General features: G+C 30.8%; 1 protein-coding gene and 1 long non-coding RNA gene across 2 annotated transcripts; both read right to left on the reverse strand.

Moving 5' to 3' along the window:
- Positions 1–11,509: 11,509 nt before the first annotated feature.
- Positions 11,510–12,190, reverse strand: LOC124913804. The gene is made up of 3 exons (XR_007096778.1): positions 12,106–12,190; positions 12,002–12,037; positions 11,510–11,903 (listed from the first exon to the last, which is right to left on the reverse strand). It is a non-coding gene; the product is annotated as an uncharacterized LOC124913804 (long non-coding RNA).
- A 1,836-nt stretch (positions 12,191–14,026) lies between these two features.
- Positions 14,027–15,292, reverse strand: LOC124913809. The gene is made up of 7 exons (XM_047454222.1): positions 15,272–15,292; positions 15,134–15,208; positions 14,974–15,062; positions 14,842–14,891; positions 14,504–14,639; positions 14,183–14,246; positions 14,027–14,094 (listed from the first exon to the last, which is right to left on the reverse strand). The coding sequence occupies exons 3-6, from the start codon at positions 15,054–15,056 to the stop codon at positions 14,186–14,188; spliced, it is 330 nt and encodes a 109-aa protein (XP_047310178.1). The 5' UTR covers positions 15,057–15,062; positions 15,134–15,208; positions 15,272–15,292; the 3' UTR covers positions 14,027–14,094; positions 14,183–14,185.
- Positions 15,293–72,089: the final 56,797 nt, after the last annotated feature.

Consider the following 72,089-nt stretch of genomic DNA (forward strand, 5'->3'; position numbering starts at 1 on the left):
AAACTTAGGAGCAGATAAAGCACATAAGTAAAAACGGAAATAAATAACACAATGCATACATGATATTTTTACGTGGAAAACCTCCTCAAATCAAGGAGTAAAACCACTGGATTTTACGTCCAGTTCAAACTTCACTATAATTAGAGTCGGGATTACAAACAAGGTATAACAACCTTTTAATACCGCAGAAAATTAAAGGGCATAACAAAAAAGATATAATTTTTGGTCCCAAACAAATCAAATAAAAAACTCAAATTAGGAAAAACATTTAAACCCCAGAAAAACTCCGTTTGAATCTCCGATCGTGAGTTTGATGAACCTGCGCGACTGTAGGCGAAAATCTGCTACATGATTTTCTCTTTCTTTCTCTCTTTTAATTTTTGACTTCTGCTTCTTAATTACGGTTGTCGTTTTTTAAATACTAGAGCAATTAGGTTATCACATAACCCTTTAAATACTATAATACCCTTACTAAATTCAAAATGAACTTGAACCATTATTGGGCCTTTTTCATAGTTGAGAGCCCAAATAAAAACTCAACAAACTCCCCTCACAACTATGAGAAAGATGTTGTCAACCCAGCGGTTGAACAACAAAACTTGAACTTGTTTTGAGTTAGTGCCTTAGTCATCATATCGGCGCCATTATCGTCTACATGCACCTTTTCTAAAATCAACAACTTTTCATCTAACGCATCCCGTATCCAATGATACCTTACATCAATGTGTTTAGATCTAGAATGAAATGTTGAATTTTTGGCTAGATAAATAGTGCTTTGACTATCACATAGAAGCACATACCTTTCTTGTACAATATCAAGTTCAAATAATAATTTCTTAACCCAAATGAGCTCCTTACAAGCTTCTATTGCTGCAATAAGTTCAGCCTCCGCGGTTGACAACGCAACACACTTCTGTAGTCTCGATTGCCAAGAAATAGCTTCCCCTCCAAAATTAATCAAATAGCCTGAAATGATTTTTCTTGAATCAGCATCACCTGCCATATCTGAGTCGGTATAACCAACTAAATTTGGATTCTCATTTCTAAGGCAAAGTCTCATACTTGATGTGCCTCTAAGATATCTTAATATCCACTTTACTGCTTCCCAATGTTCTTTCTCGGATTTGAAAAAAACTTACTGACAATACCAATAACATAAGCTAAATCTGGTCTCGCGCTAACCATAGCCTACCAACAGTTGAACTATAGGGAACATTCTTCATATATTCCTTCTCATCATCATTAGAAGGACTATATTCAGAGCTCAATTTAAAATGAGCCGCTAAAGGTGTGCCGACACTTTTAGCATTCTCCATATTGAATCTTTGTAACACTTTCTCAATATATTTTTCTTGAGACAACCATAACTTTTTCATCTTTCTGTCACGATTGATTCTAATTCCAAGAATCTGCTTTGCTTGTCCAAGATCTTTCATTGCAAAGGACTTCCCTAGATTTAGTTTCAACCTATCAATTCTCGCAGCACTTTGACCAACAATAAGCATATCATCAACATAAAGTAACATAATAACAAAATCATTAGGAGAGAATTTTTGCACAAACACACAATGGTCGGAAGTAGTCTTTTCATATCCGTGCTACTTCATAAATAACTCAAACTTCTTGTACCATTGTCGTGGAGTCTACTTCAAACCATACAAACTCTTATTCAACTTGCAAACATAATTCTCTTTACCCTTGACCTCAAAACCATCAGGTTGATCCATATAAATCTCTTCCTCTAAATCACCGTGAAGAAAAGCCGTCTTCACGTCCATCTGTTCAACTTCCAAATCAAGACTAGTTGCCAAACTCAATATAGTTCTGATTAAAGTCATCTTAACTATAAGAGAATTTTTTTTGTCAAAGTCAATTCCCTTTCTTTGACTAAACCCTTTGACAACCAAACGAGCTTTGTATCGTGGAGCTGAAGTATGATCATCTTGCTTCAGTCTATATACCCACCTGTTCTTCAAAACTTTATTTCCTTTTGGTAATTCTACCAACTCAAAAGTATGATTATCATGTAGAGATTGCATCTCATCTTTCATAGTATCAACCCATTTATGCTTGGATTCACTATCCATAACTTCTTCATATGATTCTGGCTCTCCCCCATCAGTCACTAAAACATATTCATTAATAGAATATTTTATAGAAGGTTGTCTATCTCTTGTCGATCTTCTAGATGGAATTGTAGATAATTCCTCTTCCTCGTTACTAATACTCTCCACTTGAACGTCATGTTCATCTTGAGAATCATCTTGTTGCAGCTGATTTTCTGTTGAACTAGGTGATTCGAATAATTGAACTGGATCTGAATCTATCCACTCACTTTTCCTTCAACTCACTATTTTTAGCTTTATCAATGTTTTCAATAGTCTCATCTTCATAAAAGATGACATCACGACTTCTGACAAGCTTCTTTGCAACTGGATCTTATAATCTGTAACCAAATTCATCTTGGCCATAACCCAAGAAAATGCATTCTCGACTCTTCACATCCAACTTTGATCTTTCATCCTTTGGAATATGAATAGAGCACCTGCATCTAAATACTCGTAAATGATCATACAAAATATTTTTACGAGTCCATACCTTATTTGGAACTTCACTGTCCAAAGCTACTGTAGGACTCAAATTTATAACATGTACTACTGTGAGTAATGTTTCACCCCAAAACGTTTGAGATAACTTTGCTTCTGAAAGCAAACATCTAATCCTCTCAATAATTGTTCTGTTCATCATTTCTTCAAAGTCATTCAACTGAGGAGTCATTAGAGGTGTTTTCTGATGTATGATCCCTTGTTGTCTGCAATATGCATCAAATGGACCACAATATTCACCACCATTATCACTACAAATGCACTTGATCTTCTTCCCGGTCTCTCTTTCAACAAGAGCATAGAACTCTTTGAACTTGTCTAAGACCTCATCTTTAGACTTCAAAACATAAACCCAAAGCTTCCTGAAATGATCATCAATAAACGTTACAAAATAAAGAGCACCACTAATAGTTCGTACCTTTAAAGGACCACAAACGTTTGAATGCACCAGCTCTAAGACTTTTAACTTTCTTGAAGGAAGATTATGCTTGAACGATACTCTAGTTTGTTTTATAGCAACACAATGAGAACATTTCTCCAAATCGTTCTCACTCAAACCAGAAATAGCATTTTTCTTAACCAACAGATTCAATCTCTTTTCACTGATGTGGCCAAGTCTTCTGTGCCATAATTTGGAAGCATCTTTACTCCGTACAACATTCACACTATCCTTGCATATCGTAGGTTGCATCAAATATAAATTAGAATATTTTTCTCCCCGAGCTATAATCAAGTTACCTTTAGAAAGTTTCTATTTTCCAGAACCAAAACTACTCGTGAGACCATCATCATCAAGTTTTCCAGTTGATATCAAATTCAGCCTAATATCTGGAGCATGTCGAACATCCTTAAGTAATATTTTCGACCCATTACCAAAATCCAAGCAAACGTCACCAATACCAATAACCTTACTTAAGTCGTCGTTACCTATCTACAATACTTCAAAATCACATGAAGTATAAGACGTAAAATAGTCTTTCCTTGGCGTAACATGCAAGGAAGCTCTAGTGTCAAACACCCAACTCGACTCATTACATACAAGGTTGATTGTATTCTCATCGTGAACAGTGACAAGATCATTTGAAGTTGCTATTGCTATTCGTGGACAGAGATGTAGATCAACGGCGAGTTAGAGGCGCATTTGCAAGATCGTGGGCGGGGTCGGTCGGTCGGTCTAGGCGGTGTCGGTCGTGGGTGACATCAGTTTAAACGTCTTCGTTCGTGGGAGGCGTCATTGGTTGTGGGCGGCATCGTCGCTCGACTCGGGAGAAGAAAAGAGGGAGGTGGAGAGTTCGAGAGAGAAGAGTAATCGGAAAGAAAGAGGTTTCAGGCTAATTAAAATATGTTATTACCGAGATGTTTACATATATCTCTCGGTATTTTCCCTAATTTGTTACCGAGAGATATATGTATATCTCTCGGTATTTATATTAATGAAAATCGAGAGGTTTATGTATATATCTCAGTTTTGACCTTAATTTTCCCGAGAGATATACATAAATCTCTCAATTTTAACCCCGATTACCGAGAGATTATTTCATATCTCTCGATAGGCATGCCTAGATTTTTTTCCATAAAAACATTTAACACATTCATCTAGATTAAAATTATACACAATCCCAACATATCCTTATAATCAAACTCTACACACATTCTAATTATCATCAAACACAAATAAACATATATACATATACACTACTTTATATAATCAAACACAATCATATTATACACTTATAAAATTAAACACAATCCCTATATTTCAAAAATAACACACACTTTATTATCTTAGTTAGAAGTTTAGACAAACTAATTATAAAGTGAAACACCAATTAATTTAACAAATTAAGAAGTCAAATACCGAAAGATTTCTAAATATCTTTCGACATTGAATGGTAATGCCGGAAGATATTTAGAAATCTCTCGGTTTTTTACCTCAGGCTAAGTAGTCTAGAAGAGGTCAAATATCGAAGGATTTCTAAATATCTTTTGGCATTACCATTCAACACCGAAAGATATTTAGAAATCTTTTGAATTTGTCTTCTTAATTTGTTAAACTAATTGGTGTTTCACTTTATAATTAGTTTGAAAAATATTTATTTAACACATTTTATAACCTTAAAACATTACACAATCCCAACACATCCTTATAATCAAACTATACACACATCCTTATTATCATCAAACACAAATATACATATACATTTCTTTATATAATCAAACACAATTATATACACTTATAAATTAATCATAATCCCTATACTTAAAAAATAACACACACTTGATTAGTTTAGGAGTTTAGACAAACAAATTAGAAAGTGAAACACCATTTAAACTAACAAACAAAGAAGTTCAATACCAAAATATATGTGAATTATCTTTCGGTATTTAAGGGTAATACCGAAAGATATAACCATATCTTTTGGTATATGCCCTTAAATACCGAAATATATTTAACATATCTCTCGGTATTGGACTTCTTTGTTAGTTCTTTCACTTTTGAACAACATTAATGTAACACATTTTATATCTTTAAAACATGAAAACACATTCATCTTGTTTTAATATTATACACAATCCTCACATCTTATAATCAAACACTACACACATCCTTATTATCATCAAACACAAACATACATATTACACTTTTTTATATAATCAAACACAATCATATACACTTATAAAATTAAATACAATCCATATACGTAGAAAATAACACACACTTGATAAAAATACCAATTAGAAAAGAAGACCAATATTGAAAGATTTGTCAAATATATCAGTATGTATCTGGAATACTGAGAGATATGTTAAATATCTTTCGGTAATGACCTTAACTACATATTTTTGGGGAAGAGTAAATATAAAAGATATTTGAAAATCTTTCGCTACTACCTCATTCCAACACTTAGAATTATTTTCTGTTTTTTTGGGAAAAACAAATATCGAAAGATATTCGAAAAAATTTCGCTACTACCCCATTCCAACACTTAGAATTATTTTTTTTGGGGGAAGAGCGAATACCGTAAGATATTTGAATTTTTTTCTCTACTAGCCCATCCCAGCACTTAGAATTATTTTCTGTTTTTTAAGGGAAGAGAAAATACCGAAAGATATTTGAAAAACTTTCGCTACTACCCATCCCAACACTTAAAATTATTTCTGTTTATTTGGGGAAGAGCAAATACCGAAAAATATTTGAAAAACTTTTGCTATTACCCATCCCAACCATACGAATTATTTTAGGTTTTTTGGGGGAAGAGAAAATTCTGAAAGATATTTGAAAACTTTTGCTACTACCCCATCGCAACACTTAGAATTATTTTTTGTTTTTTGGGTGAAGAGAAAATACCGAAAGATATTCGAAAAACTTTCGCTACTGTGAATTTTTACCGAAAGATGTATATAAATCTTTCGATACTTCCCCATTCCAACACTTAAAATTAGTTTTGTGTTTGGGGGTTTGGGGTATTCCCAAGAGATTTGTATAAAACCTTTGTTAAAAATTCACATTACCGAAAGTTTTTATACAACTCTCGGAAAATATTTATAATAACAAAAGATTTCTTTATGTCGGAACCTTTACCGAAAGATTTGTATATCTTTCGGTAAAATCTGTTGGTAAAGATCTCTTTTTCACTAGTGTTCTGCGCCTGATTAAATGGTTAAGTGTGTTTGCAGGCTATGTGTTTAACCCTTGTGGCAACATTTTTTTTATTATGGTCTAAATTTAATTTAATTTAGCTTTTCTTATTTACCCTCTTGTCCAGTAGGTTTTTTAAATTATTAAGATACAAAAATTACAATCTAAAAAAATAACCATTATCAATTATAACTTTTGTAATATTTATATGAGAAATCCAAAATTAATTTTTAATAATATTTGCCAATTTGCGAAAAAATACTGATTTGAATGGTTTCAAGTTCAAATCTAATTTATTGATAACATGAAAATGTTTTCGGAGTTGAACTCACTTGATTCTAGTGCTCAATTCCCTTTAATTTGTTAGTCTTTAATCTCCAATGTGCATTAAGTTTTTTATCCATAAACAATTTTGTATCACTAATTCATTATTCAAAGTATTTGCAAAAGGTAAACGTTTTTCATATCTAAATTAAAACATTTTTCATATAAACATAAGTGGTCTATTAAACCTATTGTAAATACTTTCCCGAATGGGCTCTAACATGGAACTTAATGTTTTAAGAGATAGTGATAAAGTATTGTATTAATTAAAACTAATTTACTATAAGTTATTTATTTATTTATTGAAGTTAGATTTCTATAAAATAATGAAATAAGAAAGATTGTCAAAAACAATTTATATGGATAAAATGATAGCTTTATAACAAATAAATAAATAATAGTTTTTTTTTAAGTTGCACAAAAAATTATATTTACTTTTCTTATAATAGTGACATAGATGATGGAAATGTGAGTGGACAAAGTAAAGTAAGAGAGTTGACCTTTGTTAAGCAAAAAAAAAGTATAAGAAAAAGTTGACATTCAAGTTTCCAATATAAATATCAACATTAGATTTTCAACTTACAAATTTCAATTAGATAAGTCAATTAGATGTATTATTAATGTCCAAAGTTATAATTCTTAAAACCCTACAAGTAAGGTGTCATTCTAATACAAAATTGCTAGTATGTTTAATATAGTATAGAAACCAAACCATGCATGTACCAAGAAAGCAATGGCCAATTCCTAGATTTATTGTCAAAGAACCAAAATGCTTTACCCTCATGAAGAGTCTGAGTCCTGATCATCTGTTTTGTTTCTTCACCACACCACCTCCTATCTTATTTGTCTTTCAAAGAAAAATACATAAATCTTGACTTCATACTCAATTAAAAAAATATATCAATTATTCTAAAATGCATGACAAAACATTTACAAGCAAATATGAGACATGGATAAAAAAACCTTGAATCTACTTGCATATTCTTTTTTTTGGTGTTGTATTCTTCTTTCCATTGGTCATATCTTCTGCAATTACTGCTATAACATTAATTGAGACTAGACTTTCTAAGAAATATTGTACATAAAAAAAAGTACCAAATGAACTCAAATATGTTCAATTGACTATGTTCTAAGTTAGGTTTCACAAATAGAAAATCTACATCTGTCCTAGGTTTTGTTGACGGCAATGAAATCAATATATTTCAACCAATGTTCATTCTTTCTACCGGATTCCTTTAACAACCAAACATCCACAACATATGAATCATAATGACAAGATAATGATAAAAGTCATTTGAAATAATCCAAATCTATAATGTGTCGATGACCACTATAGTTCGAATATGGAATTACTCGGTATTTCTCTAAGTCTAATCTGTGCAATGAATTTGTGCCTTGTTCGCATTGTGGTTACTGAGAAAATAAGATTATTTAAAAAATAATAATTATTAATAATTTTGAGAAGATAATAACTTTTTTTTGGTAAAAAACTTTACAAAATATTAATATATAATGATAAAACAAAAAATAATAATTTAAAATAAAAATTATTTAATATTTTGTTTAATGAATTAAATAATAGAATAGATAAGAGGAGAGCAATACGATACTTTTTTGTTTGGGTATTTAAACAACCAGAACTGAACAAAGCCTTGATCTCAAATATAAACCTTAATCTCATAATTGATGACGTCTCTTTTAGCATCTCTACTCACCACCATTCTCATCATATTGTAATAGTAATTGGTGTTATCGTAACCAAATTCATAACCTTCGTCAAACTTAGACAGAGTTGTGACCTCAATCAGTGTGTAAGGTAGTTTTATAGACATTTTTTGCTGATGGTTCTATAAAACCATAGTGTCGATGGTGTTTGACATGCATATCAATTCATTACAGTAGTCGCAAAATTCACCTCTCAAGGGATGATTCTCGACCTTTACCTGTTCAAGAGGAATAAAAGTCCACTCGAAAGTAATAGTCATGCTTCGCAACACGGAGAGGCTAAGGTTTGTCTTGGTTTGTCAAGACATTAGGATTTAGATACACTTTAAACATAGAGGACACTTAATAGACAACCGAGAAAAAAATGTTTACTAGAATTTCATCCGGCAACGACGATATCTTCAGCAAACAGACAATCCAAGAAGGAAATGAAATTAGAAAAGAACAAGTTTTATTACAAATTCTTGATTTTTCAAATAACCAAGAACCCTAAACCAAAGAGTGGTCAACATAGGGTTAGTATGTATTCAACAATGAAATAAGTATCTGTTTGAAATACAGTTTATCTAGAAGATAAAAAATCTCCACATTCCTAAAACTCATTAGTAATAATTATATAAATTTAATAAAAGTCCTTAAAGAAAATATCTTTACAAATTTACCAAAAACTTATGAGTGATAAACATATTGTTCAATAACTGTAAGCTAAAAATAATTTGAAAAGTATGTGCATGTCTATGGATAAATAAATTGATCCTTAGCCGAATGTGTAAGTCCCATAAATAAAAAAAATAATATTTAAATACAATTATATTTTCATAAAATTGATCAAATATTTATAATAAAGACCCTCATGGACTCTTTTCAGAGTATAACCCAACATCGTATCAAACCATAATATTTGAAACGCGTTTTTACAACTCAAATATCTATTTTCCGGAAGAAAATTGGGTCACGACTATTTTAAAAGTTAAGTCTAATTTTCAATCCCATTTTAGTTTCTCCTTTCATTTTTATTAGATTTGAGAGTAAGGGAGTTACGAGATTTGACAAAATCAACATTTTTTAAATCTATTGTTGTCATATTCCAGTTTGCAGTTTGGAAGATGTATGATTTTGTTAAGGTTGATTTGTGTGAAACACATAATGGATCAAGATTGAAGTCTGATTCCTACTCAAAGTTTTGGTTCTTTAATTAGAGTTTTGATGATACTTTGATTACCACTTCTTTTTTTTTTTTATTGCAGTTTGAAATAATTTAATGTTTCTTTTATTCTTGTTTTATAATATAACGTTTATTTTTTGTAAAGAAAAACAAAAATAGAGAAATGATAATAACATGCATGACTAAGGCTTTGTTATGGATTTGTATAGTTGTGTTGAACCTTGGAACTGGCAATCTATAATGACAAAAAATACTTTTTGAAACAAAAATAAATTAAAAGCAAAATTAGAGAACATGCTAGGTGAATAAATACTTAATCTTTAATGAAATTCTTTCAACATGGTAATCAAATCCTTAGGGAGGCATTTTTCAATTTTCTGGTTTGTCTAACTAATTAGATTTAGACATTTTTAATTTATTTTAATGTCACTTAGGGTGACGAAACAAAACACAAAAATCAACCATTTTTAAGAAAGTATTTTTTTATCAATAAAATTTTATATTAGAAAAAATAAAAAGTATGTAGAAAGTATTGTAACAAATATTAAAAATAAAATTTGAACTGATTCAAACCTAAAATTCATTTTTGTCAGCACAATACTATTTGATTAATTATCTTCGGATAATCTAAACGGGACTCAAGTTGTTTAAAGAATATTTAAAAGTTCTTTGATCACTTAATTGTTTGTCTTCTTAAAATTCATTTAATTATATATTTTTGCAACTTCAATGATCTATTGTATCAAAATAATTCTCATTTGAATTATGAAATTAAGTATTGAAACTTAAAAATTAATATAAATTCAATTTCATTAAAATTATAATTCAAATTCCTCTGACTAAAACATAGTCCTAATATATTTTGCTAAATATATAAGGTATAGTAACACATGCTGATGCAACTCCAAGGCTTTCAGGTCCGTAGATGGTTTTCATTAAATTTTTACATGACATGAAACTGTTTTCAAAATGGTTTTAAAAAAGGTTTTTGCATTAAACTGTTTTCAAAATCACAATTTTAGCACGGCCCATAGTTTCGAATTTCGGGTCGAAATTCCTTATAAGTTGGGTAGTTTGTCACGTCCTAAAATTCTATTTTTCCCGACCGAGAGCGTTCGGTCCTGGCTAAGACTTAAGACTGAGTGGTCTGATCGAAGTTCCTACAGATGAAGGATTTTAAGGCAAGTACTTTTCTATACGTTTTATAAACCATACAATGTTATTTATTTATTTATTTTATATAAACGATACATATGGTTTTCAAAGCATGTTTTCATTGCAAATCCATGGTTTTCTAAAGAAGTATGTTTTAAGTTAAGGGCTATGAAATCTAAGAGATAATCATGAAGGAATTGACGGATACGGGAGGATGGCTACTAGGATGAGCTCTGGTGGTCTGATGCTCCCAAAATATGGTAGGAGGAATTGACGAATGGATGCCTACCCTAGAGGATCCACTCTCCAGGTTAAGGGTCCCAAATATGTGCTCAAGTATGAAACTGTACATGATTGATTGATGAGATACCCTTAAAAACCCTCATGGATGCAATGTCTTAAAATGTCTTCTTATATAATTTGCTGGATCTCTAGACTCACTATGCTTGTGTGGTGTAGGAATTCAGCCAACGAATTTTATGACAGATGAAGGAAGATTTGGAGTGGAGTATGGTGCCAGAAATATGTGTGGGAGGAGGGACCAAGACCGTAGGACCGACTTTTATATCAACATTTTCAATGATCATGTCAAATAGTCACTCTAGCGTTTCCGCATTTATGATCGAAATCACGTTGAAATAGGTGCATGAAAGTAGAAAATTAGGGCGTAACAATTTGTTATCATGAATGATGTCGTGAATTATGTGTCAACATGTGATTGAACTTAGAAAATGAAAATTATCTAGCATATTATATTTAAGTTCAATCACACGTTATTACATCATTTCCGACACTATTCATGACACTAATTCTCGCACTTTATTATTACTCTATAATATAATCGCTCTTTATCATTAGTCTATAATCTAACCATTAAACCTTCTTCTAGAGTGTTTAAGCAAAATATATAATTAATAAGTGATAATACAGTTGGTTAAGCTAATTGTCTCACCTTTTAACCGTTCTATAACGGCCTCAAATTTTGGAATCTCCAGCTGTAATCCAATAGCATGAGTGCACCATTTATTTTTGAAATAGTTCTAAGAGGAGGTGCAAGTTAGCAAAACCTCGCTATAATCGTCATCTCCATATTAACATTCTTCCATGTTTTTTTTGAAAATGGCAATACTAACAAATAGAAAAGCAACTGCTTCTTCCTACCTGTGAACAACTCGTCCGATCTTCCGGTGTCGACTGTATCTTCCTATCTCATGAAGGCTTCGAATCGGCAATTCATCGACCTCATCGATCTCCACGACTTGATGGAAACCATCAATCTCAGTCGAATCTAGACCAGATAAAGCAAAAAGAGCAATGAATTTCATCTTAACTGTTAAGTATTATTATGCTTGAAGTTGCATTGTTTAGGATCTTAGATAGCTATACCTATTGGCTTCAACAGGCGATTAAATCCAGCCAAATCTGAAAAAGTAATTAACCAGAATCTATTTAAGAATCGGATGAATTGGTGATTATAGTAAGTTACTTACCGTTTTGAGATGGATCATAAGAGGAGAGATAGAGAATGACGAAACAAATGATGGTGAGAACAGGAATAAAGTGTATGAACTTCTCACTACAACAAAACAGACCTATGGCAACGCTTAAAAAGACTTCTGCCAACCCTTAAAAGCGTCGCCAAAAATATTACCGACACTTATTCATGCGTCGCCATAAGCAGGGTGGGCGTTTGTTATAACGACGCTTATTTAAGCGTCGGTAGCATCAATTTAAGCGTCGCCAAAAGTCTATAATTTTAAAAAAAAATTATTATTTTATTTTAAAAAATTTATTCGAATTTTCTTTTTTAAAAAATATTCATTAAAAAAAGAACATTTAAAAATAATTACATACTCATTAATGACATTTTTAATAATAACAAAATTAACTAAATTCTCCCAACATCAAATATATTTCAAACAAAATAAAATAATTTTTGAACAAAACAGTAAAGAACTGGAAATGAATGGGTTCATCACTTAAACTTCTTCTTGGACATCCACTTTTTCTTGAACCAAATCTGCAAATATGTGAAAAAGGTTATTTTGTAAGATAAAGAAAGAAAAATGGTATATTTATATAAAATTAAATCGACACAAAATTTGAAAAACAAAACCTGGTTGCTTCTTCATGCATTTGACAGCTCAAAGATGAAGACAACATATAACACCTGAATCATTCATTCTTCACAATTAAACTTCTAAAAGGGAATTAAATTGATCTTCAATTATTGGAATCTAGATATTAAGATTGTTCATTACAAAATTTCAAGAATAAACTTTGAGAATTCTTGAAGATCAATATACCGATTTAAAAACACCATTTCAACCAAATATGAATCTACATTGGATTATGTTTCATATGCCCTAATGAGTGATATGCATGACCTAGAATTCTATATAACCCAATTTAAAAATACATTTTATATCTAGTTTTGTATCTAGATTAACTGATTAAGCCAGAAACATAAATAAGTTTTTCAGTTTAACAATGACTAATCAATTTGGGTTATTTGAATAATCTTCAAATAATCCAAAAACTTTAACCTACTCTCTTATCAATTAATTTATCAGCCAAAATACTAATAAATGTTAAGTCTGTTCACCAAATAACAACTTTTTATAATTTCAATCCGAAAAAGTGCCATCAATAGTTTAACTATATAAATCCAGACAAAAAAAAAGAGTATTTCCAATTGTCAAAATAATAGCCTTGGAAATACAAATATCTAGTTTAAAGATGTTTTCAAATTCTATGAGACAATTCATATGCAAAATAAAGACTTGAAATAACCAATAAAGATCATGAGACATAAAGTATAAACTATTTAAAGTAGAATACCTTAGTGAATATACTTAAGTCAATAATATATAATACTATTAATTATATAAAGATCGACAATAATAATTGTCAAATTTCTTTGATAATCATGATTAATAAGGATGTTTGGTGCACATATCTATCACTAACAAATATTTCTATAAACAATTATCTCTAGCAGATATCATATATGTTATATAGAAACATTCAATCAATCAACAATCAAACAAAGATAGACAAACAAAGATAGACAAGACAAACCTGGAATGGATTAAATCCAAATATAGAACTTAGAATAAGTTCTAACAACAATACTACAGCCAATCATCAATACTGTCAAAAGAAAAAACCAAATACAGAGGATTAATTTTCCTTTTATAGTATTATAGCTCAAACATAAAAGTATAAAACTGTCATACCTTGGTCTTAGTATAAAAAACAAAAAAAATAATAAACATATAAGATATTATTGTAGATATTATTGAAAATAATAAACATATAAGATATTCCTTGTCATATTGATACTACAGAAAACTTTCTATGAAAAATTTGGTATGCCTTCTCCAAACAAAATAATAAATCCGTACCTTTGCAGCAAAAAAAATGTACCTAGCCTTCTCCAAATAGAATGCTTGATGACCCAACTGAACATATTTATTCTGTTCAAACACATAAGAACATATTTCTGATCTTTAGAACAATTAAAAATAACAAGGAATAAAAAAATTAGATCAACTCTAAGCTTACAGCCTAGTTCATATTGTGCATCTGGATCACCCATACTGCAGCTTCAACCAATAAAGCAGCCCCTCTGTTTAAAGTAGACAAACTACCCAGTTATTTGATATAACCATGTAAAAAGAAACAATTTACTAGAAAAGGAGTTAATAGTCAACTAAAAAGGGGAATACAATTGTTAAACCTTAAAATATAAAAAAAATCAAGGAAGAAGTAAGCCGACAAAACAAAGGAAAAAAGGTACAAGGTTTAGAGCTTGTTATCACTTACACAGCTACAAATGCCCCAGGTGTATGAGATTTAAAATGTAACTTTGATAAATAAAAGTACCTAGCTTGTTTATTTGAATTGTCAACCTCCAGGGCTAACTCAAAATTCTCCTTTTCCGTCTGCAATGTCTTTGGGTGATTTCCATAGCCATTTTTTTCATAATAACTTGAAGCTCTGTTCCAACCACCAAGATTATCTGAAAATTATAGTATAGTCCACAAATTACATCTAAATTCATAAACAAGACAAGTTCATAAAAAGAGATTCCTTAATCCTTAACACTACAGGAATCAATGATCCCCAAAACAATATATGTCATCCTGAAAGAAGATTTTTATGAGTTCATAATTCATCTTGGAAAGAAAAGCCATGGCTATTCCCAGAGAACAATGTCTCACCATTAATATTCAGGAGCAAGAAGATCACAAATGACGCCCACAAGACATGACTGTTAATATTAAAAACAATAAAATTTTAAGCAAATTACGTATTTTTTAATCTAAAAAATTCATATTTATTTAGATAATAACCTTACTCCTACAACTGTTTTGAAATCATCCTCCAATGACGTTTGGATATACTTTTGGAAGTAAAATTTACTTCCTGGACCCATATAAACCTGCACCAGTAGAACAAATGAAGATCATCATCCTCTCTCAATGAATTTTATTCTAAAGAAGAAACTCTTACACTTATGAAACCATTTCGCAACGTTAAATAGTCAGACTTAGTCACTAATCTGAAAATTTGTTGAAAAGAGCATCCCTGCAACATATTGTTATCAATGGACCAGCCAAACCAATAAGAGATCTAATAAATATGTCTTACAATATAGAAGAAGAATGGACTCCGACTGTAGAAATTAGTGTGAACTCGAACAAATAATGTCTGGTGGGTAAGCCTGAATCTTGAAGGATCTGCACATACCCACAAAGAGAAAATAATGAAATTTCAAAAGTTTAATCAAAATTCCTATAATAATAATAATAATCCTACCGGTGGAAAATTCAAAGTTAGGAGATGTAGTCTCCGAATCCCAATTTTTTTCAATTTTTCCAACTACGGATCTTGAAGATACAAAACAAAACAATTTATATAAGTTCATTCCTCTTGCAATATAATACAAATTTGGTTAGTTTGTGTTTATAGTTAAAATACCCTGAGTTTTGCAACTCCAACTGTGTAACTGGACTGTATAATATCATGAAACAGTGCCAAGAAGAATACGAGTATGTGGAACTGATGAAGATAATTGATTTCTTTAACTACCTACTACCAAAGGCTGAAACCACAGTCCAGTTTATTTTATATATATAGCTAGGATCTATTTTCCATTCATGCTCTCCTCCTAGCTAATATAAACCCTAATTAATCGAAAGACATAGTAGAATTCATTCATTCATTGATTCAATCAATTAACAAAAGAGGGAAATCGATACATACTGATGAGACTCAAATTTCGTTTTAAGTAGTAATTGCTGACAAAAAAAAGAGGGAAATCGATACATACTGATGAGACTTCTTCGAATCGATTTTCTCCGATCGTGTATTCTCAAAGCATTAGAAGAAGATAAACAAAAGTGATTGCCTGTGTGTTGATTGCGACGTCCAGGAGAAGGAGGAGTCGTATGTGATTACATAGTTAGATAGATGGAGGAATTCGATGTAGCTCCATGATGATGATGAAGATCTGCTCTCTAAAGATAGGAGGAAGGAAATGGCTAGAGAGTCGGTGATTAGGTTAGAATATGAACGTATCTGTTCAAAGAAATTGAATTAGGCTTGGACTTGGGATGGGCTTAGGCTTGGGCTTTTCTAATTATAGACAAAAGAAAGATTTCTAATTTAAATAAACATATAAGTTCAATCTTTGTTTTTAAATATAATATTTAATTTATTTATTTTTAATTTATATTATTTTTTTATTTTTAATTAAATTAAATTTAAATAATAATTAATTAAAAGACAGATTAGAAAAATTTAATAATGATATAAAAAGTTTAAGAATTATGTTATATAAAAAATAATAATAAAATTTTAATGTTAATAAAATTTTAAGTTAAATTCAAATTATAAAATTAAAATAGTGAAATAAAATATTTATAAAGTTTTAAAAAAATATATTAAAATTTAGAATAGTTAAATTATAAGGTTTTAAAAAAATTTATATATAAAAAAATTAAAGGTGGTTGTAAATGTACAAAGGTTGGCAAAGTATTTTTTCTTTTAACTTTTACCCACCCTTAATATGCGTTGGCAGATAAGGGTGGTTGAAAGTAGGTTTTGTTGTAGTGTCTCCGGCCTAGTTATAAGCTGTTTGTGCGATTTATTCTCGTCTTCGTCGACAGCAAGTTTTGGATTCTGATCTTCTCTTTCAGAGCTTCCTTCTGTAGCTCCTCCTTCTCCATGGCCGTGGACCTTTTCCACCGGCGAAGAACCGAGAGATTGCCTCTGCATTTTTACACTTGAAGAAGAAGAGAGAGAGGAATGAAAAGAAGAAAGAGAGAGATAGAAAGTGCAACTTGGCGTTATTATTAAGGCTTTATTATTGTCCAAATTTATTTTGTTTGGCTTTTCCTTATTTACACAAATACATTCAAAAAAAAGAATTTACTTGTGACTCTATTTCTTATGATATATATTGTGTTTATGTAAATAATTAGTTCCTTTTTTTTAATGATTTGGGTGTTAAAGTTGCATATAAAACTCGTTACTTTTCTTATAATAGTGACATAAATGATAAAAAAAAAATGTTAGTATAATGGAAATATGAGTGAAAATTGTAAAGAGAGTTGACCTATGTTAAATAAAGAGTGAAAAAGAAAACGTGTTAATTTTCTAGATTCCAATTTAAAGATCAACATTAGATTGCCCATTATTACAATATGAGAAATCAATTACATGTATTATTAATCTAATAGATGAATTGTTGATCCTAGTAATCCTACAATGTTCTTAAAATCCTACCAATAAACTTGTCATTCTAATACAAAATTATAGATAGGTTTAGTATGTAACTAAGAAAGTAATCTCAATAGGTTATTAGTATAATAAATAATTGTGCAAATGTCATATTTAATATAAGCCGAAATAATGTGATCTATTTGAAAGTACATTTATGGCTTATGGATATATTTAAATATAAAGTATCTAAGTGGTATTTCTAATTTTATGAAGGAATAAATTATAAATGACCAAACTATAATAACTAACATATATTGGTTATTTTATAATGGTAGTGATCCTCATTTGAAGTACAATCATTTCTTATTTGCGTCTCATAAACAAAGAGAGAAAATAATTGACGCACTTATCAAATTAAAAGAACCATTTCATCTAAAAAAAAAGATAAAAAATATTTTCATTTTTAAAGTTCTTTCTAATTTTCTATCTCTAAAAAAAATCTTTGTATCAAGAATAACTGAAGACTTCTCTTTTCTTTGTTCTTTCTTGTATTCTTTTGTTCTTTTAGAAGAAAATATCATAATAAAGTTAGGGTTTGTTAGAATTTTTTTAATTTTCTCTCTATAGAAAAAATTATTTTCTATGAAGAACCATAATTATTAGAAGCCTATCTCCGATGCACCTAATATCCCTCAGGAAGATTGGTTCTTGGTTAGTAGGCGTGGTCGTGCGGTCCGCTTGGTGGACGGACAACCTCTAGTGAATGTTCAGGGTAAATCAAAACAGAATATCGTGAGAGGACCAAGAGAGCTCAAACGGTCAAATCGGATATCGGTCTTCAATCGACTTTCTCAACAAACCCTAAAGGGGAATCTCGTATTTGGGTCTGGGAAAGCCATAGGGTATAACATGAATGTTTCAGGTGGTAGAGGGAGGATTTTAGAAAAGGGTCGGCCATTGATTAGACTTTATGTTAACAACCAAAAGAATGAGACGTCTCTAGTTAACACACAACCTATGCAATAATCTAGGCTCAAAACAGTTCAACCAAATCCTCGTAAGGATGAAGTTCTAACATATGCAGCAGTGGTAGGTGCTAGGAAACATGCATTTTGAGTCAACTAGATAGAGGTGGTTCATGTCAGATCTAAATCTTTTAAATTTCAAATGGTGGAGGCGCACCTTGGAATTGTTGCTATATCGATAATTAAGAGCGATAAAAGAACGATTGAGGTTGATTTGATTCAATTAAAGTTGTAATATCGGGCCCTTCAGACGTCGACGTGGAATCGAGGGTGACTTGGGATCGAACCTAATGAAGCGTATTTTGGTATGGATTCAATTATCATAAAAGATATGTTGCTCTATGGAATGGATTTAAAACAATGTTTATTATGCCAATTGATAAACGTATTAGACCTTTAGTCGAGGAAGGAATTTGACGACTCATTGATGATCGACCAGTTATTATTGAAAATACACATGTAGTGACCAAACACAACATAAGAACACATGTAGATAAGAAGGTACATGGATTCGATTGTTTAGGATGTCAATAGATATGTGGAATCATGATCTTCTTAGTCGGGCCGGTAATGATCTTGGAAAAGTTATTGAACTCGATGAGTAAAATCAATTAGTACAGGAGAACGATTGTTTTTTAATTAAGGTGCGTCATTCTAATTTATATAGTCGTTACCCTGAATCTATTTGGGTTGATATCGGGACACATGTATATAAAGTGATGGTGTGGCATGAACGTCGTATTGTCATGTTTCCTTCTCCGGGAACTTCTTCATCATCAAATTCGCCCGTGGCGGAGGCATCAACTTCGTGTGGACTAACAAGAGATTCAATTATTACACCATTTACGTCGATCGGATCCGTATGGCTAGCCTTGCTGATGTTGAAAGATTAGTTGTTGAGATAATAAATTCGGGAAGATATAATATGGCCAGGAGGGTGGTTGAGCAGGATGAGGATATATTAAATGATTCAATAGTTTCTCGTGAGGATGAGATGGAGCATTTGTCTTCACACACCTCGGGTTGCGATGATTACCCGAATGTCAAAAGAATGGAGAATAAGCAGGTGGTGGTATATCAAGAGGTGAGTTCATGAACTTCTCGTCATATTTCGTATTTTTTTGCCAGAAAAAACGAATGAAGATTTAGAAAATAAATTTTGCTCTCCTGTAGAGGATATAATCCAAGACAATCCTATTAGAACACTTCATCCTGATATTAATGTTCTTGAATCACTAGTTTCATTCATGATGTGTCTAATGATGATTCAGTGGATTTTGAGTTAGATTATGATGTTAATGAGAATATACAAGTAGAATTCTCGACACATAATATGACGATAGATGAAAACAAATCTCATGTGAAGGAGATCCTTGAATTAGCGACTGGAGTTTGGCCCAATTTACACGAGATTCCACCCCTCCCATATAATTTTCACCCAAGTCCTTTATCGAAAAATTATCAACATTGTCAGCTGAAGAAATTAAATGATCTACCGCAGGGTTATATGTAAGTAGGAAAGCGTATCTTGAAGCCGAGAAAGGGTTATTCCAATAAGATTTTATCAATGATTGAAAAAATTATTGCTTGGAATGTTTATGGATTAAATGATGGTGTAAAGAGAGGTATCTTTAAGTCACTAATGGGAACCCTTGGTTGTAGCATATGCTGTTTTAGTGAGACAAAAATTTGGAAGATGGATCAGGGGATCGTTAGAGATTTATCTAATTGGATGTTGGGAGGCTCTTGATTTTATAGGGGCTTTAGGTGATATTCTTGTTATATGGAATGAAGATATGTATAAGAAAATGGATGTTAATATTGTTAGATATTCGGTTAATGTTCAATTAAAAATCAGGAGGATAATTTCTGATGGTAATTTCTTTCGTATATGAACCGGTTCTTACACAATTTAAAACTGAGTTCTTTAATGAGATGAAAAAAATTGCTAGTCTTTAAGACTTACCAATTGTTTTGCGGGCGACATGAACTAAGTGAGATTTTCGTTTGAAAGAAAATGGGCCAATAGGCATAGTAGCATAATGCGCGAGTTCTCAATGACAATTGAAGAACTTGAACCAATGTCTTTAGAAGGTGGTCAATTCACTTTTAGGAGAAGTAATGACAATGAGGGTCACGTTCATTCTCATATCGATACATTTCTAATTAGTGAATCAAACTTTTGAGGATTTTCTAATATATTTCAAAATGTCATTCTATGGAGTTATTCAGATCACCGACCGATCTTGATAGAATGCCAAAAGATGGAGAGAACATGTCGACCATTTATATTTGAAAATAAATGGTTGATCAAAGATGAATTTATACCATGTTTGCAATCATATTGGGTAAATTAGTCATCGGTTGGTTCACCGTCGAGTAATCTCTTTGTGAATTTAAGGAATCTGTGTAAACTTCCTAAAACTTTGTTCGTGGGAGATAGTTCTTTATTTTGTGCTAAAATCAATAACTTGTGTAATGAAATTAATGTCATTGACATAAATGAGGAGATTCGTGAACTCTCCGCTGAGGAGGTTAGTTCTCGAATTCACATTGTTAGCAAGTTACTCGATATGTGTAAGAAAGAAGAAATTGGGGCATGCCAGCGAAGTAGAGCTACATGGTTAAGAGTTGGAGATAGAAACACCAAGTTTTTTTTTATGAAATATCTAATGCGCAAGCAAGAAATAATGTGATACTATCTCGATCGAGGAGGAAATTTATGATAGTGAACTTGAAATCTCTACAAGTATTGTCAAATTCCATATGAGTTTGTTTAAAGCACCATATAAGGTCATGCATAAATTTAATGGTATAACTTTAGTACAACGCAAAAAGATATGTTGGAGGCTCAATTTACGTTGGAGGAGGTTGAGGAGTCCATTAAGGGGTGTGGAAATGATAAAGCGCAAGGATGCAATGGGTTTAATTTTTTTTAAGAAGGCGTGGCCTTTCCTTAGAACTGAAATTATGGAAGCAATTGATAATTATTGTCGATTTTTATTATTTGATAAGATTTGGAACTCTACTTTGATATGTCTCATTCATAAAGTTCCAGGAACTATTGATGTGAAGAATTTTAGGCTTATCAGTATTGTATCTTCATTCTATAAGATTGTCATAAAATGTTTGGCCAACAAGTTGCAGAGGGTGTTAGAGACGGACATATATAGTAATTAGATGGCGTTCATCAAAGGTCGTCAAATCTGTGATGTCGTATTAATAACCAATGAGTGCATTCACTCAGCTAATTCAAGAGGTGAAAATGTGCTTTTGGCACATTAGACATCGAAAAAGATTATGATCATGTCAATTGGATGTTTTTATTTGATGTAATAAACAAAATGGGAATGAGTGCAAAATGGATTGGTTGGATTAGATTTTTCCTATCGACAGTTAAGTTTTCTGTCTTTGTTAATAGAAGTTCTCATAGATTTTTCGAGAGCTTTAGAGGGACTAGACAGGGTGATCCACTCTCTTATTTTTTGTTTGTTAGTGTTATGTAAACTCTCTAAAAAATGATGACTTTCACAGAAAACTCGAGACTTATCTATGGAATGTGTTGTGGGTTAATAAGATATCATTTTGTCATATCACATTTGATTTTCATTGATGACACGCTATGCATGGTTCATGCTACTTATAGATATTTTAAACACCTTCGAGATATTTTATGATTATTCGGTGCATGTTCCGGTTTTCAATTTAATTTTAATAAATCAGGCATATTTTGTTTCAAATTATGTTTCGAATAGAAGAAGGATAAGGTTGGAAAATGTGTTGGGATCAGAATTGGTGATCTTACGTCAACATATTTTGGTATGTCATTAGGTTCTAAATTGCGATCAATGTCTCTTAGGACCCGATTATTACTAAAATAGAATGTAAAATTGTCTAGATAGAAAAGTAAAATAATCTCAAAAGGGGGGTCGGCTAATCCTCATTAAGTGTGTGTTGTTATCTATGCCCACATATATGATGTCTTTATTCATTATCCCCAAGAATAGCGATGAAAATGTAGAGAATAATGTGTAATTTTTTTATTGGGATCTTCTAACTCATCATTTTGTCATCTAGTTAGTTGTAATAAAAGTTAAATGTTTTAAAGATCAAGGAGGTCTAAATATTTGGGATCTTATTTCTTTTAATAAAGATCTCTTATATCAAAATGGTATAGTAGATTTGCAATGGAGCTGAATAGTCTTTGGGCATCGATAGTCAGATGTAAGTATGGTAATGATTGGTCTGGTTGGTTTACCAAAATGTCTAATTATCCAACAGGCTATAGCATTTGGAGGGAAATTTATCCTATGTAGAAAAATTTTTGTGAGCAGTCTAGATTCTTTGTGGGAGATGGTTCTTCAATTAAATTTTAAGAAGACATTTGGTGTAGTGTCAAAAGTCTAGCTACGATGTATCCTGAGCTTGATTCCATTGATAAATGTAGAAATGCCACAGTTAAGGGCATGTTTGATCCTCAGTCTAGTGGTTTCTCTAGTCGAATTAGATATAGAAGGAGATTAAATATTATGGAGACTTTGTTCCATAATTGAGTTTTACTTTTGGTGGGACGTAAACAAGTTTCACCGTCTGAACAAGACATTACGCGTTGGCAGGAAATGGATAGTTTCCATGTAGGACATTGCTACAAGTTGTTCGCTAAAATTATTCCACATAATTTTTATTGAAAAAACTTTGGGATTTAAAGATTCAATCCAAGATCTCGTTCTTTGGATGAAGCGTTATTCATGGTGGAATTCTAACAGATGACATGTGCATGAAAAAAATTGTATTATGGCTAGTCATTATCGTATGTGTCAAGAAAAGGTTGAATCGACAAATCACTTACTTTTGCATTGTGGAGGGGTGACTAGTATTTGGAGCCTTTTATGGAGTATTACTAGAATTCATTGGGTAATACCCGAGTCTTTAGATAGTTTCTAGGAAGTTATAATATGGAAGACCTACATATTTGGGTTTCCATCCCAATTGTTTTTAATGGACTATCTTGTTTAAGAGAAATTGTCGAACTTTCAATGATCGTAGTCATCTAATGCATATCATTCATAATACTATTATTTTGAAGTTTTCTGAGATTCGTTCAGTAAATCAGTAGAGTCTATCGGGGATTTAATCATTCTTCTAGAGGATTTATGAGCTCGATAACTTTTAAAGTATTTTTTTTTTATTTTTTATTTGTTATATGTCTTGTTTTGTTTATGTACTTAAATTTTTTTTTCATTTTTAATATACATGAACCTTTAAAAAAAAAATATTCTAAAGAAAGAGAAGATTTATGATTACAATTAGGTATGTTTCAGGTATGTTTAGCATTCTGATTTTAATCTAATTTGGATAATTCTACCTAATTTAATTTTGTGAGAATATATATTATTCGATTCAATGGTATATATATTTATGATAAATCAAATCATATATATTATTGGATATATATATTGGTTTTTATAATTTTAAACCTTAATATTAGGAATATATTGATATTGATAATGAATATATATATTTTAGATTTAAAGATATAGTAAGGGATATTTGAATTCTTATATTTAAGCAATCCTTAAAATAAGATCATAAATTAATGAATATTTAAATTTTCTCTATATGGATGAATTTAGATAATTTTAAAAACATTTTTTTTGTAAGTAATATATAAATATATTAATTTTTTTATAATATCAAATAATTAGTAGGGAATATAAAGATTAACTATGTTAGAAGATTTATGTATATTCAAATTATATTGTCATGTTTTTCCAAAACAAAATTATATAGTTAAGTCTCGTTAAGTTGACGGTTAAACAATTATTATTAAAGATTCCTAGATTTAAGAACAGTTCTCCTCAGATATAATATATAATGTTAATATATTTTATAAAAATTAAAGAGAGATTTAAGGAACAAGGGTTATTTTTAGGTATATATATTTATATAAATTTAAATCATGGCTAATGATTATGGTACGATCCACGAATAAGAAAGTGCACCCTCCACGGTCCTATTGAACACTTGGGCTAGAGATTCGGTCGGGAACATTGTTTTCATAGCATAATAATATTTTAATTATGTTTTTCTATTCCCACAAAACTGATTGTTGACTAAGTCCCTAAAAGTTGTTGTAACAGAATTGTAACCGACTACTATTGGGTAATTCAGCCGCTATAAATGCTGATGCCCACCCCACTTTTTGGGTTATGAATGGAAGCTTGTGAAAGTTATTACTCTATGTTATTCTCTCGGTCTTGAACCTCTATCTTGGACTACTAGGAGTATTCTAGTAGTATTCTCTTTTCACCTCGGTTTCTTCTCTCTTTAACCTCGAATTCTCTTCTCACAATATATCCGCTGCGCTTGAGTATTGAATTCTATGCTCGGTCCCAACTATCAAGAACCCGATTCTTGGTATCAAGAACTCAGAAAGCTAAGTTATTGTTTCAAGCTTAACAAATTAGTATCAGAGCTGGGCGATTCTCCAAATGGTAGAAATCCGCCAGCAGAAAGAAATGGAAGCGCTAAAGTTCCTAATTGAAGGATTGTCCCAACAATCAGCCTCTACGCAGGCCATTTTACACCAACATATGACTGAATCGGCTGCTATGAATGCTGCCCTTAAATACCAGATGGCCGAACTAAGCAATAATATAGACGAAAGATTCAATATCGCTGAATAAAGACTTGCAGCAATCGAAAGTGGCGTGTCGGGTAAGGGCCAAGATCCCCGCGCCGGCCTCGATGATGATGACGAGCCTTCTTGCGACGGTCCTCCATATCGTCCCCATCACCCTGGCCAGAACCGCGATCAACATTATGTTCCTCCCACTCGGCTAACCAAGGTCGACTTTCCTCGGTTTGATGGACCCGATGTCGAGAGCTGGCTGATATCCGCCGAGCAATTCTTCAGGGTGGACAAGACAAAGGATGCCATTAAATTAGAAATCGCCCCCATTCACTTTTCTGGCGAAGCAAGAATGTGATACGGGTCATACCTTCAGAACCGCAACCATAGGGAAACATTGTCATGGGATGTGTTCAAGAGATACCTCTTGGCACAATTTGGGCCCTCTATACATGACACTCCAATGAGGCAGCTGATGAATCTGAAACAGGTTGGTTCGGTTCAAGAATATAATCTGCGGTACATGTCGATCTCTCAAAAATTATATCATATGCCAAGGGACTACGTAATAGATTGCTACATGTCCGGTCTGAGGGAGGAGATTGCAAACTGCATCAGGTTGTGATTCCCGAATTCTTTAAACGAAGCTATGGCCATAGCTAAAGTCCAAGAAGCAATGTATCGGTCCTTAATGAGCAGTGGGAACTTGTACAACGTTGAGCCACCACTACTGCCCAATCTAAGCAACATCAAACCAAGTTGGAAAAGCACGAATAAAACCCCATACATCAAGCCGAGCTCATCATATGGGTCCTCTTCGAGTGCAAACCTGAGCCATATTAAGCAATTAGACCCGGTCTCAATGGATGAAAAGAGAAAGAAGGGCCTATGTTACACTTGCGATGAAAAATGGCAACCAAACCACAGGTGTAAATCAAAGTTATTCATGGTCTCGGCCAATGATCAAGAAGTCGCCCCAAGTCTCCAAGAACCTGCTCCGGAGGTAGACTTTGATGATTCTCCTTTCCTGCTTGACGCAGCGGAAGAACTAGCCATATCTTTACATGCATTGACGGGTTCTAAAACCTTTCAAACGCTCCAGATTCTTGGTAAAGTTGGGAACCTACCGGTTGTGATCCTAATTGATATAGGTAGCACTCATAACTTCATTAACAGCAGGATAATGAAGAACATTAGCCATGACATACTTCCAACCCAAGTGCTATCGGTCCGAGTGGCAGACGGCTCTAACATTCTATGCTTTAGCTTTTGCCAAGATCTGAAATGGTCTATGGAAGGTAAGTTTTATCAAACAAACATGAAGGTATTCACCATGACAGGGTACGATATTGTGTTTGGAATCGAATGGCTGTTTACTCTAGGCCCTTCAAAATGGGACTTCGAAAAATTAACCATCTCTTTTGAAAAAGAAGGGATAACCACGGTCTTGCAAGGCATACCACATACACAAATCAACTTAATGAAGGGTGATCACCTAAGAAAGTTATTAAAGAAAAGCAATGTTGTTTCCATGATCCAAATAAGAAGTGAAAACGAAGCACAATTTTTCTCACTCTCTACAAGGCCGCCAGATGATATTCCTGAAGACCTTCATAAAATGCTAGATGACTTCAGCCCAATATTTCAGCAACCTGAGGACTTACTACCCGCTAGAGAACATGATCACCGCATCCCTTTAAAGGAAGGCACAGAAGCTGTATGCCTGCGTCCTTACCGATATCCTGCCCTGCAGAAGACATAAATTGAACTTTTGGTCAACGATATGCTGGACAAGAGAGTCATAAGGAGAAGCCACAGCTCTTTTGCCACACCTGTGGTGTTGGTCCGAAAGAAAGACTTATTCTGGAGAATGTGTATTGATTATAGGCGGCTGAACTCAACAACCATTAAGGATAAATTTCCTATTCCGGTCATTGAAGAATTAATGGAAGAATTGCATGGGTCCAAGTTCTTTTCCAAGCTCGATTTGCGCTCAGGGTTCCACCAGATAAGGATGCACCCAGGTGACTGCCACAAAACAGCATTCGGACTCACGAAGGCCTGTATGAGTTTTTAGTGATGCCCTTTGGCCTAACCAATGCACCATCCTCCTTCCAAAACCTAATGAAAGCGACCCTGAAACCATTCCTAAGGAAGTTCGTGCTAGTATTTTTTGATGACATCCTAGTATACAGCCCGAGCTGGAAGGAACATATCTAGCACCTACATAAGGTACTTTCAATATTGCAACATAACGAGTTATTTCTTAACAGGGGAAAATGTAATTTTGGGTGCAAGAAAATTTCCTATCTTGTCCATATCCTTGACGAGAATGGTGTAGCCACAGATCCAGCAAAGTTAGAAGCAATGAGCACATGGCAAGTTCCAGAATCTCCTAAGCAATTGAAAGGGTTTCTTTGTCTGACCAGATACTATAGAAGATTTATCAAAGGCTACGACTCCATAGCACGACCCCTCGCGGCCCTGTTGAAAAAAGGTCAGTTTGAATGGAATAAAGAAGCTGAAGATGCATTCATATTGTTGAAGCAGCGTATGCTTTCCCCTCCGATCCTGGCGCTTCCAAATTTAAATATTCCCTTTTGTAGTATAGACCGATGCAAGCGGAATTGGTATAGGGGCAATATTAATGCAAGAAGGTCGACCCATTTCATTCATAAGCAAGGCGATTGAACCAGAGAAGTTACCATCATCCACCTATGAAAAAGAGCTGATGGCCTTGACCTTTGCGGTAGAAAAGTGGAGATCTTACCTTAGATACAAGCAATTCATTGTGAAGACCGATCATAAAGCTCTTAAATACCTGCTGGAACAAAGAGTTCAAACCCCGGCACAAGAAAAATGGCTCTACAAATTGGTGGGATACGATTTTGTTGTTCAATATAAAAAGGGAAAAGAAAATTTGGTGGCAGATGCTTTGTCCAGGAGGGTAACAGGTGTCCAATGTGTAGGAATTTCAGTTTATCACACTGCTGTCCAAAAACAAATTCAGAAAAGCTATGAAGAAGATCACAACTTAGCCAAAGTCATTTGTGAAATTCTTGCTAATGTTGATTCTCACCCTGAATGCTCATATGACCAAGGGATGTTAAAAAAAAGGGACCGGCTGGTGGTGGGAAAGAATAACGATCTCAGAAATACCTTCATTGCAGTCATGCACTTGGGAGCAAAAGGGGGACATTCAGGGACTCTGGTCACCCAGAAGAAAATGCAACTTGTTTACTCTTGGCTAGGGATGCTTAAAGATATTAGAGAATTTGTCCGAACCTGTGAAGTTTGCCAAAAGAATAAACCTGATAACTCAGCATATAGGGGCATGCTTCAGCCCTTAGTAATTCCCAATCGATTTTGGGAATTGGTCTCCATGGATTTCATTGAAAGCTTGCCTAAGTCAAAAGGTAAAAGTGTTATATTTGTGGTAGTTGACAGACTATCGAAAATGGCCCACTTTATGAGTCTGCAACACCCCTTTTCTGCCCGGACAGTAGCTGAATTATTTGTGGACAACGTTTCCAAGCTCCACGGAATGCCAACAACCATCATTAGTGATCGGGGCAAAGTGTTCTTAAGCACCTTCTGGAGGGAATTCTTAAGTATACAAGGAGTAAAACAAGCTTTATCCTCAGCCTATCACCCCCAGACGGATGGCCAGACCGAGATAGTCAACAAATGCTTGGTCACTTATCTACGCTGCATGGCTGTCCAAACTCCGAAAGATTGTGTAAACTGGTTGCCCTTGGCTGAATGGTGGTATAATACTAATTTTCATACAGCAATACAAACAACACCTTTAGAAGCAATATATGGATACCCCCCTCCGGTCCACACACCGTATGTAGCAAGAGACTCGAGAGTGGAAGAAGTGGATTTATCACTAACATCCAGGAAAGCCTTACTCCAACTCATAAAATTCCATTTGAAAAGAGCCCAGAATCGTATGAAGAAGCAGTAGGACAAGAAGAGAAAAGATGTCATATTGCAAGTGGGTAGTTGGGCATTGGTGAAGTTACAACCATATAGACAACGCTCGGTCAAGAAGTTATTCCACAAGCTCTCACCAAAGTATTTTGGGCCATTTGAAGTGTTGGAAAGGATTGGCGAAGTTTCTTACAAGCTGGAACTCGGGACCGACACCAGAATAGACAATGTCTTCCATGTCTCGCAATTAAAATTATTCCAAGGAACCCCTGCTGCTATTGAAAATATTCCCCAACTTAGCACTCAACCAAACAAGACTAGAAAAATTGTGGGTGAACAAGATATCATGGTGCATGGGAAAATGAAAAAACAACTGTTGATCAATTGGGATGGGGCCCAAACAGAAGACCAAACTTGGGAAGATGCGGAAGTAATAAGGATTCAATGCCCGGAGATGCTAGCAGCAAGGAGGCAAACAAGACAACATTCTCTTCGTCGGGGTCGACAAACTTCTGATGGGGGAGATGATGTTACGATCCACGAATAAGAAAGTGCACCCTCCACGGTCTTATGGAACACTTGGGCTAGAGACTCGGTCGGGAACTTTGTTTTCATAGCATAATAATATTTTAATTCTGTTTTTCTATTCCCACAAAACAGATTGTTGACTATGTCCCTAAAAGTTGTTGTAACAAAATTGTAACCAACTACTATTGGGTAATTCAGCCGCTATAAATGCTGATGCCCACCCCACTTTTTGGGTTATGAATGGAAGCTTGTGAAAGTTGTTACTCTAAGTTATTCTCTCGGTCTTGAACTTCTATCTTGGACTACTAGGAGTATTCTAGTAGTATTCTCTTATCACCTCGGTTTCTTCTCTCTTTAACCTCGAATTCTCTTATCACAATATATCCGCTGCGCTTGAGTATTGAATTCTACGCTCGGTCCCAACTATCAAGAACCCGATTCTTGGTATTAAGAACTCGGAAAGTTAAGTTATTATTTCAATCTTAACAGATTATTCATAAATTAAGGAATAATTAATTATATTATACCTTTTATTTAAATATTAAAGTGGATATAAAAGGAAAACTTAAGTGAGAAAGTATCGGCTATAAAAATATTTGAAATTTGGTAATAAGATTTATCATTTAAATAATACGAGACATTCCAAATTTCAAGTTCAAGAATTAAGATATTGCCTACATATAATTTTATTTTTTTAATAAAATCAAATAAACTACATGTCATTAAATTAAAATAAAATTACATGTTTTTTCGGTAAACTATATATTATTGATTTGGATTATATATAATAATAATATAATATTTAAATTTAAAATAATGATATCATTTTTTATTATTTGGATTGTTTTATTGATACAAATAATCACCAAAGTGACAATGTTTGTTGAAATTAATTCAAGAAAATTTTTAAAGGTAGTATTGTGTAATTCAAGTGATTATATTATTTGGCCTAAAGACTGATAATTAATTAACGGAATTGCATAAATATTTATAATGGTAAAAATGTAAAAATTATAAAGTCTTATTTATTATTTATGTTAATAATTAATCCATCCAAAGTTAGATTGATTATTTGACATGTCTATTAATGTTTGATTATTACACCAAAATACTATAAAAATTAATATTACTGTCCAAAGACTTGATATTAATGTTGCATAAATTAATATTTGAATTTAGTTATTAATTAAGTTTATAAATGTGAGCAACTACTTTATTGAATATTCTAATTCATTAAGGATTATAATTTTTATGATGTCAAGTTAAAGATAATTTTTTTAGAAGAGACTGCAATATTGGTTTTTTAGGATATTGAGTTTGAGAAGAGACATGATTGTATTTGAAAATTATTTAGATCAATAATTTCTATTGAGGAAGATTTGATTTAAATATAAAATGTTTTTGACATTGATAAATATTTTATTCCTATTGATGATAAAGTTTAAAAAAATCAAGACTAACGAGACAATATTGATCAAATTCATTAAGTACAAATTCAACAACCTCAAAATCAAGTGTATTAGAGACAATCTAGTTTAATCGAATTACTCTTTCTGGACAATTTTATGGCACTCTTTGCATATTTTGAAGAAGCGTCTCATTAGTGGTACCATAAATTTTACAAACTAACAATTCTCTCTTTTGGTTTTGAGGTGAATTTAATTAATTATTTGTGTAACACAGGTTCAGTGGGAGTAAACGCCTATTTGTGATTTTATATGTAGTTGACATTTTGTTTGTCATAAACTTTATTTGACATTAAGTAGCCAATATTATGAGATATTTGAAAAGAACTAAGAATTAAATGCTCACTTATACGAGGTCACTTATAGGAGGTCAGATACTCTTGAGATCAATGGGTATTATGATTCCGATCTTACGGGATGCCAAAATAGTATGAAATCCACTTTAGGTTATATTTTTTGCTAGTTGATTTTGTTGTTTCTTTAAGAAGTGTCAAAAAATACTTTAATCGTCATCCACTATTGCAGCAGAATTAGTGACATGATACTAGACATAAAATTAGGTGATATTGACATCAAGTTTCTTGTTGTGAAAGAAATGATACAAAGTTGATAGATGTTTATAAAATATTTATGTATAAACTCTGTGCTTATGAACCCTTGACAATGTTCTTATCGTCTAATATCTTTCATGATAATATTGCTCGTATGAGTGTCATATAGATCGACGATCTCTAACTTTAATGGGAGTTTGAAGTTTGGTTGTCTTTCAGTTTAATTATTTTTATAGATATTTATGAAGTTTTTATTATGATCAGAAATTAAGTAATATTCAGTTCATTAAACTTTGTATAATTATGTTTAAAGTATAATCTCACTAAATCCAAGTAGGACTAATTGAAAATTGACATGAAAAAATTACCGTGCAAGAAATTTTCATTCCTCGCATTCATGATATTACTTGTCTATTAATTATATTGATTTATGTGATCATTGTTGGGTCTATTGTGCTTATATACAACGAAAAGCTCTTTGGTCCTATGTTGATATGATTAATTGATAAAATTGTTTATACAACATATGATTTAGATGATATAAACTTTAGGCGCATTATGGTTGATACATTTATTTTTGAACATGTGAAGATTGTTGGAATTTATAGGATCACTAGTATAATAAATAATTGTAAAAATATCATATTTAATATAAACCAAAATAATGTGATCTAATGTGAAATTAAGTTTATGACTTATGGGTGTATTTGTCATGAATATAAAGTGAGGATACCTAAGTGGCATTTCTAATTTTATGAAGGGGCTAAATTAGTAATGACCAAACTATAATAACTAACATAATGTTGGTTATTTTTTAACGGTAACTGTCCCTGTTTGAAGTACGATCATTTCTCATTTGAATCCCCCATCAATAGAGAGAGCAAACAATTGACGTACTCATCAAATTGGAAGAAAAATTCTATTTAAAGAAAATCTAAGGAAAAACAAGATTAAAGAACATTTTCATTCAAAAGAAAGAGAAGATTCATGATTACAATTAAGGTACGCTTCTACACTCAGATTTTAATTTTTCACAATTTAAATTAGTATCAATTTCGAATAATTCTAACCGCCAATTCCTAGATTCATTGTCAAAGTAACTAATTTTATTTTTTTAATTTGCAAGTACAATTCTATTTACTTTTCTTATAATAGTGACATAGATGATGGAAATGTGAGTGAAAATGTAAATTAAGAGAGTTAACCTTTTTAAAGCTAAACAAATGTAAACAAAATAAAAGAGCTTACCTTTAAGATTCCAATTTAAATATCAACATTAGATGTTAAAAGATTTCAATTAGAGAAGTCAATTAGATGTATTATTACTGTCCAAATCTAATTGAAAAGTTATATATTTTACAATGTTCTTATAACCTACAAGTAAGCTGTCATTCTATTACAAACTTAAAAATATGTTTAATATGCAATATAAACCATGTACAAAGAAAGCAAAGACCAATTCCTAGATTCATTGCCAAAGCAACCAAAATGCTTTACACTCCCTACTTCCAGTAAGCTGTCATTCTATTACAAACTTAAAAGTTATTTGTTTAATATGCAATATAAACCATGTACAAAGAAAGCAAAGACCAATTCCTAGATTCATTGCCAAAGCAACCAAAATGCTTTACACTCCCGACTTCCTTTGTTTCTTCATCATTCCACTTCTCCTCTCCTCTTCTTTGTCTTTCAAAGAAAAATACAAAAAATATTATTTTTCTTAAAATAGTGACATATATGATGGAAATGTGAGTGAAAAATAAAAAATATAAATTAAGAGAGTTAACCTTTTTCAAGCCAAAAAATTGTAAACAAAATAAAAGATATCAATTATTCTAGAAAATATTAAGAAGTGTGTGATTTTAACATGTATCAAAGAAACCTTGAATCTACTCCCATGTTCTTTTTTTCTTTTTCTTGAATTCTTCTTACCATTAGTTGCAACTTATGGGGTAACATTCACAGAGACTACTTTCCAAATAATATTGTACTTCAAAGAAAGGTAGCAAATCATGAACTATAATAGGTTCAACTGACTCATGTTCTATGCTATACAAAACAAGTATTACATAATTCATACACAAAGGTACTTTCTTACCACTTTTTGAATAAGCAACAGGTTTCACGATCCCATTTCCTATCCCAATAAACATAGAGATCAAAATATATTCTATGTTTTATTTGGTGAAATTAAATTAATTTTGACCAATATTCATTCTTCCCACCTTATTCCTTTAAGGATTACCTTAGTTCGGATTACATGCTGCAACTCAACCTGCGTGAAGCTGGAATAACTAGTAATCATCGGTCAGCTATACAGCGAAGAATTCGTTCACGGGCATTGTACACACCTCGTTACACTATGAAAGTTAGCCATGCTCAAATTCGTTACGTACCTTAACCGCAAAGAGGGGATGTCAAAGACAGGGATAGTGACTAGAGTGAAGTCGTTACAATGTAGTCGTACTGGAAGGTGCAGTTGAATCACCTCCTTTTTTAAGAGAGCTAATGCTTGTTGGGTATTTTGGAACATCACAGAATATGAGTTTGTAATGACAAGATAATGATAAACATTCTTCAAAATTATCCAAATTACTCTCAAGTTCAAGAAATCGTAAGGAGTACGAATCACGACCGTCTTAATAACCGTAAAAGGTTAACTAAAGATTGTAATTCTATAAACACCTTATGGATAGTTTTAAAATAATTTATAAACGATCAAAATTTTGACGATCAATAAAGAAATGGATGGTAAGTTTTATAAAATTGTAGACGTTAAATTCCGTAGTTTTATCCTATATATATTACATATCCTTAGAAAATCCCAACAAATGATAATATAGCCTAACTTAATTTCACCGTTTATAATTTTAAAACATTTTAAAATATAACATATATTGAGATATATGTGTTTTACTATATTTTAGCTTGTTTTAAGATTTTTCCAAATAATTGTTGAGTTATGGAGCCTACACTTAAAATAAACTCTACATTGTTAATTAGAGTTTATTGTGTTTTCTTTTTTTGGTTTTGGGCTTGGGCCTGACCAAAGTTATTTAGGTTTATTACCTGAATGTTTACCATATAAATAGGTAATTATTAAGGGTTTACATGGTCAAGACAGAATTCTAGAGAGATAAAGTGTGAGGCAAAAACTCTGTATTCCTTGTTATTCTTCATAGTAAATCTGGTGGTGGCTGAAGTGGATGTAGCTTAATTTGAGTGAACCACTATAAATCTGTGTATTCTTGTGTTCTTCTTTCTTGTATTTTTACAGATTTTTTTCAAGCAGGTCGGATTTGGGAGATACAAATCCTAACAACTGGTATTAGAGCAGTTAGGCTAGATCTGAGCATTGGAAATGATGGCAAGTGAGAACAGTATAGGACATAGGATTAGAAGATTTGATGGGACAGATTATACCTTCTGGAGAATGCAAATTGAAAATTATCTCTATGGAAAGAAGCTTCATGTTCTTTGAGTGAGAAACCAGAGAAGATGGATGAAGCTGAATAGAAACTCCTTGATAGACAGGTTTTGGGAGTTGTCCGATTGACGCTAGCCAAGACGGTTGCTCACAATGTAGCAAAGGAGAAGACCACCATGGGTCTGATGAAAGCTCTTTCTGATTTGTATGAGAAACCATCTGCTAACAACAAGATACACTTAATGAAAAGACTCTTTTACTTAAGAATGGTTGATGGTACTTCTGTCACTACTCATTTGAATGAATTCAATACAATTGTGAATCAATTGCTATATGTTGAGATTGATTTTGGGGATGAAGTTAGTGCCCTGATTTTGTTAGCATCTCTACCAAATAGTTGGGAACCTATGAGAGCAGCAATTAGTAATTCAGTTGGAAATGCTAAACTGAAATTTGTTGAAGTTAGAGATCGAATTCTTGCTGAAGAGGTTCGTAAAATTGATTCTAGTGAAACATTCAAAGGTTCTGCTCTGAATGTGGAAAATAGGGGAAGGGTAATGATAGAAATTTCAACCGAGATAAGAGCAGATCTATGTCAAGGAGCAGGAGGAGTCAGTCAAAGTCTCAGCGGACATTTGAGTGCTGGAATTGTGGTAAACAAGGTCATTTAAAGAGGAACTGCAAAGCACCGAAGAAAAATAGTGATGATAAAAATGATGCAGCCAACATTGTTACAGAATTTGTCACTGATGTGTTACTTCTGTCTGTTGATAGCCCGATAGATTCATGGGTTTTTGACTCAGGAGCGTCTTTCCACACCACTGCCCACAAAGAATTAATGGAGAATTATGTGGCTGGAAACTGTGGGAAAGTTTATCTCGCAGATGGTGAGCCACTAGATATTGTTGGCATGGGGGACATCAAATTGAATATGGAAAATGGTTATGTTTGGATGATTAATAAGGTGAGACACATTCCAGGTTTAATGCGCAATTTGATCTCTGTTACACAACTTGATGAAGAAGGTCACAATTTCAGTTGTGGAAATGGTGCGTGGAAGGTGACTAAAGGAGCAATAGTTGTTGCTCGAGGTCACAAAACTGGAATGTTATACACGACTTCAACTTGCAGAGAATCAGTTGCTGCTTTAGTTGATGAGTCGAAGAACAGTGAGCTGTGGCATTGCAGGTTGGGCTATATGAGCGAAAAAAGGATGAAAATTCTTTTGAAGAATGGGCAGATTCCAGAACTGAAGTCTGTTGAACATCAGTTATGTGAAACCTGCAATCTTGGAAAACAGAAACGGGTGAGTTTTTTAAAAATTGGGAAGGAGCTCAAGAAAGAAATGCTAGAGTTGGTACACACTGATGTGTGGGGACCTGCACTTGTTTCTTCTATTGGCGGATCACAATACTACGTGACATTTATAGATGATTCGACAAGAAATGTATGTGTATATTTTATGAAGAACAAATCTGAAGTATTTGCTATTTTCAAGAAATGGAAGGCTTTGGTTGAAAATGAAACAAATCAGAATGTTAAGTGTTTGAGATCCGACAACGGAGGTGAATATATCAATTCAGATTTCAAAGAGTATTGTGCTGTGAATGGGATCAGTATGGTAAAGACTGTTCCCCGAATGCCTCAAGAGAATGGGGTAGCTGAACGAATGAATCGAACATTGAACGAGCGTGCTAGAAGCATGAGATTGCATGCAGGGCTACTTAAAACCTTATGGGCAGAAGTTATTAATACTGCTGCCTATTTGATAAACAGGGGACCCTCTGTTCCTCTTGAATTCAGAATTCCTGAAGAAGCTTGGAGCAATAAAAAGGTAAACCTTTCTTATTTAAAAGTATTTGGTTGTTTATCATATGTTCATATTAATGAATGTGATAGGATCAAGCTTGATCCAAAGTCTAATAAATGTTTTTTCATTGGTTATGGTGATATCGAGTTTGGTTATAGTTTCTGGGATAATCAAAATTGGAAGATCATTCGTAGCAGAAATTTGATCTTCAATGAACAGGTTCTCTACAAAGATTGTGTTAGGAAGAATCAGATGGTGATTCCAAGTTGGAAGAGACTGGTACAGTCGATTTGAGACAATTTTCAGCTGAATATATACTGGTTGTCGAAGAAGAACAATGTGTTGTTGAAGATGAAATCATTGAGAACGTGGCCCCAAAGGTAAATTAGCAAACACCGGTTATACAGTTGAGAAGATCATCAAGGAATCGAAAACCAGTTGAGAGGTGGTCTCCATCTCTGAACTATATCTTGTTGACAGATATAGGTGAACCTGAATGTTATGAGGAAGTAATACAATCTAATGAATCGATTAAGTGGGAGTCTGCTATGAAAGATGAGATGGACTCTTTGATGTTGAATCAGACTTGGGAGCTCACTGAGCTACCAAAGGGAAAGAAAGCACTTCACAACAAATGGATCTTCAGGATTAAAGAAGAACATGATAAAACCATGAGGTACAAGGCAAGATTGGTTGTGAAAGGATTTCAACAGAAAGAAGGTATTGACTACAATGAGATCTTCTCTCCAGTAGTTAAATTGATGACAATCAGAACTATTTTGAGTTTGGTTGTGAAAGAAGACCTTCATCTTCAACAAATGGATGTCAAAACTGCTTTTCTTCATGGTGATTTAGATGAAGAGATTTACATGCGACAACCAGAAGGATTTGAAATCAAAGGAAAAGATGAGCTTGTGTGTAAGCTTCAAAAAAGTCTGTATGGTTTGAAACAAGCTCCAAGGCAATGGTACAAGAAGTTCGATACCTTCATGAAAAGTAATAATTTTTTGAGGTGTGAAGCTGATCATTGTTGCTATATCAAAAGGTTTGTTAAATCGTACATTATTCTTCTTCTCTACATTGATGACATGTTGATTGTTGGAGCAAGCTTGTATGAGATTAACAAGCTCAAGAAAGAGTTGTCTGAAAAGTTTGCAATGAAGGATTTGAGAGTTGCTAAACAAATCATTGGGATGAGAATTTTCAGGGATGAAGAAATTCTCAAGCTTTCACAAGAAGAATATGTGAAGAATGTTCAACTTGTATGATGAAAAACCAGTTACTATCCCCTTAGCTAGTCACTTCAGACTATCTAAAGATCAGTCGCCTTCAACCGAGGAGGAGAATAATTAAATGGAAACTGTTCCGTATGCGTCTTCCATTGGTTGTATTATGTATGCGATGGTTTGCACAAGACCGGACATAGCACATGCAGTGGGAGTTGTTAGTAGATTCATGAGCAATCCGGGTATACAACATTGGGAAGCAGTAAAGTGGATACTACGATACTTAAGAGGAAGTACGGATCTCGCTTTGTGTTTTCGAAAGTCTAATATGGGTTTGGAAGGATATGTTGATGCTGACAATGGTGGTGATGTTGATAGTAGGAAGAGTACAACAGGGTATATTTATACTCTGGGAGGTACTACAATCAGTTGGGTTTCAAAATTTCAGAAGATTGTTGCTCTTTCTAGTTGTGAGGCAGAGTATGTTGTTGTGACAGAAGCTGCTAAGGAAATGATGTGGTTACAACCCTTTTTGCGAGAATTGGGTCAAGACTACGAGAGAAGTGTGTTGCGATGCGACAGTCAGAGTGTCATTCATTTGACAAAAAATCCTGTTTATCATGGTAGGACGAAGTATATACAGGTTCGTTATCATTTCATCCGGTCAACTTTAGAAGATGGAGTATTAGCTCTTGAGAAGATTCCCGGGAGTGAGAATCCAGCTGATATGCTGACGAAAGCTGTGACAAATGAGAAACTGAAGTTGTGTGCAACTTTAGTTTGTCTTCTTCGTTAAGACACCGAATGGAAAGCCACTACCGATCGAGAGATGATGAAGTTAGTATCCAAGTGGGAGATTGTTGAGTTATGGAGCCTACACTTATAATAAACTCTACATTGTTAATTAGAGTTTATTGGGTTTTCTTTTTTTGGTTTTGGGCTTGGGCCTGACCAAAGTTATTTAGGTTTATTACTAGGTAATTATTAAAGGTTTACATGGTCAAGACAAAATTCTAGAGAGATAAAGTGTGAGGCAAAAACTCTGTATTCCTTCTTTTTATTCATAGTAAATCTGGTGGTGGCTGAAGTGGATGTAGCTTAATTTGAGTGAACCACTATAAATCTGTGTGTTCTTGTGTTCCTCTTTCTTGTGTTTTTACAGATTGTTTTCAAGCAGGTCGGATTTGGGAGATACAAATCATAACAATAATATTAAAAGAAGTATATAGAGCTTTTAATATGTTTCTATATAAATTGTTTATCAATCTGAAACTCTTAAAATTCTCAATATTAGAAAGGAATGTATGATGGATAGTTATGGACTTAGAACGCCCAATGTGATTGTTCATAGGTCTGTTTGAATGTTGTTTGGATGTGATTTTGATATAGAGTTTGTGAACCCTTGATTTATCTTTTCTAAATTCTTTTCTCGCCAGTTTAGATAGAAATTATGTAAAATAGTTGCATAAAAATATTTGCGAATGGACGAACATATGAAGGTCCATCAAGAAGAAGGAGATAAAATCACATAAAGATGTAGAAAATTATTTAGTAACACTTTTATAATAATTAATAATTAATAATTAATGCATGTCTTATCGGTTAGACCAAATTAATTTTTGTGGCTCCGAGAATTAATATATAGGAAAAGTCCCTAACCAAACCATGTAAATACAAATGCAATGATTGTATATCTAGGGACTTTTCCTAAACCAAACCATGTAAATACAAATGCAATGATTGTATATATGATATAATTGTGTCATACCTTAATTTGAAGAATGAACCATTGCAATATCATTTACAGATTAACAAGTATACTTTAACCACGATTCTAGTATGTCAGTCCCGATCATAGACTAGAGGAATGAAGACATACTAGATATTTTGAGATTAAGATCTTAATAAATTCAAAGAAGTTTATATCCAATAGAGTACATATCAAGTAGTTGATAATACTAATAATGATTTTATTAGATATGCAAATAGTATAGTGTCAAACCTACCTATATGAATGTGTGATGATCATGTCAACCCTAGTTGTGGGTTATCATAAACTAAAAAGGATATCATCTCACTAGGATTACATATGATGGTAAAATCCCGAGTCAAGAGGTTGAGGGCCAAAAATTGTAATAAAATAGTGCGAATCATACTTAAAATATTTAAGTCTTGATATCTATATTAAAATACTTTCTAACAAAAATTTTAAAATATTATGAATTTTCAAATATGTCTATCAAATATGTCTATCGCTATTAATATTAGTTCATTAACGAATGAACACATGATGTTGAAATTTTTTAGAGTGTCTCAAAAACATTAAGATGTCCTAAGAGCTGAAAAACATGGGTATTTACTCGACATACCATTGAACGATGAACCTACTAATGATTCATCTACTGAAGAATTAATTGAATTCAATAAACATAAAGATGCTAGAGAGGTAGTATATGGGTTGATGCTTTCCTCGATGAATTTAGAGTTACAAAAACAACATGAGTTTATGGATGCGTATACCATGATATTCCATCTCAAGAAAAGAAATGTTCGAAGTCTCACAGTTGTTGTTTAATTCTAAGATTTAAGATGGATCAACTTTGTTTACACATACATTAAAGATGCTTGGGTACATTCAGAGACTAAATACTCTCAGTTTTGATTTATATAATAAATTATGTATTAATTTAATTTTACACTCACTTTGAAATAGTTATTCACAAGTTGTATTTAACTACAAGATGAACAAAATTTAGAGAACAATTCCAAAACTCATCAATTTGTTGTGATAAGTTGAATCTTGAAAAGGAAATGAAAGAAAAGAAAAGAAAATAAGTTCTTTTCATATCTTCTAACAAGACTCAGAACAAAAGTTTTCAAAAGGTTTGGAAAACCAATAAGGGTTCATCTTCTGGTAACAAGGGAAAGGAAAAAGTTTTTGAGAAGCAAAAAGGATGACAAAGAACTTGTTTTCATTGTGATAAAGATGACCATTAAAAGAGAAACTACAAGGTCTACCTGGAGTCACTAAAGAAGAATAAAGTGTTGGATAATGGTAATTCCTCAAGTATGTTTGTTATTGAGGACAAGTCGATTTTTAATAAATGTCTAGATATTAGATACTGATGTGGCTCATATTTATTTGTTAACATACATGTATTTAAAAACAGGAGGCCACTAAAGAAAAGATAGATTGACCTACAAGGATGCAACGAGATAATTTGTTTTAAGTGTAGGAACTTACTCTTACTTTGTCTTTGCCTAGTAGACTTATTTTGGATTTACATAATTGTTATTTCATTCCTACACTTGTTAAGAATATTATATATATTTCAGCTTTCGTTCAAATGAATTTGAGTTTGTGATTTCCGATTAAGTTGCCGCATCTTGCGTGATAATATTCTTTATGGTATTTGTTGGATGTCTAATGATGTACGTTTACTATATCTTACCAATTACATACTTACAATATAAATAGGGGACACAAAATATGTTCGAACAATATAATCAATTAATCTCATTATAAGTACTAAAAATATACATAACCAATTTATAAATTTTAAAATAATTATTTTGATTATTTTTGAAAGAATAAAATCAAAATAATTAACTCCAAGGCCAAAGCCTACTTAAATAATCAATTAGATTAATTATTTTTATTATAAAAACTTAATTAATTAAGGAAAATTGCCAAATAAAATAAATAAATTTATTTGGGATAAATGTTGTTCTCATTTTTTTCTAAAAATAATTTTATAAAAATCAAAAGGGTTAAAATAAATAATTTAGGATAAAATGTGGTACCCATTTTATCTACCACCTCAGAACTGCCCACATCGCCCGCTGTAACGAAGGAAGCGTGCATCCGCAAAGCAGGCGATCAACTAGCGCGCACGTTAGCTCCGTCAACCGAAATGCGACGAAACATCCAAACCGTAATGGCACGCTGACAGAACGCCAACAGATCACTCTGCGTCTACGTTCTAACCCGAAACGATGTTATTTCGCCCTCGATCATCGTCTTCGTCGTGACGCTGGTTGAATAACCATTCACGACCATCTTTAATTTTTCAAAGATGGATCTCGGTCGTTTCTAGATGGTTTGACTCCATTCAAAAGCTGTAATGATCACCCAACTTCGGTGATCATTTCTCCTACATCTATAGGCATCAATGATGCCTATTCAGGCAACTGGTAGGAAGAACAACCAAAACACCATAAATGATGTTTGACTAATTCGAGTCCACTTGCTCCCTCAACCAACTTCAGGAGGCTATAAATAGCCTCCCTTAACAATTTGGAAGCCAAGAGATATCATCACAAGCCAAGAATCAAAAGTTTCAGAAAACCCGACATTAAAGCACCAAGCTTCTAATTTTTTGGAATTTTCGCGCAAGGCTTTAAAGCTTGGATTTAGGCATCCATAAAGCTTCCTTATGGTCTAAAGAGTGTTCTCCAAAACTTGGTAAGCTTCCAATCATCTTTTAATTCATACTTTTAGTTTGAAATTGAAATTTTTATATTTCCGTTTTCATGAGCTTGTATGCTGCCTAGTTGTTGGATTTTTTGATTGGAAATCGATCTATGGATCATTTAAAAGCTTTATGTTAAAGCTATGATCGATCAATCGATATCAATCAAAAAAACCAAAATTTAAATTTGTAAAAATTAAAAAAAAAACGGGTTTTTTGTTTTTGGACTAATCTTCAAGAACATCAGCTTAAAAAGCTTCCCAATATGATTTTAATGATGTTGGGCAACTATTTGGATCATGTTTGATCCATCCCGATCATGTGTGATTAAAATAAAATATTTCAAAATAATTAAAAAATTCCAGTTCATGAATTGGTCCAAATGAACAACAAGTGTTCATGTTTTTGTATCATTCAAGTATATGAAGTACTTAGCATCAGCAAGTATATGAGCATCCTAGACGTGAGCTATCCTCTATGCAACGGAAGTGAAGAAACTATTGATCACCTGTTTGGGAGCTGCAGTATAGCATTGGAAATTTGGGATAAATTTTCTAAAAGCCTAGAGTTAATCAGTTTCCGATGGAATGGAAATAAATCAAAGAAGCAGCACTACTCAAAGCCAAAGGAAACATATTCGCAATAAACGTATTCAAGTGCGGCTTTGGAGCAGTAGTTTACAATATTTGGTAGGAACGTAATGCGAGAGTCTATGGCAGAACCCGCAGAATTGTTGAAGAATTATGGAGAGACATAGTCTCGGATTGTGGCGCACTTGCGGGAACGTGGAGAAAAGTTCCAAGTACGGAGCATAATTGGAATATCAGTAGGAATTGGAATTTACCGTTTACTAAAATCATTAAAAACAAAAACATTATAATCAGATAGTGTAGTTACGTTTTTGCTTTTATTTAGAATGATACGACTTCAAAATCATTCTAGGTCTGTCTAGAATGATCTCTTAATCTAGTGATTTTTTTCCCGTTTTTGAGAATTTTTTATGAAATGACGCTAAGTCGTTTTTCCAAAAAAAAATGTATATGAAGTATAAGGAAGCTATTGGAAAGCTCTTTACACTTCATTAAACTCTAAAAACCAAAAATCTGTTTTTTGGCCTTCAAACTGTTTTGAACAAATTGATCATCACTCAGCTGGAATGATACAATAGTATGATGTTTCAAATGTTTCTAGGAGCTTTGTGAATCTACCCAAGCCCTGGATCAAAGGATTCAAGCCTCCCTTAAAATTGAAAAACCTACAATTTTAATGTTCTTGAGGACCGACTAGTCTGACTAGGAACAAGAGATCCGACCGAGGATCTTCGGTTAGGACCGAAAGGTCCGACCGAGGCTTTTTAGCCAAGACCGAGAGGTCCGACCGATATTATTCATTTAGGGCCAGGAGGTCGGACCGATGATTTTTACATTCGGTCGAGAAATCAAACCTAGGACCGAGGAGTCTCGTACCCGGTAAAAAACTCTCAAACCCAAGACTGATGACTTCCACTTAGGACTGAGGCATCCGACCGAGAATTCTAACACTCAACCAAGAATTCTAACAGAGAACTAATAGGCCTTAGCACCCCGACCAAGGGACTTTCGCACCCTGACCGAGGATCCTAAACCCGGTCCGAGCGGTCCCAAACCAGGATCGACGACTTTTTAGCACCGACCGATAAAATGAACCCAAGACCTAGGACACTAGTCCTAAGGCTTGTTTGGTTCCAATTTTAAAATTCCAAAATTATTTTTGTAATTTTGGAACCTCAAATCATTTTTTAAAAATTCCCAAAAAATAGAAAATGATTAAAAATATTTTTTGTATATTTTTACAAAAACTTATTTTGATAAAGGCTGGTTTGGGATAGATGATTGAACCCTAATGCCTTTAAATACTAATGTTCTTCAGGTATTTTCGTCCCTAGTCATCATCAACAACATGTACCAGCATTTAAATCATTGTTGTTATAATTCATTAAGTACACAAAACCTATGCATATTTAGAACTAGGAGAATTATCGGTTAAAATAAAATGTTATACAAAAGATTTTCAAAAACCAAATTTCTAAGTAGTGACCGTTTTAAAAACGGGTACGGAAGATGAAGCACGGAAGTCCTTTCCAGAGTATCACCAAACTATGAACTTAAAGAAACCCTAGCTAAAAATACGTTTGTACACGTATGCATTTTTATTGATTTAAAATAAATCATGGTGACTCTATTTCAAAAAATAATCTAATAAATTGATTATTTTTAATTAATTTAAACCCAGTTTTTCAAAAAATCAAATTTTAGTTTATATATAATTAATTATTTTTATAATTAATTTCAAAAGTTGTCAGGGATTATTTAAAATCTTTTAAAATAATGTTTTATTTTAAATAGATTTCTTACACGCAAGCCGATGTTGAAATTCTCAAACCTCGAACTTTTTTGAGAAACATGACTTTTTCGGGGGTTACACTCATATATGTGGCATTGTATATTAGACCACATAGGAGAGAAATTTATGATAAAACTTTATAAGGTTGGATGTTTCAGATAATTTTATTATGAATATAGTGATACACAAATTTCATGCCTTAAAGGCAAAATGACAAAACTAAATTTTAGTGGAAAATGAAAACATTTTTTATAGTTATTATGAATAATACATATTGATGCAAGGTATGCCCTTCATTCAAGGAATATGTGTCATATGGCAGCTGGTACAATTATAGACAATCAAACTTCAGGGTTGTTTACTAACAAAGGTTATGGGTGAGGAAATGAGAAGAAATTAGACAAGTTGTTTACTTCAAAGGATATGGAGATGATGTCAAAGGATACAGAGTATGGTTTTTATCTGGAAAAAAAGTTATTATGAGTAGAAACGTCATTTTTTATGATAATTCTATACTTCTGTTGACAATTCTGTGGCAAAAAGTAATAGTGATGACAAACATATAGAGTTAGAAACTACACTACAAAAGGAGAAATAACTCCATGTTGAGGGTAACCTCTTAGAGCTTGAATAATTAGATTCTCAATCGTATGAAGTTATTCATGAGAGTGTAGTTGAAGGTCGGTTAAGGAGGATTAAAGTTAGACCACCTTAGAGATAGGGTTATGAAAATATGGTTGATTATGCACTACAGGTTGCTGAGGAGGAGATGTACATCTAAACCATCCACTCACAAAGAAGTTGTATCCGGATTTTAAGCTTCATAATGGTTCACAGCAATGGGAAATGAGATGAAATCACTTCACAAGAATCATACTTGGGAGTTAGTCTCATTTCCTATAGGGAAAAAAATTATTACCTGCAAATGGGCTTTCAAGAAAAATGAAGGATTACATTTGTTGAGGGAGTCAAGTTTAAGGCTCGAGTTGTTGCAAGGGGGTTCAATCAAAAATAGGGAGTAAACTATAACGGGATTTTCTTACCGGTAGTCAAACATACTTCTATTAGGGTGTTACTAACAATAATGACACATCAGGATTTGGATCTTAAACATCTTGATGTTAAAACAACCTTTATACATGTAGAGCTAGAGGAAGAGATTAAATGACTCAACCAGATGGTTTCCATGTTTAGGAAAAGAAAAATATATTTGTAAGTTGAAGTAGTCATTATATAGACTTAAATAATATTCAAGGTAGTGGTATAAGATGTTTGACAATTTTATGATGTCTCTTAACTACTAGAGGAGTGCATATGAGTGTTATGTGTACTACAACAAGTTGAAGGATGACTCATTCAATCTACCTAGTCCCATATGTAGATAAATGTTGATAGCAGCAAAGAGAAAAACACATATTAATAAGCTAAAAGATCTTAAATGCTGAGTTTGAGATAAAGGATCCAGTAACAATTTAGAAAATTCTAGGAATGAAGATTCTTAGAGATAGAGGTCAGAAGAAATATTTCTTATCACATAAAGGTTACATTGAGAAGGTGTACTCAAGGTTTGGGATGTCATTAGATAAACCTATAGATACACCTTGTGCTGCTAATATTCATCTTACTACTTTGTTTGCCCCTCAGACAAATGAGGAAAAGGACTATATGACTCGAGTTCCTTATCCTAGCGCAATAGGTTTGATGTAGGTTATGGTTTATACAAGACTAGATCTGGCACAGACAGTGAGTGTTATGAGCAGATTTTTGATACAACTAGGGAAGGAGCATTAGCAAGCTATGATAGGATATTAGGTATCTACATAGAACATTTGATGTTAGTCTCATATATGGAGGTAATACATGGTATTTGATTACTTATTCAGATTCTGATTATGTTGGAGGTGTTGATGGAGATGTTAATAGTACGAGATCTATGATTGTTTTTGTATTTACTCTTAGGGGATCGGTTATTAGTTGGAAAGCGAAGTTACAACTTACTATGGCTTTGTCTACAACGGAAGTAGAGTACATGGCATTAACCTAAACTGCTAAAGAGGGAATATGACTTAAAATAATTAATTAGTAATCTGGGCCTATATCAGGAACACGCATAGTTTGAGTGCTTTATGCTTAGCCAAGGATCAGCTTCATCATGAATAGACTAAACATATTACGTGAGGTATCGTTTTCAAGTATTGAGAAGAGGATAAATGTAAAATAGGTAGGAACTACTATCAATCATGTTGATATGTTCAGCGAGCCAGTTTATCATAGAAAGTTCCAACATTGTTTGAACTTGCTTAACGTTAGAAACTGTTAAGTTTTCCTAGGGGAAACATTAGAAGAGATAGATAGGGAAGATGGAAAAGGGCATTGACTAATGTATTTGGGCTATCTTACATTGATGAATGCATCTGGTCATCCGACACCGACGATTTGATTTGGGTCATCCGATACCGATGAGTGCATCTAAATTATCCGACATCAATGAGTACAACTGGGTCATCCGACATCGACTAATACACATAGGACATCTGAGGGAATTCAAGTCAAGGTGGAGATTTCTTGAATATACTTGAATAGTTGGGCAATTTTAATGGGTCGGCCCAATTCTTTATTTTTTAGGGTTTTTATATTAAGGTTTCAAGAGATCGAAAGTTATATAAACTCGTGTTATAACTCTAGTTTTTATGTCATCAACTCTATAACAATATTCTTAATAATAGTCTCTCTTCTGGACGGATGTAGTCAAATTTTATCTTGATGAATTATGTTAAATCTCTGTCTATTTATTGTTTATGTCATTCTCACGCATTCCTTTACAACATTATAAATAAGAGGAGGGATAGAGGGAGAGAATGACGTTGCATCACCTTATTGATTGGAAAAATAAAAAAATGTGAGGAAAAAATGAAGAGAGAGAAATTATTTTAATTTTTCAGCCAATCAAATTGCACAATGTGATTCTCTCTTCCAAATTCTCTTTTTCTTATCATTTCTCATAAAATGATGGTATATATATTATATAATTGTTAGTCTTAATATATAAACTTTTACAAATAAGTGTCATAATTAACATATTCATAATAAAAAAAGTTTTATAATTATTAGTGTTTACATCATTATATTTTTAAAACATAGTTTGAATATTTTATGTTAACTAAAAGAAAATTACGAAGAAAATATTAAGAGTCAATTGTTCACGATTAATCATTATTTTTTTTTATTTTTTTTTGGTACAAAACTAATGTTAAAATAATATTTAAAATAATTAAAAAATATATATTTTATCATTAAAATGATAATAATATATATATGATAAATATAGTTCAAAATCCATTTTATTTTAATATTATTTTTTAAATTTAACCTCTTCAAGTTTATGTACATATAATCTCGCAAATCAACAATCTCACCTATTTAACCTAATGAAATGGGTTGTGCGTTTGGTACAAGAACCCAATGATTTGAAATAATTTATAAATATTATTTTGATATATATACCGAAATACCAAAATTTTAAAAAACTAATATCGATAACTTTGACATTGTACCATACAATACCGATTTGTTTGGTATAAAAAATTGATATTATGCATTACTTTATTTATTATATACAACAAAAATATCGATAAAACTCATAATTATGAGGTCTTTGTTTTTAGAACGACGAGTTTCGTTTTTTTTGGAATGTGATTAATTCATATCGGTTAAACATATAGCCCACAAACACCCTTAACCATTTAAGTAGGTATCGAGCTCGAACACAGGACTTCAAGAAGGTTAAAAATATTCGCCTCTTATTACCGTTAGACTAGAAGAGAGAATAATTATGAATTCTTTATTTGACTCTATACTAGTATTTCTATCTTATTTCTCTTTTACCATATTAACATTTCTCAAACTCAATCCTAAGTCGTGCTAGGTAAAATAAGTTAGAAATTTTTTAATATATTTAATTATTAAAGGTTGTGAGCCATATATTATAGTCTGGTCAGAATTACAGAAAACTATGTGACACTCTAATATTTATGTCATGAAAGTGAATTTTTAATTTTTACTTTTTATTTGAATTGATTGAAAAGAAATTTTAGGATTGATATAATTTAATTATAAAAATAAAAAGACTTAAAAACAAATGTATTTTTTTCTGATCAGGTCAATAAAGTCATGAACTAGATTATGGTTATATTCTACTTCCAATTTTTATAAGTTGGATAATATCAGTTAAATTACATTTTTTCTTGCATATTTTTGTAAGTAGAATAGTATGTATCAAAATGATGGACATTAAAATAACTTGTAAGCTGAATTAATGTTTAAAGATTTTTAAAAAAATGGTCTCACATTGTCATTGTGTCTTTTATTTATTTATATAAAATAAAAGAATAATAATAATGCTTATTACTAGATTACTGCGTTTTCTTACCACAACATTGATAATTTTGTGAGTATAAGGGTTGGGTTGTTGTTAGTGGGTTCTCTCACCCTCAAAACTTGGAGCGGTTAATTCAAAAAATAATAAATTAAAATTAATAAATATAAATTTTTAACATAAAACCTATCCATATATACAACACACTAACTAATTAAGCTACTTCATTTTTATATTTTATATTCAACCAAATGTTTTTATGAAATACAATGATGATTCTTAGGCATTTTTCTTATTTTAAATTTTGTTTATAAGTTATTTATTTTATAATATTAAAGTAGGTTTCGTTTGAATGTAAGTTGAATGATTTATTTTAAATTGTTAATCATATAAATTATATAATCATATGAAAAATTATAAATATAAACTAATAATATTAAATGATACGGTGGTTAAAGTGTTTATTGTACATAATAAAGACCGGTGTTCGAATCGTGGTACTAAAGGTCGATTGATCAACAAAAAAAAATAATAGTTAACTATGTGAATGAGATTATAGGTTAGACAAAGTGAATGTATTAAGCTGGTAATAGGATGTGGTTGGATGTATAATGCTCAAAATGGGGTAACGAGATTGATAATGAGAGCTCGATTGGTGTACAAAGAATATATGGTAACGATGAGATGGTTGTATACAAAATGTTTGAAGTAATATCATGAGATAAGTACTGAAAAACTAATTGATAAATAAGATATAATAATTGTTAACGATGAAATGATGAGTTCAATTGGGGATTAGGGGATATGTGGTGGTTATGTGATGATATGGTTTGTTGTCCGAAATCATGGTTGGGTGCAAAATGCTCAAATGAGAATTAGTCGAAGATGTCAATAATAATGAGATGGTTGAGTATATAATGTTTGAAGTGAGGTAATGGAATGAGTACTGAAAAGTCCATCGTGGAAGAAGAAATAATGAACAATGAGAAGGATGTGGTACTAAAGGTAGATTGGAAAACAAGAGAATACAATGGTGAAATATGTGAATAAAATTATTGGTCGAAGTGATGATAAAATGTTGGTAATACCTTGTGGTTAAGGTTAAATGCTTAAAATTGGATCACAAAATTGGTAACGAGAGTTCGATTGGGGTAAAAGTGAATTTATGATGGTTAAATATGTGAATGAGATTGTTAGTTCACCGAAGTAATTGTAAAATATCAATAATGATGAGATGATCGGATACAAAATGCTCGGAGAGTGAGGTCACACGAGACTAAGTACTTAAATATCAATCGGTGAATAAAATATGATTATTGGTTTAATCAAAGTGAAGAGAAGTTAGTAATATGATAAGATAATTGAGCATAAGGATGAAGTTACGAGATTAGTTTGGAGAGATTGATTAAAATATTTATCAAATAATTGTGAATTAATATGTAATAATGAGATCGTTTGTTGAGTTACATCAGAAACTGTAAGTATTATGATGAAATAATTTGATATAAAATATTTATTTGAAAATTGATATTTGAAATATATAATATTTTATCTTTATACTAATATCATTTAACAATGTAATTAAATTTTGCTTAGTTTATGTCTAGTTCAAATTAAAGTTATTTAAAACATTTAGATGGTTGATAATTTTGAGAAGGTAATAATTATATTTGGTAAAAAAGACTTAAAAGAGTATTGATATATATAAATAAAATAAAAAAATAATAATTTAAAATAAATATTATTTTAGTTAATGATTTAAGTGTTGTAATGGATGAGAAAAGAGTGAAATAATGTTTAATTTTATTTTGTTATTTAAAAATTCCAAACCAAACAAGATCTAAAGATCTTCACCTAAATTACTCTCAAAATTAATTTAAAATTGATAGTAATGATTAATATATAATGATCACAATAATACCATTTTAAAATAAAAAAATCATTTAATTAAATAATATAATACAATATTTATTATCTATCATTTGATATTCTAGTTATGATAATAATCAAATAAAACATATTCTTATTTAAATCAAATTTTATTATAGATAAATTATAACAACAAATTTGCCTCAAAATTAAAGTTCTCCCTCCATTACCACCCCTTATTACAATATTTTTTCTCTTCTTTTGTATCACCACTTATTCTGCTACATTTCTTCTCTTCATCTGTCAATCCAAATAACAATTTTATCAATCTCTTCACAATCTATTTTATTATACTATATCACTAATAATTTTTGTATGTATATATAAGAGTTATGATATTTCAGAGATGTTACCTTTGGCGAAGATAAAGGTGGGGTAAGATCATCTGGGGCTGAAGATGGGGTAAGATCACTCGGGGCTGAAGGTGAAGGTGGGGTAAGATCACCCTGGGCTGAAGATGAAGGTGAGATAAGATCTCCCAGTACTGAAGGTAAAGGTGAGATAAGATCACCCTGGGCTGAAGGTAAAGGTGGGGTGGCATTACCCGGGGCTGAAGGTGAAGGTGTGGTAACATTATCTGGGGCTGAAGGTGGGGGAAGAAGAGCCCTGATTGAAGGTGGGATAACATCATCTGAGCCTGAAGGTGGTGGGGAAAGAAGATTCCTGACTGAAGGTGGGAGAGGACCCTTGCCAGAGATGCAATTAGGAAAACACTTTAACATGCAAGTAATTTTTTTGAATCCTTTCTCCACACTCCAACAGAGAGGTATACATTCCTTAAGACAATTCCCTAAATTAGCATTAGTAAATTCAATATTTATAAATAAAATCAACAAAACAACAATCATAATCCTATTAACTCTTGTCCCTCTCTCCATCTCTCTTTATTTATGTTTTTTTATTGCAATGTTTTGTGAGAATGAATGTAAGGGTGTATGTGTATATATAGTTAATGTAAGAGTAGTTACTATTTTTTTTTTTGTTTATTTATAAAAAATAAAAAACATATTTGTTACAATTATAAAATAAATTAATTTGCATCATTAAGCAAATATTTATTTTATATATATAGAAAAGAAACTAAAAATTAATTCAGATTGCTACAATAATCTCACTATGAAATGTTGAGAAACTTAATTATCGTAAAGAATGTAGGTAATTTATTTCAATTAAATACTTTTATTTTAAATGAAGCAATCTGAATAGGCAAAATTAGTCTTTGAAGATGTTTCACATGAATTGTTGGATTGTTAGATTTTGTGCATTCACTTGGTTTATTTTGAGGGCAATTGGTTAAAAGACAGCATAGTTATCTTTATTTGATATGATCGTGAATTGAGGGAATATGCAAATGCGGAATATTGATTAGAGAGATTAATTTAGATCCACTTGATTTTGCAAGAAGTTATTACTCATGTGTATGTTTATTTTTTTGAATGTATTTATCTTCTATTTTGATTGTTTACTGTGAGGAAGGAAAGTCAGAATCCTCAAAATGTGTTGGATCATTGTAGGTTATGGTGGTTGTTTATCCAATCCGGATCTTCTGCTATCGATTCCCGTGTTTCCCTGTTGCGGACCAATCAAATTGCAGCATTATTATTATATTAATAAATCAATCTGGGTAGGAGAGGGGGGAGGGAGAATCCGGAATTCGGGTTTCATTCCGGGTTCACCCCAAACGCCGTTAACGGAAGGGCCAGTTAACGTACATAATTAATATAATATTCATATGCTCCAGCGCGAAGATCATTGTTGTTTATCATCTTTTAATTAAAACTAGCATTTAGCCCGGCATTTGCACGATTAATAATATAAAAAATCGTGAAAAAAAATTACGGATAACATTTTTAATTTTATTTTTAACCGTTTTAAGATTATGAATGGGTCAACCCACAATCCGACCCAAATATCCATTTACTCAACATCATTATATATATATATATATATTAGTTAGTTAAAAATTGAATTTATATTAATGTTAAATCGTCTCGCGTTCATCAAATTTGGTGTTGAATTTAAAATATAAAGTCTTAGTAGTCTAGTTGGTAAAATGTTGTACTTGTTTTTATTATGTTGCAAGTTCGAAACATTACCTCTAACATTTTTTATTTTATTTTTAACCGTTTTAAATTTAAGGCGGGTCAACCCACAATCCGACCCAGGTATCCAAATTAACCACAACTCTTGAACCGACAATTCGGACACTTTAAAAATTAAGCATCATTATATATATAGATTAGAGATGTCTAGCTTTGATTTTGATTATTCCTCCTACATTTGGACCATTAATTAAAATGATACTAAACAGTTTTCCAAAAAAATAATAATTTATCATTGTTACCTCAACAATCTTTATTATTTGATTCTACTTATATTTTTTAGCCATTTACTCACAAATGTTTTTCACAAAGTTGTAAATAATGAGAAGTTTAAAAACAAAATAATGAAATTTTGCCTTTTCTATTTGTTTAAATAGACAAATAGGACAATTAATTATTGATAAAAATGCAATTGTGACAATTGATTTATTTTTTATTTTAATTCATACACATATTTGTTCTTAATTTAGTTTTAATGGAGTTGAGTTTAGTCAATTTTATTATTATTAACAAGTAAATATATATTTGAAGAAAAATGTTTTTAAATGTAGGTCTAAAAGAATTTAATTAATTTGACTTAATGATTAAATTGTTCAATAATATTGTGTTTGTCTTAAAAAAATCACCTCTAGATGTAGAGTTAAAACTGTGTAAGAAATGATAAATAATATTAATATATGCGTTTGGTTATTTTTGATACGATTAGTGTAGTTGTATAAGAATATAAATATTTTTCAAAATAATTTTTAGTTTTTATATATGTATATAATTTTATAATACTCTTTTTAAACTATTATTTATTTTTATTATTAAATAAATTATTCCACATATTATTTACATTTCACAAAATTTCAAAAACTATTAAATATTTAAATATGTTCTATTGAAATCTATTATTATTGTCATTATAATTAAATTTGAGGATTTTTATTTAAAACTAAACTATTATTTTATCTATTTAATCACTCTTTTTATTTATTAAAATACTAAAATGATTATTTCTTAACAAAAAAAAAAAAGACAAAAAAATATATAAAATAACTATTTTATTTATAAACAAACAAACAAAAAAATTACTTTCTCAATCGAGATTGAGATTGAACTAGATTGACTTTGTTTAGAAATTGAGAATATAATATACATGTTCTTTTTTATTACATTTGATATTTGGATGAGATATATATTATAACTTTAATTTTTTAGTTTAAATATTTATATATTTTATTAATATTTCTGGACTATTATTGTTTTATTTTATAGAACCAATAACAAAATAATAATATTTATTTAATACTATCTTTTGGTCCTGACATAACTTTATTAATTAAATAAAATTTATATTTTGTATATTTATATTAATTTTTTAAAATATTGAATCTTTATATATTATTATAATTCAAAAGCACACATTAATTTCTTTAAAAAATAAATATTATATAAACATATAATTTTTAATAATAAATAATGTTAGACGTAAATTTCAAAAAATATTTCATCCTTAATTAAATGAAATTTTGAGATAGACTAAATAAAAATTTATGAAACTAAATAAACAAATTAAAATCAACCCAATAAAACTTTAAATTATAAAATAAAAAAAATGTAATTTGAAGACTAATTATCAAATATATAAAATATGTCAATATTAGATTTTTTTAAATAATTAAAAATAAAAACAAAATTAAAAATGACAATTTCACTTTTAAAAAAAAAAATTAATTAATTTATACACTCTGTCCCTTTTTCTAATCATTCATATTGTCATGTTATTCTCTTCTCCAAATCATAGTTTTGAAATCTAATTAGTCCGTTGGATCAGAAAATCCGGAGAATCGGTAGTTCAAACCGGACTAGGTCAATAAAATATTGAAAATAAACCCGGCCAACACGCACCGGTTGGATCGGAAATCCGGCAATATGGGTTAACACAGCGGATTTATATTTTTTTTTTTTTAAAAAAAAATCACTTTTTCTTTTCTCTCACCTATTTCTAATTCCATGTGGATAAATTACCGCTTTCTAATTCTAGACACTAAGAATAAAAAACCTCATACCTTAACTAACTGATTCTGTTTTATAAAAAAAAAACGATTTAAGATGACATTATAAGTAATAACTTAAACTTAGTTTTTTCTCCAGATAAAAACATAGTTATCCAAAAATCGAATGTTGTAGTTTGATTTGAAGCTTTGTTCTTCGTATAATTCGGTTAAATGTCTTTTATTTCAACTTGTTTTAAATTATTGTCATCATTTTCTTATAAAACTTTGACTTATTTTTAGGTTCATACTTTATATAGTTAATGACAGGAATTTGATGTATTTTTGAGATTCATACTTCATAGTAACCCGTGACCTTCACCAAGTTGATGACCGGGCCGAATTTCAAAAACTGTACTCTAAATTCCCTCGCGCGCGGACATATATATATATATATAATAATATAATCCTTACAATAATAAGAATCTTTTATGTATAAAACAAAAACATAACATGAAAAAAAAAAATAATACCAGCACGTTACCCAACATGTATCGAGCTCGTAAATCGTCTAAAAGGACGATTAGTTTCCCGGCCGACTCCACTGATCTTTCAGAACGAATCTCAGAAAACATTGTAATAATAACATTATGAATGATACTTATCGAATTATTACTATTTATATCTATATAAATAAATATTTTATAAACAAAGATTTCATTAATATAAAATTTAGCCTTAGAAAAAAATATATAAATGTTGAAGACATATTTCAAAATCATTTTTTCACCATATAAAGTAAAATTGTTTACCAATAAACCAAACATATATTAAACATACATTATATAGTAATTTACTAAATATGTAGAGAATTTCATAAATAAACTTGTTATTTTAAGATTGCCAAAATTCAGCAAAAATAATTTGTTAATTAATAAAGTTATTTTTCCATAAACTATACAGTGAAATCTTTAAATTGACAGACACACACACACACAAAAAAAAATGTTTATGCTAAAAACAAAATATTTTGTGGTGTAATTATTTGGAAATATTGTATTAGGATATTTTGGGTATTTAATGCAAAGAAAATCTTAAATTTTGGTTTGGAGAATGACATTGGCATGTGAAACATAAAATAAATTGGGTTCAATTTGAGGTTAAATTTGGGTAGTATTTTAATTAGATAGGATTGAAGAGTAAATTGTGTTATATGAAAGCTCATAATATTACAATTTCAACTATTTGAGACTTTATTCCAAACATACAAACACCTATTTGTTTACTTAAATAAAATACTATTTTCATACATTATATATTTTTGAAGTAACTGAAACTGAATTCGTCAATTTGAAACACATAAATCTAAAAACAAAACTCGAGTTATGAAGTTATATGGAAAATAAATATAAATCTATATTTTTCCAAAAAATTTAAATCTTTTCTAACATCAAGCATATTTTAGCCATTCAAAACCAACTTAGTTAAAAAAAACTCAATTATAAATATATGCCCAAAACGTAAATAAAATTTTTTAATGTCAAAATAAAAAGTCGAATGTTTTATTTATTGAGACAAACTTCAAATAACTAAAATTATTTGGCCCGAAAAGAATAACCGGTCGAACCATGCTATTCAAAACAAGAACGGAAAGTTGTAGATAGTCAATCTCAATCAAAAACCATCTAGACGTGGTAATAACTTTACTATTTGATTAGTAGACTCGATGTCCTTGAACTATTCTGCCTTTTGTGTAAACGATTACACACTTTCACATAGAATTCTCCCTAATACATGTCAAGCACTCATGGTTGTGTCCATTTTGGCCATGAAACACGTGCATGGTTCTGTGAGAGGGTCTAGAATTGAGACGAGCAATTCTTTCGAAGCGGACCCACTTCTCCCTCACATAGGTGATCTCTTTGCTCACAAAGAATCATTAAAAACGATATACTTATCCTCGTCAAAATATATATTGTTTCGTTATAGGATTAATCCTTAACAATAACTTTCCAAGTCAGTACAATTAGGTTGTCCCATTTAGAGGTGAGCATAATATGGGTTTACCCAAACCCAACCCTAACCCAAACCCAAAATATTAATTTGGGTTGGTTAATATGGGTTGGGTTGAGTATGGGTAAGGTTGAGTATGGGTTGAGTTTAATTTGGGTTGGGTTAGGGTTACCCAAATTACCCAAATTATATAAATTTAGTTTAATTCTCTATTATTAATTCAATATAAACTAATCATCTTCTAACTTTAAGTCGAACACGTTTTTGACATGTTTAACATATTTTTCACACGTTTAACACGTTTTCTACACATCTAACACGTTTTTAATATTTTTAACAGGTTTCACTTATAACATGTTTTTCACACGTTTAACACGTTTTTCACACATTTAACACGTTTTTCACACGTTTAACACGTTTTCCACACATTTAACACGTTTTCATATTTTTGACACGTTTTTACGTTTATGACACGTTTAACACGTTTTTGACATGTTTAACACATTTTCACACCAATAACACGTTTTTCACGTTTTTGTTACGTTGAACACGTTTTTGACATGTTTAATACGTTTAACGCATTTTTGACGAGTTTAACACGTTTTTTTATGTTTTTGGCACGTTTAACACGTTTTTAACATATATAACACGTTAACACGTTTTTGATAGGTTTAACACAATTTTCACGTTTTTGGCACGTTTAACACGTTCTAAACATATTTAACACGTTTTTGATAAGTTTAACACGATTTTCACGTTTTTTTGGCACGTTTAACACGTTTTTGACATTTTTACACGTTTTTGATATATTTAACATGTTTTTCACACGTTTAACACGTTTTTAATACTTTTAACACGTTTTCACACTTAAAACATGTTTTTCACACGTTTAACACATTTTTACGTTTTTGGCACGTTTAACATGTTTTTGACATTTTAACACGGTTTACACATTTAACATATTTTTGACATGTTTAACATATTTTTTTGCACATTAACACGTTTGGATAAGTTTTAACACGTTTTTGTCACGTTTAACACGTTTTTGGCATATTTGACACGTTTAATATGTTTTCACACGTTTGATGTCAAACATGTGAAAACGTATTAAACGTGTCAAAAATGTGAAAAACATGTTAAACGTGTCAAAAATGTGTTAAACGTATCAAAATATGCCAAAAACGTGAAAAACATGTTAAACGTGCCAAAAACGTGTTAAACATGTCAAAAACGTGGAATATGTGTCAAAACGTGTTAAACGTGCCAAAAACGTGAAAAACGTGTGAAAAACATGTTAAACATGTTACAAACGTATTAAACATGTTACAAGCGTGTTAAACGTGTTAATAATGTGAAAAATGTGAAAAACATGTTAAACATGTCAAAACGTGCCAAAAATGTGAAAAATGTGTCGAAATGTGTTAAATGTGTCGTAATCGTGAAAATGTGTCAAACGTGTTAAACATGTCAAAACATGAAAATAGTGTCCAACGTGTCAAATGTGTTAAACGTGTTTAATGTGTGAAAACGTATTAAACGTGTCGAAAACGTGAAAAACGTGTCGAAAACGTGTTAAACGTCTCAAAACATGGAAAATGTGTTAAACGTGTCAAAACGTGGAAAATGTGTTAAACGTGTCAAAACGTGTTCAATGTGTCAAAACGTGCCAAACATGTGAAAAATGTGTGAAACGTGTCAATAATGTGAAAAACGTATTAAACGTGTCGAAAATGTGAATACGTGTCAAAAACGTGGAAAACGTGTTAAACGTGCCAAAAAAGTGAAAAACGTGTGAGATGTGTCAAAAATGTAAAAAACATGTTAAACGTGTAAAACATGTTAAACGTGTTAAACGTGTCAAAAAATGTGTCAAAATATGTTAAACGTGTCGAAAACTTGAAAAAACGTGTCAAAACGTGTCAAACGTGTCAAAAACGTGTCAAACGTGTTAAACGTGTTAAACATGCCAAAATATGAAAAATGTGTTCACCGTGTCAAAATTGTGTTAAACGTGCCAAAAACGTGTTAAACGGGTCAAAAACGTGTTAAACGTGTGAAAAACGTATTAAAAATGTTAAAAACGTGAAAAACGTGTTAAACGAATAAAAATATGTTAAATGAGTCAAATACATGTTAAATAAAAAAATAAAAAAAAAAATAATTTGGGTTACCCAATCCATAATCAACCCAACCTACACCCAACCCATATTAGTAAATAATATGTGTTGAATTATGGGTTGGGTAAATTTAATTTGGGTTGAATATGAGTTGAGTAATACGAGTTGGGTTTACCCGTTTGCTCACCCCTAGTCCCATTGAACCTAGTTCTTGGGATCTTCAGTCTGCATAGGTTGGGTTTTCCTTCATACCAACTTATAGTAGACTAATATCTCAAAAGACTTCAAACTATCTCTTTATTCAATAATCTGTTTAGTGGATCCACAATGTTATCTTTGACTTACATAGTCAAATTTGATAACTCCATTAGAGAGTATAGTCTAATGACATTATGTATAAGACGTGTATGTCTAGACTTGTCATTGACTCTAAGCTTGTCCAATTTCTAATTACTATCACAATAATTAAAAATCTATGTTGGTACATTCTTAGTTAACCTTGGAACATCTTTTAATAAGAAGCATAGTCATTCGTACATGCTTATCATTTAATTTTTTATGAAAGTATTGTTTACTTGGCTAACTAGTAGACAAAATGTCTTTTAACTATTCTGCCTTCGTGTAAACGATTATATATTTTACATAAAAATATTTTATTTTTTGACATAAGTCAAAAATATAGATTATAACGTTTAATCTATCCATCATAAGTTTCTTAGAAGATTTCCATACGTAGATTGCACTTCTAAGTGTAAATATATTCACTTTAAGACGTAAAGTCTTTCATTTAATAATATCAATATATCATTTGATAACAACATGATATTTCGTTTAGTGCAATTCATATCCTTTATGGATTTAATCATTTTTATCGTAATTTTCAACGATAAAAATATCGCACAAAAGACACTTAATGAAATAATTTTCATTATCTTCATGATATATATAACTGTCACATCCACTTTTTAATAAAAGTATGATCAAATTTCATATCATTATTATAAAATTTGTTATAAGTCATATCAAGACTTTTATAAACTTTCTTTTTCATTTATTTCATAAAATCCTTTTGAAGACATTGGTTCTTCAAAGTTTTATGAAAATAATGTCAAAATATGACACATTTCTTGATTTCAAAATCCTCAAATCTAAAATATCGATTTGAACACCAACTCAGCAAATATAAACAAGACATTTTCTTGTTATTTTATTTCTTTTTATAAAGTTGCGCAACTTTATCTTTTATAGAGAACATATTTCTCTAACAACAAATTATTTTTACATTTATCATAATATACACAATTATTTTTGTGTTATAATCAATAAAAATATTTGCCCCACATTCGTGTTGGTATCCTTTTTAAATCACACACATTTGTATGATTTAAATCAATAATTTTCTAATCAAGAAATTCTCAAACAGTTCTTTTATAGATTTCTTTTGTTATACTTATCATAAAATGAATAAGATATATATCATAAATATTTAATTGAATAAAATATAATTTCTATACAAGATATTATAATGTTTATTCATATATAAATCATTCTTCACATAATCTCTACATAAGAAATTAAAAATATTTAATCAATTAAAATATTTGTTTCAACACTTAATTTCTATAAAAGAAATTAGAATATTTAATCAAATAAATATTCACCATATCACATGATTTCTACAAAAGAAATCATAATGTTTCAAGCATCTTTGAGCAAAGTCGCTTAAACATTTATTTCCGGTTGCACATTTGCATCCCGTAATATCAGCACGTTTGCCACATTATTCTCAAATCAAACAAGACTTTGCTTGTAATTATTTGATTTCAAAATTATAAATTAAGTAAGTTTTAATGATACAATTGAACAATGTATTATCAAATATATTATATTAAACCAAAATTAATATATCCATATATATGATATTATATGTATTATTGACTCTTTCATTTTAGTCACCACGATGACAAAACAACTATAATATATATAGTCAATAACATAGAAACGTAATCAGATAAATAATATGTCATATATATTATTAAACAAATATATATACAACTTTATTTATCATTAAAAATACCGTTTAAAAAATACATTATAATTAATTAGAATATTAATTATTACACTTAATTAGAATGTTGATCATCTATCTTTAATCAAATATAAGACTAACTAACTATATAAATAAATATTAATGTCATCAATTATTCGTTTCTTAATTAATTAGATGACCTTTAACATTCTATAACAAATCTTTGTCATTCAAAGAACACATGATTTGTGACAAATTTCAAAATTATCTATTAAAATAAAAATAGATAGAAAATAAATTTTAATTTATATATATATATATAAATTTCTAGATAATCATACTTATTATGAATAACATGAATCATCATATTATTAGCTAATATGCATGATTTATATTAATCATCAATTAGCACATAATCAAATATATTTCATATATTAATGGAAGCACTTACATTGCCATGTTTTGAACAATAATCGACGTGCAACGACTATGCATGCTAAAAATAAATCTGAGTAGATTGTTCTCACCGAAACAATTTTTGCGAAGACAATTTCGACTAACATAATCGTGTCTATTTAAATGCATGATTAGATTAAGTTCTAAAACAAATAAATTATTTAATCTCATTATACATATGATCTTCATTTTCTGTCATTATGAATCACATAATTTCTATAGTGTCCCATTTCATTTCATTTAATAATTTTTACACAAGAAATTAGAATGATTCTAACATCTATGGTTAATGTCATTTAGACAAATCATATTATATATTTATATATATATATATAAATAAATCATTATGAACCCATTAATCTCATAATTTCTACACAAGAAATTAGAATGGTTTCAACATCAATGACTTTAACAAGTCTGATTTCTACCAAAAAATCATTGACTAACCATTCATCTCATAATTTCTACACAAGAAATTGGAATGGTTTCAACATCAATGACTTTATCAAGTCTGATTTCTACAGTGACAATCTCATTCATCTCATAATTTCTACACAAGAAATTAGAATGGTTCTTAACATCAATGACCATAGTCATTTTAGTAAATCCGATTTCTACAAAAAGAAATCAAATCATCAACTGGAATCAAACACGGGACCTCCCTTCCGTCACGAATCATTACATCTGAACTTTAAACCACTACGCCAATGCGCCATTTCATTGTTGTATCGCTTTTATGACTTTTTGTCTTCTTTCTAGAGACAATTTATACTTCATATTTGACTAGACTCTGTCAACAAATGAATATATATACATTTAAAACAATAACTTATTACCATAATAAAATGTAATATATAAAATAGTGTATAAATAAAATCATCTCTCTTTATTTATTAAATCATCCCACCATATTCTTATTAATTATATTGCTTAATTAAAAAAAAGTTATATATTAAAATTAATTATTTTAAAACTGAAACTATATGTTTCAATTATAATTAATTTTAACATCATAAATTTTATAAAAATTGAAAGCTAACATATTTTCATTCATTATTATTAATAATTTTAATAACCAAACAAATCTTCAAAATAAAACTAGAACAAATTAAATTAATTATGTTCTAATTTATTTTATATATCATTTATATAATGAATATAATATTTGAGAAAATATTTATATCAAAATATATTAGCTTATAAAATTAACCTTTAACAATATAAGAACATATGTGTTAATAATCAACGTATTTATATACAATAAAGATTTATCTTTATTTGTTGATTTTTTTTCTTAAGATGAATCATTTTCATTTTTTCGAAATGAGCATCATCTCTTTTGCAACACCGCGACTCATATTTCTAAAACATCAAAGACAAAAATAAATATTCGATGACGCAAGCTCTTAAATAGCCTAGACAAAAAAATGTTTTAAGATTGTTAGAGATCTTATCTTGAAATAAATTACAGAAATATATATAAAATGATGTGCAAATAAATGAAACAAATAAAATATATGAAGAACGAAATCACCGATTGAGATGTTGATTCGAGGCATGTGTTAGACACATTTCCTTAAAACAGTTTCATCGTCTCCCGTTTATGCTGAAACTTATCGTAGATGGCTGTCTCCCAGGGTACACTAAATTTAGTAGTGATTCTGCACTAAAATCACTACTCGTCGAACTTCATCAGCGTACCTGAACTATCACCGGGTTTCAACGGAAAATATCGAGCGAAGAACTTGAAGAACACTCACAAAATAAGAAGAGGGCTTTTGGAATTCTAGAGTGAGAAAAATTAAGGATGAAGTGTTATGTAAAATGAATAATGAATGAGTATATATTGCTGAGAATTAAACCTTCAAATAAAATCATCTAAACGTTTATTAGCAATAAATATTGTTCATTCATTTGTTAATTAATGCATAACTAATTAACATTAGCCTATACGTTGATTTGCAGAAATGCAATGTTAGACATTCAATGCTAGCTAACTGAAGAGTCCATATGTTAGCCAATAGGTCAATTAAAGCTAAATGTTTATCATAACATTATGCTTTAATTTTCTAATTAGGCATTAAATATTAATTAAACAATTAATATTTAATTAAAATTTGGATTAAATTCACCATTAATTCATGTTTGAACTTGTGTGAATTTTATTTGATTTTATTTATTTACAATCTTATTTTCATTCATTAATGAAATTAGCTTAATTCCAACAATGATTTGGTTGAGCTTCTAAAAGTCAATAATACATATTTGTCTAGTCATACAAGGACATGCCAAAATTTGATCATAGGATTGTCTAACATCATATTCCTCTTTATCTAGACACTAAACCCATAAAAGAAAAGCTCATGGATGAAACATGATGATGTGACTAAAATAAAATAAGAAGTCCAAAAGTTATTTGAAGATGGATTTCTTGAGGTTGTAGAATATCCTATATGGATAGCCAAATTTGTCCCCATCATAAAGTAATATGGAAAAATACGTGTATGCATCGACTACCGAAATTTAAACAAGGTTAGTCTTAAGGAAAATTTCCTACTACCTTACATTGACATATTAGTCGATAACACAGTTGGTCACGAATTCATATCATTCATGGATGGATTCTTAGGATATAACCAAATTCTGTTGGCCCTAAAAGATAAGGAAAAGACCACCTTCATGACATAAGTTTACACCATTGGTTATTGCGTCATGGAATTTGGCTTAAAGAATACAAGGGAAACATACTTAAGGGCGGATACAATGATCCTCCGTGATATGATCCACAAAATGTAGAAATCTACGTAGAAAACATGAAAGTTAAGTCTAAATACCGAAGGGGCATGTCCGTAACCTCGATCTTTTTACAAAGAATTAAGAAATACTAGTTACGACTCAACCCAAAAAAATATAAATCCAGGGTTACAGTTGAAAAAATGATAGGCTTCCTAATAAGCCATGGGGGAAATGAAGTTGATCCATTCAACATAGAAACAATAACATCCAAGTCAACGCCTTTAAACGAAAGATCCAATATATTAGTCGGTTTATCAACAAGCTTACCATGACATATGAACCATTATTTAAACTACTGAAAAGGAATATAAGTTCATATGGGACAAGGATTGTCAATAGACATTTGATATAATCAAGGACTACCTAAAATCGTCACCAATCCTTATGTCGCCAATACCCGATATCCCTTTAGTTTTATACCTCATTGTAATAGAAACAATAATGAGAAGCCTTCCAGCTCAAGAAAATGAGAATAAACTTGAAACTATTATATACTATGTGATTAAAAGAATGTTTGGATATGAACTTAATTAATTCATCAACTGAAAATGTATGATGGACATCCGCATATGTCACCAAAAGACTAAGACACTATATGCAAGTCTACCCCGACAAATTGGTCTCTAGACTAGACCTAATACATTTCTTATTCCAACGTAAATTGTTATCGAACAAGCTAGCCAAATGGATTATGATAATATCCAAATACGACATAGCCTATACAGTGAAAAATGCATAAAAATGAGGGTTGTTGCACACTTTTTAACTGACCAATTCATCGAATTTGAGTTAAAATATGAACTCGAATTTCCTGATGATGGAATCATGACCATCATGTCAAACTCATGGTCCATAAAACTCGAATATCTTATTAGTAATAACGAGGTCGAATACGAGGCATGCCTCTTAGGCCTAAATATGGCATACAAAAGAAGAGCCAATAAATTAGAAGTAATTGGTGACTCAAATTTTGTTAATTCACAAGCCAATAATTTTTTTTTGAGAATAACGACTTAACGTCATTTCATTAAAAATTCCTAAAAACGGGAAAAAAACTACGAGTTTAAGAGATCATTTTAGACAGGCCTAGAATAATTTTGAAGTCGTAACATTCTAAATAAAAGATAAAAAGATAAAAGCGTAAATGAATTATCTGATTACAATGCTTTCAATTCTGGCGAGTTCAAAAAACGGTAAATTCCAGTTCCTGCAGATATTCTAGTTCTGCTCTGTGCTTAGAATTCTTCTTAACGTTCCCGCGAGAGCGCTACAATCCGATACAATATCTTTCCATAACTCTTCAACGCTCCTACGGGTTCTTCCATATACCCTTGCATTCTGTTTTTTCCAAATGTTACACCACTGCTCCAAAGCCGCACTTGAACACGCTTGTTGCAAATCTATTTCTCTTGGCTTTGAGTAGTGGTGCTTCTTTGATTTTATTTCATTCGCTCAGGAAACTGATCAGCTCTAGGCTTTTATAAAATCTTTCCCAAAGCTCTGAAGCAATACAGAAGCTCTTGAATAGGTAATTTATGGTTTCTTCATTTCCTATGCATAGAAGATAGCTCGCATCCGGGATGCTCATATACTTGCTGATACGATCACGAGTGCTGAGTCTTTCCAAAAAAGCGAGCCATATGATGAATTAGTGTTGAGGGATAATCTTCGTTGACCATACAAGAGAAGCTCTACTTTCTACGCTTTTTCCTGGGTTACATTCAATCTTTATCAATCTCTTAATTTGAAGAACTCCCTTTTCGATGAATAAAGGAACTAGAACTCGGTTTGTCTATGTCTCTTTGTTTGTTGGGATAAGAAGTGAAGGAAGTGAAATAGAGCAATAGTTTGTGGCAAGTAAAATGAGAGAAGTTAAAGCCTATCATGCATGTCTAATCAAATTAATCGACAATTTGATGGGTCACATTTGTTCATGATCAAAGAAGCCAAAACCTCTTCGCAGCGCGTCACTGTCACGGTTATGACCCAAATTCGTGAAGGAATTAAAGTCAAACCACTAAGATTCGATAAAGGCAGAGACCTGCCTTCGAAAAGGAAATGATAGCTTCTTGCGAAACCCTACTAAAATTTGGGACAAAACAATTAGAAATACATAGATTACAGAGAGTATCCACCACATTTTCGGGTGAAGGAACGACGATCATTGCGCCAATATCCCACTAATTATGCTTGGATAACCAACAAGCTATATTGACAAATTCGATGATCAAAATATTTTATGTGTAGATGGTCCTAAATATAAAAGGATCTTACAAGAAATACATGTGGGAGTGTGCGACCTGCACATAAATGGAATGGCTCTAGTCAATAAAATACTCCAAGTCGGATATTATTGTAGAACCTAGAACAATAATGTTTGAATTATGTTAAGAAATATCGTTAATGTCAAATATGTGTTAACCTAAAGCATAATCTAACATCAATACTTTATAATATAACATCACTTTGACCCTTCTTTACTTGAGGTATCGATGTCTTCGGGAAAATATATCCTCATGCCTTTAATGGGCATGAGTTCATATAATTGGTCATTGATTACTTCACAAAATGGGTAGAAGTAGCCTCTTATAAAATTCAAAAGTCATCTCACGTGGCAAATTCATCTAGACCAACATCATTTTTAGATATGAAGTCCAACATGCCTTAATTTCATACAACATATGACACTTCTAAGGGAAAGTACTACAAGTACTCGAGGAATTTAAAATTGAACACCACATATCTTCGCCATACAAACCACAAACCAATGGAGCGATCGAAGCGACCACCAAAAATGTGATTAGAATCATCAAGAAGATGATTAACACATATAAGGATTGTCATGAAAAAATGCATTATGCCTTGTGGGATTATTGAATAACAGATCGAGCATCAACTAATGAAACACCCTACTCATTGGTTTACGATATGGACGTCGTCAATCAATTGAAATTAAACTCCCTACCTTAAGAGTACTCTTAGAAAGTCAAGTTGTCGAAAAAAATGAATTAAATCATGATATGACCAATTGGTATTAATAAAGGATACAATGTTAAATGCTTCATGTAAAACACAAGTCTACCAAAAATGAATGGCAAATGTCTTCAGCAAAAAGGTAAAATTGAGAAACCTCGAAGAATGTGACTTAGGGGGCGCTTGGTTCGAATAAGGAAATAGGAATAGGAATGGGATTGATAGATGTGTGAAATGAAAATGGGTATGATTGATAGAAGTGTAGTGTTTGCTTATGAGTATTAATCATTCTCAATCCCATTGATAGTGTTTAGATATTTCCATCTATTGATAATGTTTAGATTTATTAGAGAGAAATTATTATTATTATTTTGTAATTAATTAGATTAATATTTTTATTTTTTATTATTATATTTTATTTAATTAAAAATAAAAAATATTTTTTTTTTTAGATTTTAATTGTTAAAAATGTATAAAATATTAAAGTGTGTCATAATTTAATAAAATATAAATATCTAATATTTTATTATATTAATACATATCAATTTTTTTTATCTATAAATAAAAATTATCTATCTTTAAAATATTATATATTAATAATTAATCAAATTAAATATAATGTTTTACTTAATAATATATACTATGCATAATATTTTTAATAACATTTTTTATTAAAATATTTTATATTTAACTTTTCTAATATTTTTTAAATATTTATTTTATATAAAAAAAATTATTTTATTTTTAAGTTTTTATATTTTAATTAATTTATTATAATTTTATTATTAATATATAATATATAAATTAATTATATAAAAATAATATTATTAGTTATTATAATTATTTAAAAAAAATATTTTATTTTATTAATTTTATTTTAAATAATTTCTCAATATTATTTAAATAATTGAAATAATTTCTCAATATTATTTAAATATTTGTAATAATTTATTTCAATAATTAAATTTTAAAAAATTATTATTTTAATTATAAAATAACGTCTAATACAATTATAAAAGAATATATATACATATATATAATATTATAATTATAATTATAATTATGAGAGAACGTTGGAGAGTGGACATCATGGGAGAGAAAATGCATTACAAGGGAATGAGATTCATTCCTCCCAATTTAGAGAGGAATGAATGATTCTTAAGTATCTGGAATCAAATCAATTCCTGAGTATCGGGGAATTAAATCAATGTTCTGGAATCAAATCAATGTTCTGGAATGTCATCAACCAAACGCTTCATTTTATTCATTTTCTCATTCCTGAATACAAAAACCACGTACTAAGCATCCTCTTAGTCTTCAAACAAACTGCGAGCTTTTGGATCTAAGAGGCAAATCGACCCAATGTGAAGGTTCATTTATGATCAAGAAAATCATCTACAGAGGAGCACCGCCTAGCTACGATAGAAGACGGGGATTTGTCGCTCCATGTAATTCGAAAACGCTCAGAAGGTATTTTGTATAATATCACCCAAGGACAAACATGATATTGAACAAAACCTTAGAAAGTCTTGTATCATAGAATTCGAATATGTTCTAAAATCATCCTTCAAATTATCTCCCAATCAATAAGGACAACAACAAAAACATGACATAAAAATAAAATCACAAAACATGAAAATAAAGTAAGATAATAACTTCTCTATATATATCCAACAAATCTAACAAAATATAATAATAATATTGGATGTTGATAAATATATAAAGAAATGTTCCATTTACAAATATTTTATTAATATAAAATTTAACATTAGAAAAAATATGTAAATGTCAAATACATATTTCTAAATTACCTTTTCACCAAATAAAGTATTTGTTTACCAATAAATCAAACATATAATATATAATAATTTACTAAATAAGTAAAATAGAGAATTTCATAAATGAACTTGTTATCTATATATATATATAATGATGCTTAATTTTTAAAGTGTTCGGATTGCCGGGTCGAGAGTTGTGGTTAATTTGGATATTTATGTGAGAGTAAATAGATATTTGGGTCGGATTGTGGGTTGACCCGCCCATAAACTTAAAACGGTTAAAAATAAATTTAAAAATGTTATTTGTAGGTTTCGAACTTGCAACCAATCAAAACAAATACAACCCTTTAACCAACTAAGCTAACAACACTTTATACTTAAGATTCAACACCAAATTTAATTAACGCGAGACATTTAATCATTAAAATTCAAATTTTTAACTAACTAATCTATATATATATATAATGATGCTTAATTTTTAAAGTGTCCGGATTGCCGGGTCGAGAGCTGTGGTTAATTTGGATATTTATGTGAGAGTAAATGGATACTTGGGTCGGATTATGGGTTGACCCGCCCATAAACTTAAAACAGTTAAAAATAAATTTAAAAATATTATTTGTATCTATATATATAATGATGCTTAATTTTTAAAGTGTCCGGATTGTCGGGTCGAGAGTTGTGGTTAATTTGGATATTTATGTGAGAGTAAATGGATACTTGGGTCGGATTGTGGGTTGACCCGCCCATAAACTTAAAACGGTTAAAAATAAATTTAAAAATGTTATTTGTAGGTTTGGAACTTGCAACCTAACATTACAAATACAACCTTTAACCAAATATGATTGAGATGTGGTTTTTCGAGGGTAATAAACCAGTATCATTTGAAAGTAGTTAAAAAATATGAATCAAATATTTAATTGACCAAAGTGTGAGGTCACGATGCTTATTATTAAAAAAATATGAATCAAATATTTGGTTGACAAAATGAAAGTGTAAAGTCACGAAATAAGAGATTATTCGGAAAAAATAGTTGAAAAAAAAGATGATTTCTATCTTTTGAGTATAAGATTTTTTTTCTATTCAAAACAATTTCAAATGATAAAGTTAAATATATTTAATAATATTTATTTTTAATCACAAAAGAAATAAATAATTTTTTTTTGAAATATTATTATAACGTTCAATTAATTATTTATTATTTCCCATTATTTTTTAATATTTATCTTTATTCTCATTTTTAATATATTCATAATATATTAATAATTTATTATTATTATTAACATATGATATATAAATACTTTTTTATAATAAATATGTTTGTTATGTCCATAACATCTAATTTTTAAATATTTTGTCATTTTTTCACATATACTTTCGTTAATTATAACAATCCAATTATTTACTTAAATATTCTTAATACTTTTATGTAAAAAAAATGTTTTACATAATATATTAAATTTTCATAAAAATAAAAGATGGTGAATCTATTAAAAGTTAATACATGATATTTATTTTTAATCATAAAAGAATTTTTTTAAATATATTATATTTATTATTTCTTATTATTTTATAATATTTATCTTTATTCTCATATTTAATATATTCTCATATTTAATTTTTTATTAGTATTCAATCTATATTTACATATAAATATTTTTAAAGTATTTTTATTTTTTTTTATATTTATATTTTATACTAACTATTTGAATGTCAATTCATATCAAAATATCAGAAAATGGACACACAAGCATCCATTGGAATTCTAGATTTGACTACGGATGGCAACTACAAACATTTAGTTTTAAGAGTTATGTACATGTGGGATGCAATAAATACTAAAAAAAAATAATGAATTGCTAAGCGTTGATTTCTTATTAATAGACAAGGATGCAAGTGTGTTTAATATTTTGTTATATATTAATGTATGTTATTATAATGTGTATCATATTAGTGCAAACTAACATGTAATTTATAGGGTGCGGTTATTCACGTCAGCATCGATCGTCAATTTGTTCCAAGACATCGAAACTTATTAAAGGAGGGTAACATGTATATATTTCAAAATTTTCAAGTTGTCAAGTCAAATGCTCAGTACAAAACTGTTCCAAACTCTTTGAAAATTTTGTTTAGCTACGGGACAACCATGAAGTCTGTTTCTGAGATTCTAAATATTCCGAGATATAAATTAAATTTCTCTGATTACAAGAAGGTTATTTCTAGAAATGACAATTGCTCACAACAGGTAGTGTTTTGATTAATTATTGTCTTTCATTCATTTTTTAACTTACATTTTGCTTTTTTATGTTATAGTTATTATAGTTTGTCTTATCAGTTTGGGCTCTAAGACTTTTAGCAAAACTGGATATAACACAGTTGTAAAACGTGGTTTAAACCTTCAATTTGATAGGTTGGTCATTTATAAATCTATAAGTTAAATGAGTTCTTTTGTTTTTTTACACTATTAAATATTTTAATTTTTACCTTTTCTATGTGTTATTTTATAGTGGAGAAGATATTAATCTAACTTTATGGGGAAACATAGCCGAAAAATTTGAATTTGTTGAGGGATCTAACAACCAAGATCCTATCGTAATAGTTGTGACCGGCTTACTTGTCAAGTTATACCAAGGTATGAATTACAAAAAAATTTGCTTATGTCTTAATATGTTTGTGTTAACCATTTTTATGTGCTTTCAATAGGTCATCATGTCCTTTCTTCAATAACGGCCACACAAGTTTTT

This window comes from Impatiens glandulifera, chromosome 9, assembly GCF_907164915.1.
Source record: "Impatiens glandulifera chromosome 9, dImpGla2.1, whole genome shotgun sequence".
Taxonomy (NCBI): Eukaryota; Viridiplantae; Streptophyta; class Magnoliopsida; order Ericales; family Balsaminaceae; genus Impatiens; species Impatiens glandulifera.

Excerpts from the sequence above, each read along its gene's own strand:
- LOC124913809 (XM_047454222.1), bottom strand. The coding sequence starts at position 15,056 with ATGGGTCCAGGAAGTAAATTTTACTTCCAAAAGTATATCCAAACGTCA. Across the intron at positions 14,892-14,973 it reads AAAACAGTTGTAGGAGTAAG|TCATGTCTTGTGGGCGTCAT; the intron begins GTTATTATCTAA and ends TAATATTAACAG. Across the intron at positions 14,247-14,503 it reads AATTCAAATAAACAAGCTAG|AGGGGCTGCTTTATTGGTTG; the intron begins GTACTTTTATTT and ends TACTTTAAACAG.